The sequence below is a fragment of the Mesocricetus auratus genome, unplaced genomic scaffold (assembly GCF_017639785.1).
Source record: "Mesocricetus auratus isolate SY011 unplaced genomic scaffold, BCM_Maur_2.0 Super-Scaffold_100691, whole genome shotgun sequence".
Classification (NCBI taxonomy): Eukaryota; Metazoa; Chordata; class Mammalia; order Rodentia; family Cricetidae; genus Mesocricetus; species Mesocricetus auratus.
The window spans coordinates 20,390,882-20,462,970 of record NW_024429267.1 but is presented as its reverse complement, the minus strand read 5'-3'; positions in this window follow the sequence as shown (position 1 = coordinate 20,462,970).

The window sequence follows — 72,089 nt, the reverse complement described above, 5'->3', positions numbered from 1 at the left end:
AAGATATTACAAGAGCACAATGTTCCTGTAGACATTGTCTTCCAAGATAGAAGTCATTCGTCATGAAGACAGGTTTGTCAAATAAACCATTTGTATGACACAAGATAATATATAGTGCAGGTCACACTACGCATACACAGTATGGCTAGAATATTTGACTTACAGATTACAGAATACGAGTCAGTTTCTCATTGGCGCGATATAGGTAAATGACAGGTTTTCTCTGCATCCTGATAGGCTGGCAGAGCACAGATAAATGCATGGCTGTCAGAATTAGAAGTGGGACTCTGCCTCCACTTCCTCTTCACAGTGCTGAGGCCTTGCCAGGCTTGAACCTATATAGTTTTGCGCATGCTGCCATGCTTCCATGAGTTTCGATGTGCATCAGTCCTGTTGTGCCCGAAAGACGTTGTTTCCTTGGAGTCATCCACAGCCTTTGACTCTAATAATCCTTCTGCTTCTTCCATATTGCTCCCTGAGCCTTGAGGGGAGAAGTCTGATGAAGACATTGCATTCCTGAAATTAAGGAAATTATACACAGGAAGTTTTGTCTTCAGAAGAAGGCACTGGAGTGTGTCTAGAAGTAGTTGAAAGAGACGTAGAATTGGCTTTTAGGATTGTTTTTCATTAGCTAATTCAAGATAAGTACGTGACAACAGGTATAATCTGATATTCTATTGCTGCCTTATGCTAACTAGCAAATAAATATAATTGATGTCACAAGTGGTAATGACTTCATACTTATGATTGCCACACACCCTGTAATTTTGACTGGAAAAACAGTCACCTTCTCATAAGCATGTGGGCAGTTCAATTTATAACAGCTGGATGCTTTAAAACGAACATGAAAAGATTTTCTCTGCATTTTAAAAGTTATAATTCAGTGGTGCACAATACCTAAGAACAATAGCATTTTCTGTGTAACACCCACTCTGCCTTTGGTGCACGACACCAATATGTTGGATTGGACACAGCAAAAGAAAAATCTCTTTATGCCTTAAGGTATTTTCACCTCCATGAGATGAAATCATTACACAATTCCCTCTGCCCTTTTACAAAATGAGTTGGACTCTGTTTTCACTTTGTGTTTCTGAACATCCTATTCATTGGCTCATTTGTCTGTTGGCATACGGTCATTTTCAGTCATACATATTTCACACCAGTGTCCACATGAATATTTGAAGTGTATAACTACTTCACGTATGTGGAGGAAACAATTAGGGTGTGCAGGGATGGGGTGGGATATTTTGCAACATGTGCTATTTGACAGACAAAGCAGGAAGAGGAGGGAGGAATGTGGTTATGTGTTATGTGTAAAGTTTATCACAGACTATCTGAGCATCATGCGTGACACTAGGATATAAGAACACATACATTTTCCATGGAGTTTGATATTTACGAAGAAAATCTTCCCGTGCAAATAGGTGAAAATATTATTTTAGAAGAATCCTTAGGAATTTTATCATTCTAAAGAGTGTTTACTGCCTAAGCCAAGGATGAAGCCAGATATCTGAAAGTATTTAGATGTGTCTTATGAAAGAAATGAAATAGAAGGTTCCCTTGATGTGGGGAAAAGTAGCTTAGAACAATTAATTAGATGAAGAAGCATGGCAATTTGTATAATTATAGAGGAGAATCAGGGAATGAGGAGTAAGAACTTAGCAGAATGTGGGAGGCAGAAGGGGTAATGCTCCTCACACTCCTGTAGGGGACGCTCACCAGAACTTTGGGGAAACATTGTGTCTCAGCTGGGAAGGAGGGTGGTCAAGCAGCTACACGGAGAGAGGCAGAAGAGCTCAGGCCTTGAAACTGAAGTGGAGGCTTTGCAGCTCCCTTGGTACTGAGTCTGACCTGTGTGCTCTGCTTTAGTTTGAGGCAACATCTTACATCGATACACAGAAAAGCAAGTGTGTCTCTGTTGAAGGGGAACTGGCACAGACGGTTGTGAAATTTGCTCTCCCCTCTGACAAAGTGCTTCCTCCCTCCAAGTCAAGAGATGTAATGAGCTGAAAGGAGCCAGGAAAGGAAAAAAATGAGAAAGGGAAACTTTAAAGAGGAAAATACATTCTGTTTATCTTCTACATTAGGCCTCTAGGAGTGAGTACACACTATGTGGGATCACAAGCCACAGTTGTGCTTAGAGCCACAGGAGGCAAGCAAGGAGCCAACCCAGTTTGGAAACGTCTTATTCAAAGAGCCATGCATACATTTACATGAAAGTTATTCTTTCTGAGATAATAAGTCCAACTTTAGAGGTTAAAAAATCTATTGAGATTGTATCACTTTAGTATTACTGACACACAGTGCTTGGTGTAACCTTCAATTTCAATAACTGATCAAGCCAGCTCTGACTTGTCCCTGTTCTAGAGCCCTTAATCTACCCATTTAAAATGTAAATGAACTTCACAACCACAATAAAAAAATATCTCTCTCAAGAACCTGGACATTATCTTTTGGAAAAGCAATCATGAACAAAGATACTATCTGGTCACTAAGGGAAGTTAGAAACCTAAATCCAATGTGTACAATTGTAAGAAGCACAGATGGCCTAGCTGCAGAATAAAACACTTGAGAACTTAAGAATAACCTCACATTTCATTGGTTACCTCTCACACAGTGTCCTCTAGAATTTTCCAAGTTGCTCATCCCTTCAGCCTTTACTTTCACTCTATATTGTTACAGTTCTGAGGAGCCTTTTTTATCAATATAAGTTTGACCAATGAAACATTTCTGTGTAGCTAATAGAGTAGACCAGGAAAGGATAAAGATATTTGCTTGGGCTCAGAGAAGAGGTAGGGTTCCTTGAATATCTGCTATCTACAAGAAACTGCAGATTAGTTTATAATTTCATGTACATATAATCATATTTAATTTGTCAAGAGGGCATGATTTCTTCCAGTGTTTTCAGAGTAAACAGAAAAGCTGTGGTATTCCAAGACCAAACTTTAAAGTTAATAGTTAATACATATCTAAATTACGGTAACAATTATATAAATATTTGTTGACTACTTCTCATCTCACTATCATTCTGCAATGACTGGCACAATATTGTCTTAATGATCTAGAGCCTGAACATGACTCTTATTCTTCTATTTGGCATTAAAGACTGGGATATAAAATTCTAGTCCATTAAATTTTATCATAAAGACATACATGAAAGAAAAGAGAGCTTGTTACTTTCTGTTTCAACCATCATTATACTTTTATGGAGAAATGGTTTTCCATTTTGACTTCACTAAATTTATGTACAAAGTGATAATAATAGAATCCATTTCACAAAATTTAGCAACAGATTATGTAATAAATATTTGTAGAAGTACTTTAGAAAATTAATGCTAATAACAGTTAAAAATTATCAGCTGACCGGTGGGGTAAGCAGTTTGCATTGATATCCCACCCTTATCACATAATATTATAATCACTTTTTAGACACTAATCTCATTTAGTAAATTTTTCTTTATCATACAGCCATTGAAAATTCATGCTTTTTGTAATAAATGCATCCCATTTTAAGGTTAAAAATAATAAATGATTCATGAGTATTAGCAATTCATTGCTCTGGAACAAAAGAGATCAGTGGTATAGGGGGATTAGAAAAAGAATAGTGTATAATTGTCAGGGTTCTAATTTCCTTTCAGCCTGTTGGCCATCAGGTCATGAGGGGAAAAAAGCAAAATGGGTAACAGAAATCTTTGTATGTTGCCCATGATCACAAAGGGAACTAGTCCTCTGGGATCCTGGGGACAAGCCTCAATTCACATTAAGTGGCACAGTCCTATCACTAAGGCTTAATATGTAGGAGTAGGGTCCTATAGCAGAGCTCCTAGAGCAAGTTTTCTTAGTACGGGTCTGATGAATCGGGCATCTGGTTTTAGAGACAGCTTTCAGATAAAGTCAATCCTTCAGGCTCAGGGTCATTCTCCAGATAAGGACAGGGAGTTCTGCTGGAGGGAGGGAGCTCCAGGTTGTGGAGCTCATTGAGATAAGCTGCTAGGCCATGGGGAGGCTGTGACCTCTAACCAGCCAACAATGTCCTCCAACATATAATGACGCATATGTATGTGAAATTTTATAATGAAACCCATCACTTGGTAAGCTAACTAAAAAATAACTTAATAAAGGCACAAAGAAAAAATGAAAGCTATTCTTGTTCCAATGTTTGCTGAAGGAAATGATTCCTTTACAGTTGAAAACTATATATGCCCAAGGAAATTAATTTTACCTACCAGAATTGATTATTTACCCTGAAATATGTGAAACTGCTTCAGTGTACCACATTGGTATAAAAGTAGTGTCCAAAAGTTCTGAACATCATGAACATTGGCTGACAGCAATTTGTTCTTTGCAAGACTGCATCTTACAAGTAAAAACAACAATTAACTATTTCAAAATGACATGAGATGTATTCAAGTGAGGATACAAGAAAAGTTGAATGAAAGGCTGAAGGAATAAAAGCAAACTTTGCTAGATGAAACTATCTAATGAGGGAGAAATGCCCCAAAAGCCATCAGGGAGCTATTACATCCCTACTCCACAATGGATAAGAAAAGAGGTCAAGTTACACACACTCAGAGGAGAGCAATATGAGCTATGAATGATGTTTCTTGGCAGAGACACTGATCTCTTGCACATAAATATTTTACCTATCAACAGCAGGCTCATCATGAAACAAAAAGGAAGCAGAATTCCCTGATGCTCCCAGCTATCTGTTCAGCTAGTGACAATCATGCTCGCTCAACATAATCTGAAGCCAGGTGGTATAAATTGTATCTGGAAAATTATTTATTTCAGAGTAGAGAACTTAGTGCATATGTAAAGACCAGACACGGAGGAGAAAGGCCTGATACATTTGTCTCTCGGTATCCCCCTTCATTCTTTGCTTAGCGGAAAAGACATGTATCTTCAACTCAAGGAGTAAACAAGGTATCATGTCAGATCTTAGCTTCCGTCTACTGCAGTGAACAAAAGCAGGTTGAGGTATTAATTAACATAATATGCATTTGCTACAGACTTCACTGTCTTTGGTTGTCAAAGGCTTTCTTTAGCTTCCATGACACCCGTTTCACATTCTCTGCATGTGCTCCTCACGAGCATCATATCTGTTTAAGGACCATAGAGAGGCAAGTTTTTATTCTGGTTTTCTTTTCCTTTATTATTTTCTTTTTGTGATATTTTTTAAGATGTGTTTTATTTTTGATCTTGTGTAAGTGTGTTTGTTTCTGTGTGTGCAAGTAACCATGGGGCGCTTAAAGGGTTTGTGAACCCATAGAACTACAAATGATGGGTGTAAGTTACCTGAGTTGTAGGAACTGAACTCTGACCTTGTGGAAGAGTGGCAAGCAATCTTAACTGCTGAGTCATCTCTCCAGCCCATGAGTTTACATTATTGTATTTTTTTTATTTTATTATTCTTGCCTCTACTGGGTCATAGTGCCTCTCCAAAATCAAAAGAGTTTACTAAGAAAACCAAGAGAACAATAAATACTACTGAGTATACTACTTATAGATATGGTCCCCTTACACCCACTGCACAAAATGAAGCCATTTTATCCTTACTATCAAATCAACTTCCCTGCCAATAGTAACCAGGAATTACCCAGAGGCAACACAAGCTTCCAAATCAATAAAATAAAGGGTATTTTCCCTGATGGAAGTGATCTTTGATTTTTTTTCCTTGCTTATCAAGCCTTCCTAGCCAATTGCATAAAAAGGGCAGAGAGAGTAAAGTTGACAAAAATCTAACCTGCTTTCATTTCTTATCTATTTGTAATAGAGCCACAGTAAGCATGATGAGCAATTATCTCTGTGAGACTATTGAAACTTTTGAGAATATGCCCAGGAGTTGAGTAGGTGGGTCACTGTAGTGGTTTGAATGAACATGATCCCAATAGGCTCATATATTTGAAAGGTTGGTTCCTTACTGGTGGAACCGTTTGGGAGGGAATAGGTATGGCATTGTTGGAGAATCACTGAAGGTAGATTGTGAAGTTTCAAAAGCCCATACCATTCCTAGTTAGCTCTCTCTGCCTTCTGCTTGCAGGTTGGGTTGCAAATTCTCAGCTACTGCTCCAACACCATGCCTGGCTTGCTGCCATGCTCCCCACCATGATGGTCAAGGACTCACCTCTGCATCAGTAAGCTTATAATAAATGATTTTTTATAAGTTGCTTTGGTCATGGAATCTAAGAACAGCAATTTAAAGGTAACTAAAGCAGTCATATGGTTCTATTTCTAAATATTTTAGAAGCCTCTGGACTTATTTCCATAATGCTTGTACTATTGCACCTCCCACAAGCAGTGAATAAAGACTCTCTTTCTCCAAAACCTCTCAAATATTTACTGTCATTCATTTTCTTTTTTAAAATTACTTTACTTGCTATTATTATTATTATCTTTTGAGACAATTTCTCTATATATATATATATATGTATATATATATGTATATGTGGCTGACAGCAATTTGTTCTTTGCAAGACTGCATCTTACAAGTAAAAACAACAATTAATATATATGTTTTTACTTGTAAGATGCAGTCTTGCAAAGAACAAATTGCTGTACTAGAACTTGTGCTTCCAGGCTATCTGTGAACTTACAGATATCTACCTGCCCACTATGCCTGGCTGCCACTTGTTTTATTGATGAACACAATTCTGATTTGTGTGAGTGAGATGGAATATCAAAGGGTTTTACATTGGATTTCCCTGATGGCTAAGAATGCTGAATATGTCTTAAAATGTTTGTCAACCATTGTTGTCTCTCTATCTGAGAATTCTGTTCAACTTCTTAGCTGCTCATTTCATATTTTTTCTTTTTAGACTTTTGAATTTCTTTGCATATTCTAGATATTAGTATTCTGTGATATGTACAGCTGGTGAAATTTCTCTCCCATCAGAAGGCTGGATCTTCACTCAATTCACTTTCTTTGGTTTCATAGAAGGTTTTTTTTTTAGTGTCATGATGTCACACTTGTTTATTGCTGTCCTTATTTGTTGACTTATTAGAGTCTAATTCATAAAGTTCTTACCTATGCATACATCAGCCAATGTTTTTCCTGTAACTATTTTAGAGTGTCATTTTGCCTTTTGCTATTTTGCTATTAAGTGAATTTTCACTGTGAGAAGTAGTTTACCAAACCAGGAAGCTAAGGCAGGAAGATGGTTTCAGAGTTTGACCAGCCTTGGTTATATAATAGCTCCGTGTCAGCCTAGGGTAGGGACTGGAGCAGACAACTCTATATCAAAAACAGTGCCATTCCTGACACGAAAACAAATGTCTTTGCCATAAGCAGTTTTGTATTGCTATAAGCATTTTTCTTTGAAATAGAAAATGAGTTTTTGATTTTGCCGGGCGGTGGTGGCACACGGCTTTAATCCCAGCACTCAGGAGGCAGAGGCAGGCGGATATTTGTGAGTTCGAGGCCAGGCTGGACCAACAGCATCCAAAACAATACAGAGAAACCTTGTCTCGTAAAACCAAAAAAAATAAAAAATAAAAAAATATAAAATGAGTTTTTGGGTCTATGGATGGCTATACTCCATGTACTTGTAGAAGGATATTGAAAATTAACAGCCTAAACTTTCTATGGATATTATCATTTGCCCATCTCACATCAGAGGATCCTATTTCATCCTCAGTGGTTTTTTACAAGCGTGCTTTTGCTGAAATTATATCTTTTACAATAGCCTCTAAACTTAGTTCTCAACCCTGCCCACCATGGGGCTTCAGGGTTAGAGACTACTTCACAGTCACAATCGGGATATTTCAGTGCTGTTCTCCCCATCTGTGTTTTCAGTCGGTATCCAGGCTCCCTGCCTGTTATTTTCCCTCTGAATATTTCCCAGGGTCATCAGAAGTAGTATCCATTGCCATAACTGGTCATAATAACGGTTACAGACCATAGTCACTTTCTGCATGCATGCCGCACCTTGCCCTCCAATTATTCATCATGTCTTTAATGCCACTACCCAAGCAGAGCAATCAGGTTGAAACTTCAGGGTAATTATCCAGCAAAGAGATTATTCACATGCCTTTTAATTGCATAGATAGTTAAAGCTAGATTTCCAGGATTTAGCAAAGTGGTAAGATCAGTATCAACCAGAAACCCCAAAGAATGCATCTCTGCTGTCACTGAAATTGCTCCCTTGCCTTCATAACCCATGCTTGTAATTGTCATTGCCAGATACAAACCGAAGGTGTATGTCAGGCTCCACAACTGGAACACATGACACAGTGAGTTAAAAGAGAACAAAGCCAACAGAATAGTAAGCACATTTACAGTATCCAAGCTTGAAATGATTATCAAGATTATGAAACAAGGATTATTTGACATGTTTAATGTTTTTCATTGTTAGGTTACAATTACTGGCTTAGATAGCTTTGTCTATCTACAGGCTTATTCTCAAATCTCATTCACACCTTCACAATGAAGTGTAATTAATTAGTTAATACATTAGGCAAGACAGCATGTAGGTAAGATATAGTTTTTAATATCATGGCTTTCACTAGTTCTAGCTCACACTTCTAAATAACTTTTGGTCTTTTTTTTCATGCCATATGTAACTCAGGAAGATAAATGGAGATGAAAAGAGAAGAGTATGAATACCTGCTAAAACAAGAGGCTACATAGGAAAGTTGCTGTCTATTCTTATTAGCACTTTTCTGATCTATTGATTTTTGAAAATTATATTCCATTTGAAGCTACAAAGGTTGTCAGCAAAGTATTGTTTGACAAGTAATCCATTGTTTTTTGCTCTTGCTCTGCCAGACACCAGATGTAGACCTGTTTCTCTTGAAAAGCATCTGGGACACAGGTAAAGTTTTGACCCTTAACACAGTCCAGACGGAACTGAAATTTGTCAGATGCTAACTAATTAGGTATATTTCACTCTGTTACCTCACCTAGGGAGACTTAAGAATGAATTATCTATCATTTCTCCCTTGTCAAATTCCCTGTTTTCCAGATACCTTTTGTTTGTTTACACTATAAGATAGTGTTTTGCTTAACATGAAAACTTTGACGTATTTGCCTGTAATGTTAGTTTAGGAAAGTATACCAGGCATGTTATTCTTCTCGCATACTACAAGAGAGTGAAGAGTATCCATATACTTTGTTATTTTGTTAATTGATCCAAGTGAAATTACAGGTGAGTTCTACCAAGAAAATGATCAACATAATTAAAAGTTCTGCCTTGTTATACTTAGCTTAAGTTAACATACCTGGGAAAAGACAACCTCTGGTGAGGAATTTTCTCTCTTAGAAAGGCCAGTGGGCATATCTATTATGTATTTACTTAATTTGAATTGTTACAGGTGTTTCAAACCCACTCTAAGTGGTGCCATCCCTGGACAAGTGGTTCTAGGCTGTACAAGAATGGTTACTAATAAGCAGCACTCGTCCATGGTCTCTGTTTCAGTTCCTGCCTCCAGGGTCCTTCCTTGATTTCCTACTTGGGCTTCCCTTTATAAGGGACTGTAATCTGTAGGCCAGACAATCCCGTCATTTCCTAAAGTGGTTATGATCAGTACTTTATCACAGAACTTCCCTGGACATAAAATGCTAAATAAGTAGATGCCTAATAGGATGTCTTGTACTTGAAATTATTAGTAAGAAGTTCTTCCAAGTTATAGGGTTAAAAACAACATTTTAACATACAGTTAAGCCATATATATGCATATAGAATGTAAGTTAATATGAATGGGTCAATTTGCATTACAAGAACTCATGAGGAACAAGTTTAAACTGTAGGCCAAGCTTTCATAATGAATAAACAGTTTCTGTGTCATTACTTGGGAGCTGGCTGGCAGGACAGAGAAAGAGTCCTTACACAGGTGTGTGCCATCTCCCTTACATGAGTGCTGGGAATAGAATTCCAGTTCTTTGCAAAAGCATCTCTGACAGCTAGGTCATCTTTCCAGACCCCTTAAAAGTTGCCTTTAGTTTCTAAACTGAGTTTTCCCTGTCTTATTGCCTCATATTCTTATTATTGATACAATTCTTCAATAAGATGTTAACTCTAGCATAGTAGGTTCTGCAGACAGATACGTTTGAGAAATGCTTGCTTAAACCAAATTACTCTTGTATTAACAATTTTAAATACACTTTATGGGGAATTTAACTTTAAAAGTGAGAACAGAAATAGTGAGTTGCTGATTAATCATAATTAATTTTGCATAAGCAAACCGTTATGGAAGACACAGATTATATAATTCTAACATAAAACACAATGAAATCTGTGTTTCAAATAAGGTAGTGAATGCTAGTCAGGTGGCTCAATGAGCTTGCTAATAAGCTTGAAAACCTCATTTAATCCCCAGGCCCTGGTGGTTAGAGGAGTAATTGACTCCTAAAAGTTGTTCTTTGATCTTTACAGATGTGCCATGGAATGTAGGAACACACACACACACACACACACACACACACACACACACGCGCGCGCGCGCACAGAAGTAAAAACCATATATTTAAAACCAAACAAGACAATTAGATATTGCTAACAAAAAAATGTATTTCCCTGTTTTTGAGTGCCAACATAGGGGCCTTTGAAGAATAATCACAAAAGCTGAATTGAGCTGCTTAACAGAGGGCATGTCCAAAGGAACATCTCTAATTCATTGTTTCCTGAGGGACCCTGCAGAAGACAGGAATGGTGTGGGTAAGAAAGGAGCTTCTTGGGATCCTAGGCCAAGCCTCTTGGGTATGGACAACTGCCCTGACATGGCTGAACCCTGATAATGACCTGGGGGAGCATGGCAAGTGGGCACTTTTATTTTCCGTGTCAGTTGTGGCCACCTTTGCTCCACATCACTGACAAAGTGCTTGCCAACCTTAGTGTGATTTACTCTACAAATGTAGCTGGAAATGAGGCACCGAATAAGCATACTAGTGTGTGAGTTCTTTCCCCCCACAATGTTAGTTTCTGATTTAGGGAAACCTAGATCTGAAAAAATTAAAATAGATGGAGCTATCCTAGAGGGCTGAGACCTGATTAAAATCGCTCACAAATAAAAAATAATTTACGGTGATGTGTAATTAGAGCTATTTCAGTTAAATATAACCTTAAAGAATGATCCTCTTCATTTTTATTAAGACTTTATCATATTGTCTAAGCATTTCCCTGTAAAGCTCCAAAGCTTATAGAAATGACCAAAGAGATGGAACAGATTTGTTTCATTTACATGACTAAATGAGAGATTTTTCCCATTAAAAAATAACTTTCATGGATGTCAGTTAGGAGGCCTGGGCTATCTATGGGGCCTCTAGTAGTGGATCAGTATTTATCCCTAGTATCCAAATGTAGTTTGGGAGCCCATTCCACATACAGGGATAATCTCTCAGCCTAGACACACTGGGGAGGGCCTAGGCCCTGCTCCAAAGGATATGAAAGACTTTGAAGATCCCTAAGGAAGACTCTTCCTGTGGAGCAGAAAGGAGATGTAATAGGGTATTGGTGGGGGGGGGGCAGGGGAGGAGGGGAGGGAGAAGGAACAGTGATTGATATGTAAAACAAGCTTGTTTCTAATTTAAATTTTTAAAAAAGGAAGAAAAAACTTATCATTCAGGAGGATTTGGAGTAAAAGCATAAAGAAATGCTACTTCCTTAACATCTGTTATGGTTTGAATCTGAAATGTCCCCACAGACTGATGTTTGGCACATGGAGCCATAGCTAGTGGCTCTATTTTTGGACTTTCAGGAAAATGATAGGGGGTTGATCTATCATACCCTGTAAGATACAGCAGACAGTCAGACTAAACCAAGTCCCTCATTGCTTCAAAGCTCTGTGAAAATATATTATTTTGGAAATCTAAAGTTAAAAAACAACATTATGAAAGGACTGTTTAAATTAAATTGGGTGGAAAAGGAAGACCTATTAGACAGATGACATTTGAACAGAGGAATAACAAAGATGGGGGAGGAAATGTTACTGCTTCTGAGAAACTTTACTCAGGCAGGAAAGAATACAGTCAGGGATTCAGAGATGCTAAGATCAGTGCTGTAGCAAAGGGGGGTGATTATAGATAAACACAGAGGGAGTGCAGGTCATGGTCAACATTGAAACCACCATAAGGAGTGTTATCATGAACGAGTTAGAAAGTCAAGAGAGGATTTGAAATTATGAATCAAGCCAGTTTTTCAAAGATCGTCAAGATTTATATTCTGTGCAGGACATAAGAATACAAGGGGTTCAGCTAAGCAGTTATTGCAGCAGTTAGGTGAGAGATGATGCTGGCCAGAAATGGAGCAAAGAAAGCTGTAAACATAGTAAGAAGAAGCCATATTATATGTGGCTATATATATAGAAAGTAGAGCCACAAGGATTTCCTCAGAAATTGAATAAATACCATTTAAAAGTAGACTTAAGAATAATTGCAAGGCTTGGGGCCAGAGGAACTGAAATGTTTTTGTTTGCATAACAGACTTTTATACTGCTCAATTCCTGATTGATGTGTGTGCCAATTAAAAGAGGCAGCACTCTGGTGACAGTGTGCAGTATTTTCATCCAAGTTAATAAATAATGCAGAAAACCTCCTAGCTTTCTTCCTGCAGCTCTATGATCTTTTGGTAAATCTCTTCCAAAGTACCAAAGCCAGTCTATATACTAATTTTAAAAAATTACCTGCATTATCTGTGGTAGATATAATTGTGTGGTAGATCTGGATCTTAGCCATATTTGTCTACACCAGGAGGGACCTGAAGTTATCCAAGGAGCTCTAACTGATATCAAGAAGCAGATAATTCTACAAGCCAGACTGCTGATGTGGTGTGACACATTGCACTCCAACTGTGATTCCCCCAGACTTAGCTCTAGGCTTTCTTCTGTAAAATACAGGATATGATACATTGAGAAACTAATTTGGTGCTGAATTAGAAACTTCACCCCTACGTACTACCATTCATGATGCTGTAAGTTACTCTATTACCTATGAGAGGAAAAAGGTAATCACTAATATCATGCAAGTACAAACCCTGTGCTCCATGACAGAGAGATGGTTACAGATGTTTTGGTACAATCATGACAAAACTATTATGACAGTAACCAAACACTTTTTTTAATTGAGTTTAAGGTTCACTTCACATGTGAAATGGAACCAGCACACAACACTGATACACTGGCTACAAATCTGAAACTAGATAGGCATTAGGTCTTAGGGGAAAACTCACTGTTATTCTGCTAAAGAAACAGAGTGATAAAATGGCTTTTGATGACATATTGCTATATCCAATGATCAAGGCATCATTCAATCCTTATCAGAGAGGATTCTTCTTACAATATATAGTAATTAACCCAAAGATTGAAACGTTTTAATTAGAATTTCATGATATCCAATATACTTGTAAATATGTTGGTCTTTATTCCACATTACCCTTCTCAAAAGTCTAACAACAGAGTCTGGTTTTCTTTAGCCTTTGTATTGTGCTTCAATGGCTGCCTCAAAGCACACCTGCATGTTTTGGTGTTCATCTGCGACGTTCTGCCTCAGGCTCCTTATGCTATTTCCAGAAAGCATTTCTTTTCAGGAATCCTCAAAACCCTATTCTTTGCAATAAGCATCTTTCTTTTCGTTACTCAAATATTTAAAACTAATTTTACTGCCCCTACAAGTATGTAGTCATTTATTTAGGGCATGTGTCACATAAAGCAAACTTCCAAAATAATGTCTATCATTAACAGAAGAAATAACATTAGAGAATTGTAGGTCATGTATGAACAACACAAAGTGAAGCTGGCCATTTATCTCCCTTCAAAAACTGTGGACAGTACGTAAAATAAATGGGGAAAAGTTATTTAAATAAAATAAAAAGAAATACAAAAATATGGAAGCTAATGAAGGCAGAAGGCCTGCTTCTTTCAATCAAGCAAAGAAGTATATAGATTCTCATGGTTCTGTTGCAAAATCCTAATACTTGAGCTGAGGAGCACCTTGCTGGTATTTTCTGTCTTCAGCTGAAAACCTCTTTGCTGTGTACCTTGACTCAGACTAGGGCTTGATACTCTGTGTTCTGTTCTGTCCTCAAATGCTTCACATGGATATAATCTGAGAAATATTGCATGAATATGAGAGTGGGGTCTACATTCTTTGTAAGAGTAGAGTTGAAAACTTTTAACACAGTATGTTTGCCATGAAAATTATTTGCTGGTATTTTGTAAGGCAAAGTCAATCCTGTTCATAATAAAATTCAACAAATTTTAAAATTAAAGCTACTCTTAAGACAGTTACAGGGAGTTGTCTCAGTGTATAAAGGCACTTAATGAAGAAACCTGGCAACCTGCTTCAACCCTTGGAACCCATGTAAAGGGGGCAGGAGAAAACCCACTCTGCAAAGTTGTTCTCTGAATTCCACATGTGAGTGTTTGGCACACACACCACATTCATATATCACCATGCATACACACACAATAACAGTAATTTTTAAAACCACTAACAAATGGATTTTTAAATCTTTTCACTAAGGGGATAAACAACATTTTCATTAAAATGTCTGTTTCATAACTATCTCTAGCACCTCTCTGGGAATTTCTACAAGTAAGTGTTTGATATATTTCTTTATCTTTCTCTCAAATCAGATACACATTGTGAGTTAAATCAGAATATGAGGTAAATGTGATTTTTTTAGAGAAAGAATATTATTGCAAATAAAATGAACCACCTTTCAGAAGAGCACAGATGATAAATTCAGTTATATACCTAATGTCTAAATGTGCTCTTTCTATCTTTCCCATCTTTGTCGCCTCTTGAAGATGATACATAATGAAGACCTCTCAACCCTCTAAACAGGACTTGGGTTTTTGTTTGTTGGCTTTGTCTTAGTATTTCACATCTGACTTACTAGGACAAGGTTGTTCCCATATAACTTACAGAGATTCTGTAAGAATCCTCTCTTATTATTACTTTAGCAATTATAAATCATGCCCATTACTTATTTTATAACAATCACGTGGTTAAGTATGATAGCCAATGTTTTTCATTACATAAACCCCATTCCAAAATAGTTTGGCATTAGTTTGGAAAGAAGTGATTCACATAATGCTAAGGGGAATCTTAAGAGTAATTTCAATTTTAGAAATAATTTGAACTGGACTGTAATCTAGGTAGACATATTTTTAATCTATAAATGTAATTTATAGTGTAATTACCTAGGTAGACATATTTTTAATCTATAAATGTAAGTTTGTTCACGTAAGTGGAGCAAAAACTTTGAAAGCACTGTGTATCTCTCCCACAGACAATAGAAGAAGGAAATCAATAGATATTAATACTTTTGTGTATCAGAGTAAATTGATTGAAATTTAATTTAGAATACTTACCTGAAGGCAATTGACACTTCAGTAGCCACACAGAATTAGATAATTCTGCTGTGTCTTATTGTAGCACAAATAATAAACACCCAGAGACAGATATTGGGGTTCAAGCTGAAGATCAGTAAAGCAAAGCAGTCAAGCAATAGAGAGCTCTTATCTCTGTCTAGGATGGGGTGATCATGTCCTCAATGCGACCGTAGATTGAATACAGACCAAGACCCTGAGCTTCTGTCTTATATTCCTCTCTAGCACTCGTATTAAAAGCTTGTGCCACCACCTCCTAGCTTCTATGGTTGACTAGTGCGGCTGCTGGGATTAAAAGTATGTACCACTACTGCCTGACCTTTATGGCTGTGACTACTACTGCATTCTGATCTCAAGTAAGCTTTATTAGTTCAGAAACAAAATATCACCACATCTTATAACTTTCAAATAGGTATTTTCTCTTAATGGTTTATTGTCTGCCTAAAACCATGCACCTTTGCTTCCCTAAGTGAAAGATGACTGTAATATAAATTCTCCAGGAGAAAACATGAAGCCATCTCCCCACTGTACATTTAAATGAAGAACAGTAGATAGCTTTCTTTATAAGTACCATCTTATTTTCCCTGCCCATTTCCATTGTTTTGCTTTCATTTGAGTTCATTCCACTATAATGATCTTCTCAAAAGAACTTTAGAAAAATATATAAAAATGAGAAGATGTGGTTATTAAACCACAATGGTACATCTTGCTAGTAGTTCACCTTCAGGTGGCCAATAGCAATCCCGGGATAGCGAACACTATGCTGTGAATATACTAAAGCCAATACTTGTAACCTTTCTCATGTAACTAAGTGAAACAATGATCTCATTCATACAAGGTGACAGTTTCTTGGGAGCATGAGCTCCACTTTCTGTTTTTTTAATTTTGCAAATTAATTTTTATTTAAATTAAAAACAATCTTATTTTACATACCAATCCCAGTTCTCTGTCCCTCCTGTCCTCCCCTTACCACCAATATCTCCTCATCCCAGCCCCCATCCACTCCTAAGGGAGGGTGAGGCATCCCATGAGAGATCAACGAAGTCTGTTGCATTATTTGGAGTATGACCTAGGTCCTCCCTGTGTATCTAGGCTAAGAGAGTGTCCCTCCATAAGGAATCATCTACTGGGCCAAAAGAATCCATGGCTTCTCATCTGAACATGCTCTTTAGTCTAAAGTTAGACAATCATTTAGTTGTTTTGTTTCTTTGAAAAATAACCGTATTTACCTGAGAAAATAGGACTTGGGAAGTTCTAATGTTGATATTTTCTGATTTTCCAAAATATAGTTCAATTCTCTCAGTTATAAGTGGTTCCCAAGAGTGTCTTCTATAACATTTAAGATTTCATACAGTGCACTCATTGTGAGCACACAAACAAGAACAAAGATCTGAAGGGTCTTCTTTGATCTCCCTGTAAAGTGCATACAGCCAAAACAACCCACACCAAACTCCACAGCAACCATTCTTCATGTGTTAATTTAAACATTTACACTGCTGTGAAGGTTCATTCTAAATAGCAATAAAATGACTCTTAAGAGCAAATTGCTATACTTATCAAACAGTCAATATCTCAGTCGTGATCAGAAAAGCTTTGTCTTAGTTGGGGTTTCTATTACTGTGAAGAGATACCATGACTAAGGTAACTATTTATAAGGGAAAAGATTTAATTGGGTGGCTTACAGTTCAGAGAATTAGTCCATTATCATCATGGAGGAACATGGTGGTGTGCAGAAAAACATGGTTCTGGAGAAGCAGCTAAGAGTCCTACATCTTCACTTGTAGGCAATCAGAAGTAAACTTTGTGTCACACTGAGCAAAGCTTGAGCAAAGGAAACCTTAAAGTCTAACACTGTAGTGATACACTTCCTCCAATAAGACCACATACTCTAATGAAAACATGCCTCCTAATAATGCCACTCCCTATGAGGGATATTTTCTTTCAAATCACCACATTCTACTCCCTAGCCCACAAAAATTTGTAGCCATATCATAATGGAAAAATGAATTCAGTCCAACTTCAAAAGTCCTCATAGCCCATAACGTCTCAAAATTATTTAAAAGTATAAAATACAAAGTCTCTTCTGAGATTCAGGCAATCTCTTAACTGCAATCCTTTGTAAAATCATGCAGATGCATAATTCCAACATAAAATGGCACAGGATATACACTACTTTTCCAAACTAGGGAAGGGAGCATAGTAAGGAATTACTGGACCAAAGTAAGAACGAAAACCAGCTGGGCAAACTCCAAACTCTGCATCTCCATGTCTGATGTCAACACACTCTTTAGATCGCCAACTCCTTTCAGCTTTGTTGACTGCAACACACTTCTTTAATTTGGGCTGGCTCCACTCCCTGTAAGCATCTCTCTTCAGTAGGTATCCCATGATTGTGACATCTTTAACATGTTGGGGTCTCCAAGGCAATCCATGCCTCTTCACAGCTTCACACAATGGCCTTGCAGAGCCTCCATTCAGGGATACCCCTGACAATGCCTGGCAACAGCAGTTTTCCTTAGTCAGAAGAAATATTCCACAACCCCTTTCTTATATTCTTGACTTTAAAGCCATAACCATGTGGCCATAGCTGCCAAGTTCTGCTGCTTGCTGGGGCTGAAACATGGCTGTCTTGTACAATGACATCTTCACCAGCTTTCTTTTTTTGATGTTTTTGATGGTTTCTTTCACTACCTAACCTTGGCTATCCTGAAACTTGCTCCACAGATCAAAATAGCCAAAAACTCAGAGATATGCTAGCCTCTTTTTTTCTGAATTCTAGTATTAAAGGCATGTACCACCATACTTGGCTCTAAGCATTCTTTAATTCCTTTGCACAAGTTGCAATTTTTTTCCCATTTTTAAATTATTTATTTCATTTTACATTCCAACCACAGTTCTACCTCCCATCCCCTTCTTACCTCCTTCTTAGGCCATCACTAGTTCACTCCTCTTCATGAGTAAGAACTCCCATGAGGGGTCAACATAGTTTGGCACAATAGGGTGGGACAAGTCCTGAACCTTCTCTCATGCATTAAGACTGAGCATGGCTTCCTCTATAGGGAATAGGCTCCAATAAGTTAGCTCGTGTACAGGATTATATCATGGTACTACTGCCACTGAACATGGCATCTCAGCTTAAGGAATGGGCTCCAACAAGCTCGCTTATATACCAGGTTTGTATCATGGTCCTACTGACAGGGGCATCTGACCAAACTTCACAACTGTGTTCTATAGTCACCTGGAGTCTCCATTGTTATAGGTCTAGAGTTCATGAGTTTCCACAAGCTTGGTTCAGCTGTCCCTGTAGACTTCTCCATGATGATCTTGACCTGGGTAGGATCTTGCACTGAGGTCTCTACTCCCTTTATTCCATTCCTAAATCTGTTTATTTCCTTGAGCACAAGACTTAGCTCATTCTGCTTCCTGATGTTCCTTTTCTCCTCAAATTTTATACTTTCCAATGGACCCTGTTCAGCTTGCTCCTTTCCATTATAAATCTTCATTACAGTTACCACTAATAACTACATGACAGAGTCTATACTAGGCTATTTTGAGATTTCCACTGCCAACAGAATTAATCCAAAACTCTCCACATTAACCTTAGGCAAGCTTTTCAGACAAGGGCAAAAAGGAGCCATGTTCTTCACAAAATATCACAAGAACTACCTCTAGGCAACATACTAAAATTCTCCTCTGAAATCTATTGAGCCAGTCCCTCTTTCCTTACAGTTCAAATAATTATCAGCACCATTGTCTTCCTTGTTCCTACCAGTATTTCACATTAAGCAGTGCTAGAAGCATTCCACTTCTTTCCTAACATGAAGTACCAAAGTCCACATTCCTATAAACAAAAACATGGTGAGATCTATCACAACAACCCCTCTCTCTGGCACCAATTTCTGTCTTAGTTAGGGTTTATATTACTGTGAGGAGATGCCCTAACAAGGCAACACTCATAAAGGAAAGCATTTAATGGAATGACTTATAATTCAGTAGTTTAATCCATTGTCATCACTGTGGGACAAAATTCCAGCACTGAGAAGGGGAATTCAGCACAAAGTCCCACTCCTAACCTATGAAAGCTATTTTTAATTGATTCTTGTTAGGCAAGGGAAAACCAGTTTTACCAATAGAATTTCACTAGGTATATTCACCACATTCCAGATCAGAACCCATACCCAGGAACAGTTGGTCTACAGAAAACTGATTAAAATTGACTCCATGTTTATTTAGTGTTCTTTGTTTTGTCTTACTGCTTTTTTTTACTTTGTGTTTTGTTTTATAGCCTGAGAGCAGGAAGGTGGGGGTTGGAGAAAGAAAATGTGCATTGCATAAGCATGAAGTTTGGTGAATAAGGAGGTGGAGATGATTTTGGAGGAGTTGGGTAAAGTGAAAAAATATGATCAAACTATATTATTTTTAAAAAAACAAGGTTTTTTTTGTTTTTTATGTAGCATCTCACTTTTTAATCTCTTGTGAGAAAGATTGCAAACTGGGTCAGATTAAGGAAAAGTTTCAAAACCTATAGGGGTAAAGAGAGATTGGTTGGACCAACATGAAAGGGAAATGGCTGTATTATGTTTCAGGTCCATTATTTCAGGAATAGTTTCAAGCATCTGTGAACAAAAGCTGACCAAAATCTAATTCTGAGGTGTATACCTGATGAAATTAGGCTCTTTCATGGTTGTTCTTCAGTTAATGGACCCTGGTTCGAGGCCTCGGACTTTATATTTTCAACAAATAATTACTGACACTTACGTTTTCATTTTGAACTCCAAGTTAAGAATCTGTTATTGAATAATTTTCGTAAAAGCATAGCTGCCCTTCCAAAGGTCCTGGATTGGTTTCCCAGCAATAGCATCATGGTTCAAGCTCATCTACAAGCTCATCCAGCACCCTTTTCTGGTCTCTGTGGGTACTGTACACATGTGGTACTGACATACATTCAAGTAAACAACTATACACATAAAAAATAAATAAAGAATTTACCACGAAATAAGATAAAAAGTAAATCTCTGTGTAAACATTAAGTCATATCAGTATTAATTTCTGGCTAATACAAAAATAAATAGGTTTGATTAAAATTGAATGACAGAAAATCATGCTAATAAAAATCTAGGCAAAATTAAATTAGTTCTTTGAGGAAGACTATGGAGTTAAAAGCTATCATCATTGAGCTAGAAAATGACCACAAAAAGATGTGATGAAAAGGAAAGCAATGGAGAGTTTAAATAGAAATCTAATACATAAAAAAGAGAGAAAAAAAGGAAAGAGCAGGTTCTTTAAGCACATTGCCAGTCAATCCAAGAGTTACACTAGTAAAACACAGGAAAAGTGTGATGAATGCTTATGGCACAGAAATCAGAAATATGATGAAAAAGAACTGTCTTTGGGTTGATAAGTTTGGATATTTGGACAGGAAAATAAGACAGGGTGTTGGTATATATAACCAAGAAACAACAGCAAGAAGACAGAACATGGATAGACTTACACTAATTGAAGAAATCAATTGAAAAATCTTCCCCAAAAGACAGGTTCAAAACAAAAGTTGTTACCATTGACACCCACTGAAGAGAAGACACCTTTGTTCTAGAGAATAATGTATGTCTTCCTAAATTGCAGATTCAAAGATTTACTTTCAAGGCATAGAAGAGGAAATTTGTTATCTCATGCTTATTAGAGTTTTATTACTTCAATGCCAAAATGGATAAGTTTTAAAGGGAAATAAAACCGCATCATGCCTTCCTTCTCCACCAAGTTGCAAAAATCCTAATAAAACTCTAGTTGACTGAATACAGCAATACACAAACACACGCACAAACATACACACAAATTATGTATTTTTAAGTAGCTGTGCTTAACAGTACATTAACTGAGTAAAACATAATCACTATTCTAATTGTAGTAGAGTCTGCAAACCCTTTAGAAAATTTCCACATTTTGTTAGAATAACACTGGTAAGATCAATGTTGCAAATATAAATAAAATGTAATGAAAGTGATACAGTTAATCTAAGCAAGCTGTGTGTGTTGTTGTCCTTTAAAAGTATATCTGAAATCAGAACAGAAAAAATAGTTCTTACTTTCAATTATGCAAGCATAATTGTCCAGATAAGCTAAGCAAGAAGATATGCAAATGCTACATGGATTGGGAAAAAACTCACCAAGTCTTATTTTGAAATAACCACAATATTTCATAATTGGTTACTCATTAAAATGTTTGTGACAAGAACATTTGCATCTGATATTTAGCATATAGTTTAGCAAATAAATCATGCTTTATTTTATATTGAAACTTGTCCCCTCCAGTAGTACCATTAAGAGTTAAAGGAAGCCATTTAGATGGGTCTGTGCACCAGGACTATATTTTCAGGCATGTACAAGGTAAGGAGTATCATTCCATCTCTGATTGCAGTATTGACTTTTTAATACAATAGATCCATTAGCACTAAGCTCTAGATTTCCAGTTCCACATCCTTAAAATACAAATAATACCTTTACCTTTTGGTGTCATTGCAATAATAAAATAATGCAATAGGCACAATGTACCTTATTCATAAGACTGTGTGTGTTGCTGATATTATAAGCAATAATTGTCATTTTGCTGCTGAAATATGCTTACATGATTTGGTGACTAATTTACAAGGGCTAAATATCTTAGTAAGCACTGAGTGTCCATAATATAATTAATATATTATAAATTAGACTTATAAATCTAAGAAATAAAATGTGCCAAAATAAAATAAATGTTTGAGCCATTTATAAAAATTGATAATTAACATTTATTTTTATAATTCACGAAGTATACAATTATCAAAAATACTGATTTTTGTGTTGACTTAATATTGGATTGAGAGCACAACCGTGAATGTTAAGATACAGATGGAATTGCGTATCCTGCCTGTCTTTCTTCCCACCTACTGAAGATATTGGTTTAGTTTCAGTCTGTTAGTGCAGCTGTTCAGTTGGCAGAGACCCTCAGCACACAGAGAAACTCAATCCAGGCAGCAGTTCAGTTGCCACATGTACATGCTTTCCTTTTGCAGCCAAATTCCTGAACATCTCATTGTGTGCTCTTCTCTAACTCTCATGTCTTGGTAACTGCCATCTCCTTGCTATAGTGCTGCTGTCACATCTTTTAGGCTTCTTATTACTCCATTACAGCTCTATAGGTCAGTCTGTTGTCTACACTGTCATCCACATTGGCAATGCCTATGGGACCCTCTTAATGCCTTCAGTTGCAGACCCTCCCACTTTGCTTTTTCCCTCTGGATGGTACAGAAAGATGAAACCAAACTGGCAACACTTGACAGTGATATGAACCATATCAAGTACATTGATTAATTACCTTGTGTTAAACAGGTATATTATTGGTGGTACTAACTCAAACGTTTGTATTGATTGGTGTATCCTAAAATTAGTGTCCATTAAGACTGAGGAAAAACCCTCCCTCTCTGCAATCAGTAATTCTAAACTAAAATTGACTTCATTATTTTCCTTCTTTATCTACTTGCAGAGAAAACAGATAATAAAGTTTTCAATGTCCAACTATATGGCCCTTCTACTTAAAGTTTCTTCTCAGTTCCAAGATGTAATAGCATATGCAATGACCATTGTGCATATTTTATGAGGAGAGATTTGGTATTTGCATGTGGAATATCTTAGGGCTTAATATTTGCAAGTAATTAAGATTGTGTAATTCTCATTACAAAGAAGCCAAAAAGTCATGCAGGTTCAAGCTGGAATAGTTGGCCACCAGAGTCAGGCCTCTATTTCAGGAATAAACCTAGGAAAAATTGTGTCTATATTTGCATTGAAGCATATTAAGCTTCTTTGTGTTTTTAAAAAATTTTATTTGAAAATAAAAATAAAATCTGTAGATCCAGATGTCTTCTAAGCTTAGAGGGTGTGTAGAAATATCTCCCTTTGTTTGGCAGGTGACCTGGGTCACCTTCAAGTTTATCACTAGTTTAAATAACACTGAATATCCCTGGAAAGGAGTCATGGCTTTAATACTACGTATGAGTTAATAAAAACATTTTTGGTTGCCTGGTTTAACCAATATTATTATTCTTTTCACTCTTAAGTTGGTATATGTCTGAATCCTAACTCCATTTGTAAGCATTTGAAGATGTGACAGCAGTAAAAATGAGATTATTATAATAAATTAAATCATTACAAACTTCTGTAATGAGATAAAAATGCCCAGACAAGGCAGAAGAAATGTAACAGAAGCAATACGTATTCACTGATTTCACGCATTCATGGACACTTCCTCACTACACAAGGATAAGCTACTACTTCTCAGTCACTATGTTCAAAATCAAGCTGTTATACCTAAGGCATAATATTAACCACTAAGCAACTCAGGAGAAAGACTCTGAAAAAATGGATTTATTGTCAGAGAAAATGGATTTATGAGAACTTTGGGTGGTTTTATTCTACTATTTATTTAAAGAGAAGGATGTAAACATTGGTAAATAAAAGTCAGTATCGGACAATCATTGTGTTATTTGAAATAGGGAATGTTAGAATAACAAAATACTGATCAGCACTCTTGCTGTTTTTAAATAAACCAAGAAAAAACAAAAACAAAACTTGTTTACTCTTCAGTCTGTGGTGAGATTAAAACTATAACCAAAGATAACTTCATTGGTAATGCCTTTGGGGAGTTTTTGTTTTTGATGTTGTTTTCCTACTTCCTCTGTCAGTCATGTTGATTTACAACTCAAAAGGCCTTTATTATTTTCTATGTAGAAGATGCTGGCTAGCTGATAAAAACTGTCTTACCAATTCTTCTATCAAGGTTTCTTATTAAAATTATTTTATCTAACATTTCAGAGGAGTCTGAGTTCAATGGAAGCCTTTCATTCCCTAGTTCAAAGAATTATGGTGAAGATATGGAATGTATTGCAAAATGCTACCCAAGGGTTAATATTCCAAGTTGCAAACAAATATCCAATTTTCTCAAAGTAAATCTAGTTCACCTAATAGTTCCCAGGTGTGTATAACAAAATCAGATTAAAATGTTCCTTTGTATTTACTTCCAAAACATTCATTGTAGTTACATATTAAATTAGTATTAATGCAACAGTGTGACAACATTCTAGAGACATATCTCATAAGGAAGTTTATCATTTATTTGAACAAATAATATGTGTGAGAGGATTGTGTGTTGTTGATTTGTATATCTGTAGTGTTCATGGACATATTAATGGTAAAACTAAGGTTGAAAGAGATTAGAAAATTATGTTTCATGGTGGAAGGTACAGCAATAAATGACAGACAGAAGTAGTTAAAAATCATTATAGCTATCTTTGAGTGTTGATTAAGTACTGTTATATCAACCTGATCATCATCATTAAATTTTTTAACGCAGGTAGGACTTTAATAGACACAATTCCTAGGAAACCTAGGATGAGGTGTTCAACTATCAGTATTATCGCCATCCAGTCACTTTACAGAGCACTTACTTCTTCACCTAGAATAATTCTGTTGCCTTTCAAATCTCAGTAAGTGAGCATCTACTATTTTTCCAGGTATCAGACTCAGTGGTTTGAAAAAGGAGATGCATAATGTCCCCACTGTCTGATATGGGGTTACCAATGATTCTTATCCCTCTTAAAATGCACAAATTACAGTAGGATATGTTCATTATTTGTGCAAATAATTGAAATGAGTTTGTTTGGTGATAGTGTTCTATAGGTTATTTGGTGACTTTCATATTCTAGCAATGTGTAAATTTTGATACACTAAGTAGTTTACATAGGTGGAACTGACTGAAGGAAAGTTTCTAAAAGTCATGGATGAAATAAATTAATTCTTATTTATAATTTATAATTCTTATTTATAAACATAAATAAATTATGTTTATGGTTATCTGTATGTAATATAGGTAGGTTCATTTGTACATGCACATGTGTCCATGAGTGAGGAGGCCAGAGGATGACATTAGGTGTCTTCTTTAGTCATTCTCATCTTGTGCTTTGAGACCTATTATCTCATTGAACTAGGAGCTCACTGGTCTAGCAAGGCTTCCAGGTTAGCAAGCTCTAGAGGTCTGCCTGTCTTTGAAACCCCAATGATGGGTTTACAGCTACAGGGTCATGCATATTATGCTTGGATTTTTTCCTGTGTGAAGAGAATCTGAACTCAGAGACCCTCATGCCTATGGAGTAACAGCTTTACTGGCTGAACTGTCTCCTAAATCCCTATATTAATTATTTTGTTGTAAACTAGAAAGTATCTAACTGTGTAAATTCAGTGTTATCTGTATTTCATGTAGGTCTCTACTTACCAAACACTTCAGCAGACACTTTACTGCCCTAATCTTCAAATTCTCTCAAGAAGCTCAACCTACTGCTTTCATCATGGAAGGGTAGGTCTGTTTGGCTTTCTTTGTCTAGTATAGGGCTTGATAATCCTTACTATAATTATTTATACCAGACTGATGCAGAAAAGTAAGAACATTGTATCTATATAGCATATTGTAGACTCAGTTATAATTGTATGTTATCATAGAACCATTCATATTTACTAGCTATGCCCAGTGTCAATCATTGTAGCATATTCTTGAACTTGCTGACATTTGTCTGCTGTGTAAGAAGTTACTAATAGGGCTTTTAGGTGTTCTAAATTTAACTTTCTAAGGCTCATTACTTATCTCTGGAGCATTTATTTTTCATTATAAAATGCCATATGTATTTTGAAAGTCTATGTAATTGTGTCAGTCTGTAAGTGTTTGGTTCTGAGACTCTGCCAGGAACACTACTAATACAGAAGTTACATAATGATAGTTTGCTACCTTATTTTTCATTTCTTTCTGAAGTTTTCATGTGTTTTCACATTCCTTGCACTACATACATCACAAATGCGACCAGTGGCAAGTAGGAGAATGACTCCAGCCCTGTGTTTTAGTGTGTGTCTGTTCTCTGGAGACTTGAAGATATCCTTCAGCATGTCCACAATGTTTTCATGTCAGAGTGTCTTTCCTAGGAGGAGCTATCCCATTAAGAAAATTCATTAGTGTTACTAATGCCATTGATTTTTCTCTTAAAAAAGTGAACCATTCACATTAATCATTTCCTTGATATGAACTATCATATAGTAGGAATTTCCACTCATCTCTCACCTGTGCCACTTCATCAAATATGATACTTGGACCAAAAGGAGCAGTTTCATCAAGGAGATTATAGGATGTATGGAATATGAAAGACCATTCCTGATCAATTCTGTAGAGACCTTGTTAGGAGATCAAGTCACATGCTTTACATTTCAACAAAATTAAATATTACATGAATAAAGTTGTCGAGCGGGTGCTTTTAAAATGACAAAACATTAAGATATTATATAGGCATAGCCCCTTTAAGTAGCAGCTCCCACTTGGAAGATTGTTTGGAATCACAAAATCTTAGGAACACAGAAGATAATGTGAAGCCATAGCCCAACCTAATGGAAAAGGATTCTGGCCATTTGATCCAAGTTTCCCTGGATTTGAAGGAGAGCCCAAATATGCTGTGCCTCTTACCCCGGTGGAAAGCCCTGGAAATAGTAGCAAGGCCTCTAAAATAATCTGAGTAGAACAATCTATGTTTGGTGTCCTTTCTCTGTAATAGTTACATTTAAACTTATCTCAACAAATGTTAGAAAATTCCCCATCAATTCAGCTGCTGCTAAAGGAAAAATTTGTTAATGGCATAAGTCTGTTTTGTTCCTAGATTTAATTATTTCTTAATATTTGGTTCTGTTAAACTGAACATCTCTATGTTAATTTTTACAGTATTAGTGCTAATTGAGGGCCTGATATATAATTACTATATAGAGATCTGCTCAATAAGAGAATAAATAAACAACTAAATGATAGCAAGCAAGTGAATGATGAAATTTAACTAAATTTTCAGCTAAGGGATAGCTATCACATAAATATGTCTCCAAATGTGTGCCATTAATGCAAATGAGAAAGCTTGAGGTGGGAGAGGTGGCCCTCCCCAAAGAAGAGCATACGAATTCATTGTCTGGTGCCAAACGGACAGCTCTGAAAACATACATACAAGCAACGTTTTGTGGACTGGATAAATTATATCTACTAATAAACTCACATTGAAAAAAAAGTAAGTGTAAAATTACAGAATAAAGATTAAAATAGTAATATTGAAGACAATTTTTGTTAGAAATATTTAAATAAGTCTCATTTCATATGGACATGTAAAATATAGTTACTATGAAAAGCACAACTAACGATTATTTTTATTATATTTGTTAACATATTTCTCTCAAGAGCCAAGCAATCAACTGAGATATGCCAACTCTTTTACAGTACCAATAGATTTTTCAGTATAAACTGTTAACATATGAGTCATATCAAGATTGCTGACTTGTTACCTGAGTTTCTCTACTAAACATGCAAGAATTCTACTTAACTGAAATAAGCTACAAAATAGCATGCTGATCCAGGATTCAGTTATCATAGAATCTTTGTTGATTCAAGGTGCTAAGAAGAGGTGAACTTTACCTACTTAGGACTGTGAGTTTGGGAATTGTTTCGTTTGGAGGAAAGGTCTATTTAAGTATCTAAATCAAACCATTGTCCATAGAAAGCTCATCTATACTCCAGAAGAGGTCTAGGATGATGGCCTTCTCTTTGTATCTTGTCTATAAAGGCCTAGAACACCAGGAATATCATTCTGGGAATAAATGGTGTACTCCTGGTACAATCCCATAAGAGTACACAAAGATAACAGCATCTAGAAATGCAGTAAATGTGATACAACAGCTCCTACCAGATGACTTAAAGTATTGACTCTTCATCATGGATTAGTTTTCATGTCATAGAGAGATGATCTGAGGCATTTTTCAGACCAATGATAGATTATGTGAGGAAGCATTTCTGATATTGATTAAATGCCATTATAGAGCAACAAGACTTTTTAAACAGTTGTCACAGTATCATGTTTATCTTAATTATCATTACCTTACATAAAATAATTTATCTTTCTAGCCTAGTCTTATGAAGCATATGACACAATTTTATTCCCATTCCTCGTTTTCTGCCTGCTCAGAAACTAGATTAGAAACTGATGGGGGAAATGTCCTTCTATATGCTCTAAATACATGTTTCTCTTATTGGTTGATATATAAAGCTGTTCCGGCCAATGGACAGGCAAGATTTAGCCAGGTAGGAAATCCAAACAGGGATAGAGAAAGGTAGCTGCTATGTAGCTACCAAGGAAACAAGAGTCCCAGGCATAACCTGTAAGCCATTACACATGGAGATACACAGATTAACAGAAAGGGGTTAATAATTAAGAGATAGATAGCTAATAGGAAATTGGGGTGGATTTTGGATTAGGAATTGCCTTCCTAATGCTTCTGCAGCAGAAAACCTGTGGTGTTAAACCTCTTGTTGTACTTAGAGTCCATGTACATTGGGATTGCTGAAGGAAAGGAGGGAAGCAAGGCAGTGCAACTCCCAAAATGCTAAACTATTGTTGTGTAATCTCCTTTGGTGTCCTTGATGTGTAGGTATGTACCAGAATCTAGGACAAGGACTTTTGTAATTCTGATGTTTTTCCTCAAACTTGATTAAAAGAAAAGTTTCTTACTTGAGGTATCAAATTTTACACACTTCAAAATGGAACCGGATATAGGGGAGATGAATGACATTTATATGCTGTGGCACTGCTTCTCACACAGAACACTCACCACCTGGAAGTCCAGACTTAGTTCTTACAATACTTCCAGACTCTGGGTTGGCTGCTGTTTTAATGTGGCACATACTTTGTCCCTTAAGCACAAACCAGAAAGAAATTTAACCCTATATTAAAATGTGATTACTTCTATGTCACGTAGTAGATAATAATAAATGTAAATACTCATTGTAGGATATTTATATATGACAGTCCTTAACTATGTGTGTATTATCTTATTTTATCAGCATGAAGTATTAATAAGAGTATTATTAAAGTATTATTTTAATTGAAACTTACTGTGCAGAGATACACGTTAAAAAAATAAATGTAGGCACGATATGGTGGCAAATGCCTTTAATCCCAACACTCAGGAGGCAGAGGCAGATGGATCTCTTTAAGTTTGAGGCCAGCCTGGAATATAGAATGAGTTCCAGGATAGCCAGTACTACACAGAGAACCTCTGTTTAAACACACACACACATACACACACACACACACACACACACACAAAGAAAACATAAAAATGCATAATTTATGGGGTACCCTGATATTTTGACACATATACTCATTGTGTAGTATTTCAAATTTTTCATATATAACTTCATTACTAACAGAAAAAGATCCACTGAAACTCTTCCTGACTTGCGAATTAAACCGAGTATTGCTATTATCTATATTAAGACATTCTATAATATCTTGGTTCTTTTGAACTATAATTTAATACTCACTACCAACCTCATCCTATTCCTCCCTTCCCCTTTCTCCATTACCTTTGATTGATATTTCTCTATTTTCCATATCTTTGAGATTAATATTCCCATATAATTTACATGTACAAATCTATTATGGACATTGTCACCATCAATCATTGTCATCATCATATTAATGATACAGAAACCAAGAATTTAAGTAATTTGCCTTAACTTGCTTGTTTAATAAATTGTGTGTAGTTGTTCTTTATTCTTGAGCACTTTGAGTTCAAGTTAATTTATATTACCCATCCTTATTTTAAACTGATGAAGAAAATCAAGAAGAACCATCTCACATTCTCAAAGAATTTTGACATAAATAAATGGGATAAACCTACCTGAATGTACCAAAGACACCAAGATTGTGACAGAGAACCTACTGTTACATATTGACTTCAGGGAAGGTGTGCATTGGCAAGCTTCATGATCAGAATCAAACCTTACAGTGATATACAGGGAAAAGTATAAAGACTATGTGTTCATCATGTAGCTCTCCTTTGAAAAGTAATTGGATGTTATGAAACAAAAATAAATACAAAAGAAGAGAAGGAGGATGACTAAGAAGGAGAAAATGAAGAAGCTGTACTTTTGTTTGTAATTGGTAAAACAGCAACCAAAAACCACTAGTCAATCTGAGTGCTGTTCATCATAAAGGTAATTTCTAATTTCCTTTCTGTTGCTATAATAAAAATCATTCTTAAACAAAAATTTGTGAGGAAAGGGTTTTTTGGATACCATTTTCTGGTCATAATCTATCACAGATGGAATTTAACTCAGGAAACAAAGTCAAGTACCTGGAATATAAACCATGGAGTAATTTCTTCCAGGGTTTTCTCATAGGGTTCTGCCCAATGAGCTTTCTTTTATAGCTCAGGATGATCTGAAAGCATTGTATTTCTCACAGATGAATAAGTTCTTTCCTATAAGTCATAAATCAAGACAATCTCTCACAGACATGGCCATGGGAAAATATGATGGAAACAATTATTCAGTTGATGTTGTTTTTTTCACAGGTGACTCTAAGTTGTCTCAAGTTGGCAATAAAAATTATGTATGAAAATAAAAATTATTTTAAAAGAATATTTATCACTTACCAAATGGAATTTAGCCTATTCTAGAGTTTATAGAATGCCAAGTTTCTCTGTGTCCATGAGATCATGATCCACAGTTATGAATAAGACTCTAGAGTCTGTACTGCAGTGTTTAAATAAGCAACCCCCTCATGTTTATGGGCAGGCCAAGCATATCCCTGAACACAGCTCTGCCAGCTGGATCTTAAGTATATGTGAACACTAGAGCATGGGGCTTACTCAGTGGAAGCTTGGGAGCTTGGGATTTTCTCAAAAGGATACAGGTTAAAATACTTGTAATGTTATCATTAAAAAGTGTACATTATAAATTATTCTACTGGATTACAAAATGAGGAAATAAAATTGGGAAAAGGCATGTGGAGAAGAAAATAGAGTAGTAACTAGGGAAGAGATTAATGGGGAGTTCATATGATCACTTTCTTGTACACATTTGAAATTATCAAAATTAGATAAGTTTTCAAAAATGTGTATTAGTTATAAATATCCCTCTCCCTACATGCATAAAGAGCCTAGGACCAAGAGGTAGTTAATGAGTTATCCAAAAGTTAATTGGAACAAAACACGATTTTATCCCATTCCAATTCCAACACCTATTTTATCCCATTCCAATTCCAACACCTATAGATATGTATTTTTGTAAGGCCACATTGTATCCTGGTTAAATTCAAATAGAGTTTTCTCTTTGTGTGAAATCCCTATCCTTTTATCCATCAAACACATTATTTCTTGCTCAATACATTTTGCTTCTACTTTTGGCTCCAACTCTACTTATTTTTCTGCCATGACTAGCATTTCGGTTGGTTATGAACTATGGATCTAAACATCAATACTGAATTTTCAGAGAACATTAAAAATAGTAACATAATTGGGACTAAAAATATAACATATTGCACATCCATAAGGCACATAAAAAAGGAGGTCACATTATCCATCACACCAGAATGTGTTTTGAAACACTGCCATGACTGTACTATTGTTATAGTCATATGTATCCCTTTCCTAATTTATCTTGGAAGAGTTTCTCAGTTGACTTACCATTTTAAAATCCATCATTTTACTCATGAAAATGCATGTTAAATACAACTTACCTGCCAACAGACATTAAGGGTCATGTTGAATGGTATCTCAAAAAATAGTGGATTACATGTATCCTCTCCCCACCTGCACAGTAAAACCAGTAAACACTGCTAAAAGAGATTCCCAATATGGCTGATGGATGGCCAATTAGTCGTCAAAATAAATCTGCAGAAAGTCTCTCTGTGGACAATCACAAAAGCCAGCTGGCCTTGGCAAAAATTCCAGTAAGGCTGCTTTTAGCTTCAAACTGGATTAAAAAGTAAAGACATTTGCTAAATGACATTGCTGGGAGTTGGTTGACTAGATTGCTTAGCAATAATACTGAGTGTTCAGGTTTCTCCTAGTGCTGTTCTGTCAATGAAGATGGCAGTTTTGTCTTCTAGCTCATACTTATAGACACTTCACATATCATATCCAACCCAGAACTATGTAAGAGATTTTTAAAAATCTTTCTCAGTATCTTACCCTCACTATTGTGTGCCTTATGAATCTTGAATTAGATATGATCTTTTTATCTTTGGCCTTTATACTAGTAGCAAAAGCATTAATAATGAAAGATAATTTGGAAAAATGTACCAAATTAACTATATTATGAAAAAGATTGATGCAGAGCTGTGTCAATTATAAGATCATTTGTTATATTATTAAAATGCTATAATATCCAAAATCAACAGTCAAACAGAAACATATTCTATATATTCACCTTAAAAAGGGTTTCTATGAAGAAAATATTCACTAGATACAGAATTTAATAATTGAATGGTGCCATGCTAACTCAAAGAATCTACCTTTCTAAATGTTATAGATTGAAATAACCAATTCAGTTATTTATTTGATTGCCTGTCCTAATTTAAAGTATTCAGTTAGAGTTCTTGTCATATCAATACAAATAGTCATCCTTCTGGTTTAACTAATTAAAGTCTTGCATACTGAAAATTGTTTTCATTAATGTTTGATTCAGCAACAGCTTCAGAAATTTTGTATGCAGCATATTTTTCCACACATGACTTCACCAATAATTACTTAGCTGGGAAAGATGCCAAAAAACATTTGATACCCATGCTGGCTGTTCTGTTGTTGTTGTTGGAATCTGCGTGTACAGTGTGTTTTCTTTGTTTTTCTTACTATGTGGTATTTCATGATTCTAATTATATTGTGTAAGATGTCTGTACAGAGTTGAGTCAGGAAAATAAAATTAAGGATATCCCTGAGGAAAAACTCTGCAAGCAGATCATTAATTTTCACCCAGGAAACTCTTGTTATACTGCTGATCCCAATCACAAGTGGGTGTACAACATCATTGAAGGTTCAAGAAAGTAATGGAGTGTAACTGTTGCTATAGTCATGGTGTCTCTTCACAGCAACAGAAACCCTAACTAAGACAGAAGTTGGGACCAGGAATTTAGTTATTGCTCTGATAGGCCTGACTATGTTTTTGTTTTGAGGAATATTGACTTTGGGACTATGGATTAGAAAAGCACTTGAACACTTAAAGTGGGGCTTAATGGACCACCCTCGTAGCAACATAGAAGACACTGGTACTGAGAGTGATTTGAACTGTGGGGCTATAGTAGAAAAGGTTTTAGAGGAGAAGAATGTTAGTACCTGGCCTAGAGACAGGTCTTGTGATATCATGGTAAAGAATAAATTTCTTTTTGCCCTTGTCCAAATTTCTGTCTGAGGCTAAAGTGAAGATTTTTCAGATTAATTCCATTTGCAGAAGAAAGCTCAAAATAGTCTAGTATTTACTCTGTTGTATGCTTGTTAGTGCTCACTTTTATGAAGCTTTATATTGAAAAGGAACAATCTGAACAAGGAAAAATACAAAATGTAAAATGTGAGGAGAAAAGGGCCCCCAAGAAGTGTAAAGAATCTAAATTCTATGTTCAAGGAGATAAAAAGATTAAGAAATAGAGTTATGGGTGTGGTGACCTTATTGTAAGACCCTACACAGTTAAGCTTCCAACATGTGAAAAGGAATTAAAGAAAATCTTAACTCAGGGTGTGGTGGTGCATGCCTTTAATTCCCTACTCAGATGGTAGAGGCTAGCATATCTCTGAGTTTGAGGCCAGCCTGATTTACAGAGCAAATTCCACTACAGCCAAGTTTAGGCAGTGAAGAAAACCATAGAAAACAGAAAGCTAGTAAATACATAATTGAACAAGGAGGCCATGTTCCAACTCCAGCAAGGAGCAGAACTTGGCAGCTTTGGCCATGTCGTTTTTGCTTTAGAGTCAAGGACAGAAAAAAGTAATTATGGAATCTCCCCTGGTGACTAAAGGTGAAGTTTGGATTGCCATGGATACCCCAAGAGTTGTGGGATACCCACCAAGAAGAGCTGTTAACAGGGAGTATAACCAGTCTAAGACAAAAAGGTGGGATATCGTCAACAAGATGAAGATAATTGGAGAGATGAAGAGGGTTTTGACATCAGAGAAGGAGGCACAGAGTTTGGAGTTTGCCTAACTAGTTTTCAGCCTTGGTTTGGTACAGTATTTCCTCACTATTCTCCTTTCCTCCATTTAGGATGGTTATCCATGATGATAATAGACTAAACCTCTAAAACTGTAAGCCAGCCTCACTTGGGTGTTTTCCTTTATAAAAAGTTGCAATGGTCCTTGTGTCTCTTCACAGCAAAAGAAACCCAAACTAAGGTACAAAGTCATCAATGGGACCATTTACCTGCCTCTATACTAATGGAAGGTCTTATTTTTGGCATTTGAAAAGTAATTTCTCTTCTCTTTCCAACTATGGAGACCCTTAAGCTTGAAGTTTGAACCCCAATATCAGTCTCTGGGTTTTAATTAATCATCTAACACTTATGTATTGCTCATACCTTCCATTATTACTTTTCTCCATATAGCTAGTAATTTCTTACATATCAAAATGATATTTCATTGCTAAGTTGTCTAAGATTTCTTTTCTTATTTTGTATATATGATTTTGCTATATATTCTAGGCTGTTGACAAACTCATTATGTAGGCTCATCTTTTTACCTTAGCTTCCCAAGTGCTGGTATCATAGATGTGAACCATAAAGTCCAACTGATATTTCAGCTTTCTAGTGACAGAATAAGATCTAAATTATCTTACATTATCAAAAAGTTGCTTCTTGGTCCCACCTCTGTTTTGCATTTCTGAAATTGACTCCTATCTTCTACTGACTCACTCCATCCCAACTGTGTTTCCAAGCTCTTGACAAGCTTCTTCTTGAGTTGGTGATTTGAGCACACTACTTCCTGTACTTAAAGTTACTTTTTGCCATGCTACCTTATAAACTACTTCAGTTATTACAACCCTCTGTACCATTTATAATTTCCTGTAATCATTACTTTAAAATTTCATTCATTATTTACACCTCCTTTTCTGCATGTTCTCTGAGACTTGGAAGTCGAGTTGATAAAGGGTGTAAGAGGTGGACAATGGGGAAGAGTGCTGTGGAATTCTGACTTTGGGAGATGGCATGAATATTGCATTCATGAAAGCACAGAAGCTCTGGTTACCTGCAGAAGACCTACAAAAATCAAGGTATCCAAATTTCCATCATAGATCAAGGGAGGATCTCATGAGGCCACACCACTTGCTAACACAGTATTGGCTATTAATAGGAGCTTGGGAGAAAGACAAACATCCTTTGAAGAGTTATGGTCATTGGTAGGTTGCTCATGATCCAATAGGCAGTCTCATATTCATTCATGCCTAGGCAATAACTCAGTGAGTTATTAAAAGTATCAAAGAAGATATTTGGGAGTGTTGAAAGGGGTCTGCAGAGAATTAGGATGAGGATATAGAGAGTGGTTATTGCCAGATTTCATTAAATATATCTAAGAAATTCTCAAAGAGTAAATTTTTAAAGTAAAATATGATAAAATACAAATAAAAAGATAATAAAATCTATATGAAATATCACCACCTATCATTTTCTTCATATACTTTCTTTTTAATCTTCATATTCATAACATGCCTTCTATGTGAAAATATCAGAATTGAATTATTTATGTTATATTTTATTGTATCTACCACATCATCTTTAATAATTACTTATTTGTGAGTACCATATGTTATAAGAACCAGATTTATTTCAATTCGTCTGATTCTAGGAATAGGAAGGTTAAATGACATGCCTTCTATAGTTAGGCAACCATGGTCCATTTGCTTTTTAATGAGTAACTTTAAAACAAATATTGAATGAGCACCTGTTATAAGCTGGGTGCTGCCTTGGACACTGGAATATAGTGGTAAGTAGAGCAGACATGACTCCAGATTCCCAGAGCTTATATCTTCATGATATGGTTCTTATTGGCAAGTTGACTCAGATTGGGAAGGTTATGTTAATCTTTCATCTCAACAAAAATATGCTTCCAGGTTACTCTCTGAAAGACACAGAGGCAGAAATAGAAACCTAACATGTCAAGAAAGCAAGCAGTCTCTGAATCCAGTAAATAATCATGAGAAAACAACAACCAATAAATAAATTCATAGCAGGTATTCCGGAGCAAGGGTATTCTTGAGAACAGGTCTCCTTTTAGCTCAGGTAACCTTCTAACTATGTAGTCTAGGGTGACCTTGAACTTGCTTCTGTCTCATAAGAGCTCAAATTACAGGTGTGCCTCACCATGCCTATTTTTGCAATATGTGTATTAAGCCTAAGGTAGTGGTTTTTAACCTTAATGGTGCAACCATTCAATACATTTACTCACGTTGTGATGATCAACAGCCATAAAACTATTTAATTGCTATTTCATACCTTTAATTTTGCTACTGTTATGAATCATATGTTAAATATCAGATATGTAACTGCAAATGAGTTCTGGCCTTCAGTTTAAGAGTCATTGACCTAAGGCTTTGTGAATGCTAAGTAAGCACTCTACCAACTCAGCTATGTTACTTTCCCTAAATAGATAATTTCAAACAAAAAGCCACAGTTATATAATACATGTTATATGGAAAGGAAGGAGAAGTGATTTTAGTTCATTCACTAAATACTTTTGGTATGAAAATACATTTTAACATCTAGTCAAGCTCATGATTTAATATCTAATATTCAGAAAACCTTAAAGAGAGCAACCAGGTTTAAAACAAACATGGAATACAAATTGTAATGACTGTCAATATCTAACCAATTTATTCTCTTTAAATATTTCCTTTGAATATGCATCAAAATGGAATATTTATCCATCTCTAAATATCACCTCCTCATATTAGTGTGAATTAAATCCTCTCTTTGATGAATAATCTATCTACATTTACAATGTAGTATGCTTATCTTTCCTTTTCTATAAGCCCTAATTATAAAAACAACAAGAACACAAGAGGGAACCTTGCCTGCACTTCATAGCAATATATTAGTTCTACTAATCACCCTAGGTGTATCATTACTGTGATAACTTAATAATCATATTAAATGATGTTACCCTTTTCATTCAAGGATGCCTATACATAGCTGAATTCCTATTGAGTATCATGAAGTAGAGTGTGTCTCATTCTGCTTTGTCTTCCAATATCTAGTATCGTTTCTAATATATTTCTATTACAGATGCTTCTCACACATGTAAAAGGTGGCCTATACAATAGATAATCCAACTTTACCAAAAGCCAAAAGAAAAAGTGGGGTAAATCCACAAACAATAAGACCATGCACAAGAAATCAAAACCAAACAAGAATTAACACTCAATGGTCCTTAATCTCCCTTAATATTAATGGTCTTAATTTGCCTATAAAAAGACACAGGCTAACAGAAAAGATTGAAAAACAGAATCCATTCTTCTGCTGCATATAAGAAACACACCTCAACATCCGAGACAGACATTACCTCAGAGTAAAGAATTGGGATAAGATTTTCCAATCAAATGTACCCAAGATACGTATCGTGGTATAAAAAAAATTAGACTTCAAACTAAAATCAATCAAAAGAGATGAAGAAGGTCATTTTATATTCATCACAAGAAAAATCCATCAGGAAGAAGTTTCAATTCTGAACATCTCTGTCCCAAATACAAAGGTGCCCACATTCAGGAAGGAAACATTATTAAAATTCAAATCACATAAAAGACCTCACACAGTTATAGTGAGAGACGTAAACACCTCACTCTCACTACTAGACAGGACCACCAGACAGAAACTTAACAAAGAAACTAACAGAAGTTATGACCCAATTAGGTGTAACAGATATCTACAGAACATTCCATGCAAACACAAAAGTATATACCTTTTTCTCAGCTCCACATGGTACCTTCTCTAAAATCGACCACATGCTTGACAACATAGCAAACCTCAACAGGTACAAAAATTGGAATAATCCCTTGTATCTTATCAGATCACCATGCTTTAAATTTAGAATTCAACAACAACACAAATTGCAGAAACCCTACAAACTCATGGAAATTTAATAACACACAATTACACCATTCCTAGGTCAAGGAAGAACTACAGAAATACATTAAAGTCTTAAAGAATTCAATGAAAATGAAGACAAAACATACCCAAACTTACGGGGCATTTTGAAAGGAGTACTAAGAGGAAAGTTCATAGCACTAAGGGTTTATATGATGAAACTGGAGAATAGTCACACTACAGAATAAACAGCAAAACTGAAGCTCTAAAACAAAAATAAGCAAATGCACCAAGGAGGAGTAGATACCAGGAAATAATCAAATTGAGGGCTGAAATTAATAAATTTAAAACAAAAGAAAATAATACACAGAATCAATGTAACAAAGAGTTAGTTCCTCAAGAAAATCAACCAGATAGACAAACCTTTATCCAAACTAACCAAAAGGCACAGAGAGAACATGAAAATTAACAAAATCAGGAATTAAAAGGTGGACAAAGCAATGAACACTCAGGAAATCTAGAGAATCTTCAGATCATACTTTGAAAACCTGTACTCCACAAAATTAAAAAATTTAAAGGAAATGGACAATTTTCTGGATAGGTATCACTGACCAAAATTAAATCAAGAAAAGATAAGCAATTTAAACAGACCTATTACTCCTAATGAAATGGAAGCACTCACAAAAAAATGTCAAGCCCAGATAGTTCTAGAGCAGAATACTACAAAAAAATCAAAGAGCTAATTCTAATACTCCTCAAAGTGTTCCACAAAGTAGAAGCATAAGGTTCATTGCCAAACTTTTTTATGAGGCTACAATTACCTTGGTACCTAAGTCACACAAAGACACAACTAAGAAAGTCAACTACAGACCAGTATCCCTCATTAAAATACATGCAAAAATACCCAATACAATACTAGAAAATCGAATAAAAGTACACATCAAAAAAATCATCCACAATGATCAAATAGACTTCATCCCAGGGATGCAGGTTGATTCAACATATGAAAATCCATCAATGTAACCCATCATGTCAACAAACTGCAAAAGAAAAACATCATGACCATCTCACTTGATGCTGAAAAAGCTTTGGACAAAATCCAACATGCCTTCATGATAAAGGTCCTGGAGATATCAGGGATAACAGGAGTATACCTGAACATACTAAGAGCAATACACAGTAAACCAATAGCTAGCATCAAACTAAATGGAGAGAAATTCGATGCAATTCCTCTAAAATCAGGAACAAGACAAGACTGTCCGCTCTCTCCATATATCTTCAATATTGTACTTGAAGTTCTAACTAGAGTAATACGACAACAAAAGGAGATAAAGGGGATACAAATTGGAAAGGAAGAAGTTAAACGTTAACTATTTGCAGATGATATGATAGTTTATATATGTGACCCAAAAAACTCTACAGGGCACTCCAACAGCTGACAAACACCTTCAGCAAAATTGCAGGATAAAAGATTAACTCAAAAAATCAGGAGCCCTATTGTATACAGACAATAAATGGACTGAGAAAGAAATCAGAAAAGCATCACACTTTACAATAATCACAAACATCATAAAATATCTTGGGAAAATGCTAACCAAACAAGTAAAATGCCTGAACTTTGATTCTTTAAAGAAAGAAATGAAAGAACATACCAGAATATGGAAAGATCTCCCATGCTCTTGGATAGGTAGGATCAACCTAGTAAAAATCACAATTTGCCAAATAAAATCAATAGATACAATGCAGTCCACACCAAAATGCTGGCACAAATTCTTCACAACCTTGAAAGATCAATAATCAACTTTATATGGAAAAACAAAAGTCCCAGGAAAGCCAAAACAGCTCTGTATAAGCAGGAAGGACCATAAGAGAGCATGGTATCCCAGAGTAGGGGAATAGGACACGATCTCTGATCTCAGGAGTGGGCTGGGAGTATGGTGGGAGGGGGAGTGAGCTGGGGAAAAGTGATGGGGAGAAGAGAAGGTGAGAGGAGGACATGGGGAGCAGGAAGGTTGAGTCGGGGGAAGAATAGAGGAGAGCAGGATGAGAGATATTATAATAGTGTGAGTCATTAAAGGTTTGAGGAGTGATCTGGCACTAGTGAGATTTCCAGAGATCTACAAGGATGACACCAACTGACAATATAAGCAGTAGTGTTTAGGATACCTTAAATGCCCTTAACAGATAATGAGATTTACGACTACCTTTTATGCCATCCTAGAGCCTTCATCCAGTTGCTGATGGAAGCAAAGGCAGACACAGACAGCTAAACACTGAACTGAACTCCTGGAAACCAGTTGCAGAGAGGGAGGAGTGATGAGCAAAGGGGTCAAGACCTGGCAGGAGAAACCCACAGAAGCAGCTAACCTGAAAAACGGGGAGCTCATGGACCTCAGACTGATGGCTGAGAGGCCAACATGGGACGGATCCAGATTCTTTGAACCTGTGTGTCAATCAGCAGGCCTCGGCAATCTTTGGGGACGCTGGTACTAATATTTATCTCTGGCATAGGAATGGACTTTGGGAGGCCATTCCTCAAGATGGTATCCACTCTCAGCCTGGATACATGGGGAAAGGCCTAGGCCCTGCCCCACATGATATGACAGATTTTAGAGATCTCCCTTCCTGGAGAGTGGGTTGTGGGGGTTGGGGGATGGGGCAGAAGTGGAGGGAGAGGGAGCTGAGATTGACATGTGAAGTAAGCTTGTTTCTAATTTAACTAAAAAAAATAAAAGGAAAGGAAAGATATCTCAGTGTACCAGGAGTAAAATTAAAATTTATTATATTGACTTAAAAAAAGGTTGCCTATAGAAACAACCATAAATAATAATGCTATGACACCAGTGAATGAAAATATTTGCTTGGAATCCAGACAAGCAAGCTACAATAAAATATTACAGTCATTTAGAAGATAAAATTCATTTGGAAAATTAGTTACAGTTTGATTTTATATTCACTGTGTAGGTATATGAGCAAACCATTGAGAGAATAAGACTCTAATAAACATATGTTGTCTGCTTTGGATATTATGCTCTCTTCCTTTATATAATTAAAGAATTTAATGTGTATAAACTGTATAAGGAAAACTTTTGTGATAGTAACAAAATCTATCCATGTCAATTACATTGATGACAAAGATATTTAAACATTTTTTGGGCTTTGGAAGTTAGGTAAGTGCTGCTTTTTAGGAAAACCTCCTTTCTGTACTCTAGTTTATTTCTCCTTATTGCTTCAGACATCCGACCCAGCAGAAGAACTGAATGAACACAAATACAAAATTACCAAACATGGTTTTTGCTTCCTTGAAGATCACACTTTGTTCAGGCAGAATGCAATTGAGAAATCAGTACTTCCAAGACCTAAAATAAACAACAGGAAGCCCAAAATCTGAAGCTTATGAATTATAATGAAGGCAAGTATAAATTTGAGGACTTGGCCTATGTTTCCATGGGAATGATTACTTTTGTATGTTAATGCTTTTATGATAATTGATTTGCAGTGATGCTCTGTTAAGAGAAGTTCAATGAATTTTTTATTGCATGAGAAATTTGTAATAGAGCTGTTAAACAATGCATCTAAAGCCATAGGTGTTTTAACATGAGCACTTTCTTTTTCATCTCCACAACTCTTCCTTGGAATTCATTTTGTCAATCAATGTTCTAATTTGGTCACTCCCTTCTGGAATCAAAGGGCAGCACATTGGAAAGCATGGCCCAACAGCAGATTTCTCCTATCCTACACAGAAACCACATTTTTCCTGCCCACAGGCAACTGAGTATCCAGGATTTTCACTCCACGGTGTTGTTCTTGACCTTTGAATGTATATATGTGTCAATCACTAACTGCACTTTAATCTTTCTTTTTCAAAAGGAGGAATGACCCAGGAAATTGTATCTCTGCCTCGGGGATGAGAGATCAAAATATTCCTTGTTAAACTAGGACCTAGGACCCTATGGCTTCATTTATGTGAAACACACTGATTGTGAAAATCATTTGATTGAGCAGAAAATAAAATCTATGAGTTTCTAATGGTGGAGGACAATGTTCTATGTTTTATTTTATAATTACAATTTTGAAAGCATTATCACAAACAAAAGCAATCAGGCCTCAGAAATGACTGAGTTCAAAAAGTACACAAGCAATAAGGAAACATCGTTGATGAGGGCAATGGAAGTTTGTCGTTTCTTAGAATAAATTTAGACAATTGTCCTGCTGTTTGTTTTAAAATGCAAGCAAAGCAAAAGTAATATCTGACATTTTGAAGAACTCAGGGTAAAATAAAACAATTAAGTAGATGTCAGCATAGAAGCATCAAGGGACTCTGACAATATGCTGACCCATGTTGCAGCCACAGAATTAAAATGTGTAGGGCAGTTCCAAAGAGAATTGAGATATGTGGTATAGTGACATAAACTGAAGTTCTGAAATTTTGTTACAGACTAAGTGCTTAAAGTGCATGCTAGGAACACATTGAGAAGCTGTTCCCTATAGTTGTTAAAATATCCCCATTTAAACCTCTCATAAGCTGAGAATGTGGTTGTTCCCCACTCTGCTTACCTTCCATTGGTAGACATTAAAACACCTTAAAAACGATTACTTTGAAAGACATAGTTCAACATGGAATAAAATCAGTGTGATTACCATTTCTCTCTTCATGTTACCAGAACACTCAGGGGATCAATAACTTCAGCTCTTTCTCCATGAGAATCTTTGAGTGGAGTAAATGCCTACTACTGACAGGCTTTTTCTAACTATCATATCCTTTTTTTATAACAGTGTCTCCCAACATCACTTCTTGAGAAGGCAGAAAATGTAGGAAGTCTGAACTTCTGGGGGTCTTTGCTCACTTGCTATTTTAGATAGGTGGGCAGGGTGTGTCTATTTCAAGATGAGCACTACAGGGATCTATCTGATTTGAGACTTAACAATTAGATGGAGTGTCCTGACTATTTTGTGCTTTGTTGAGCCTGAAACAACGAATGCTAAAGAGTAATGGTAAATGCACTAACAGCTTCCTTAAGGTTTATTTCTACTACTTCTGTTGGGTAATTTTTTCTTAGATGATATTATTAGACTTTAAGAAATACCAACAATAGAAGCATGATCCTAAATGGAAAATGAATGAGGCAGAAGATTATATAGGAAAACTCATGATTCTTACAATTAGGATCAATTTTTCTTCTCATGTCCTTGGTTACACTTCTGGTCATTTAAAAAATAATAACTGCAAGCAGATAGATTAGCTTGCATCACTAAGTTTGCCTGAGTTGGAGACAGTATGACTCCATGTGCATGTCTACCTAATAATTATAATACCACCTCTGCTTTTGGAATTGTAAAAACATTTTTAGCAATATACCTAGCTAAAAGACTACATTGCTAAGATTCTTTCATAACTAAGTTTGTTTACATGACCACGATTTTTCCAATGAGAGAAGATAATTTAACTGATAAGGCAGAACATGTTTACTCTTAAGTATATTTTCTGAATTTTAGCTGTATTTCAATGAATTTATTGGAAGAGAAAATTCTTTAAACATGAGAAACCATTGTAACTCATGAATCACAGTAATACAGTTTTTCTGAGATCCAAATATTATGTTGACTATACAATCTACTCATGAAAAGTATGTATTAACCATACATGCAAGCAATCTTTAAAAAATAATTCCTGAGGTACTAGTATCATTTGTTGTATCTTGCGTTTTGAAACTCACAGAAATGCTAGGGTAGGGTTTCTCATATTACAGAGATACTCCTCAAGCTCATAAGAATAATCACTTGGAAGGCAGAGGGCAGAGGTGAGCTCCAGGACCCCATCTTGGACCTGAATTCCTCTCGCTCACCTGAAATAGAGACAATAAAAAACAGTCTGAAGGAATGCTGGAAATAGAAAAACTGGGGAAACAATCAGGTACTACAGATGCAAGCATAACCAACAGAATACAAGAGATGGAAGAGAGAAACTCATGTGTTGAGGACACATGGGGAGAAATAGATTCATTGACCAAACAAAATCCTAAGTACAATAAATCCCTAACACAAAATATCCAGGAAATATGGGACACCGTGAAAAGACCAAATATAAAAATAATAGGTATAGAAAAAGGTGAAGAAACCCATCTCAAAGGGGCAGGAAACATTCAACAAAATGATAGAAGAAAACTTTCCCAACCTAATGAAAGACATGCCAATGAAGGTACAAGAAGCTTACAAAACACCAGATAGAGTGCACCACAACAAAAGTCCCCTTGCCTTATAATATTTAAGACCCAAAGCATACAGAATAAAGAAAGAATACTTAGAGCAGCTAAGGAAAAAGGTCAAATGACATGTAAAGGCAAACCTATCAAAATTACACTTGACTTCTCCATGGAAACACTGGAAGCCAGAAAGGACCTGGATAGATATTCTATCAGCAATAAGATGCCTGGCCCCACTACTTTACCAAACAAAACATTCTATCAATACAGATGGAGAAAAAAGATATTCCATGAAAAAAAAACAGATTTAAAAAATACATATCCACTAACCCAGCCCTACAGAAAGTTCTAGAAGAAAAACTCCAACCAAGGAAGTTAACTACATCCAGAAAAACATAGGCAATAGACAAGCCCAATTTACCAATAGCCAAAAGAGAAAAGGGGTAGAAATACACATACAATTCTACCAAGAAAAACCACTCCAAAACAAACAAGAATGAGCAATCAATGGTCATTAGTATCCCTCAATATTAATGGTCTTCACTAGCTCTTAAAAAGGCACAGGCTAACAGAATGGATTTGAAAACAGAATTGATCCTTTTGCTGCATACAAGAAACGCACCTTAGCTTCAATGACAGACATTACCTCAAAATTAAGGATTAGGAAAAAATTTTCCAATCAATGGACCCAAGAAACAAGCAGGGGCAGCAATCCTAATATCTAACCAACTAGACTTTAAACTGAAATCAATCAAAAGATATGAAGGAGGTCATTTCATACTCATCACAGGAGAAATCCACCAAGATGAAGTCTCCATTCTGAACATCTATGCCCCAAACACAATGGTGTCCGTGTTAGTAAAAGAAACATTACTAAAACTCAAACCACACATAAAACCTAACACACTTATAATGGGAGATATCAACACACCACTCTCACCACTAGAAAGAACTAACAGACAGAAACTTAACAATGAAACAAAGGACCTAGTAGAAGTTATGACCCTTTTGGATTTAACAGACATCTATAGAACATTCCATCCTAACACAAAAGAATATACCTTCTTCATAGCACCACATGGAACCTTCTCTAAAATCGACCACATACTTGGCAACATAGCGAACCTCAACAGGTACAAAAACATTGGAATAACTAACTCCATGTATCATATCAGACAACCATGCTTTAATGTTGGAATTCAAGGACAACACAAATTGCAGAGACCCTACAAACTCATGGAAATTGAATAATGTGCAATTTTTTGCACCACTCCTAGGTTGAAGAAGAAATAGAAAAGAAATTAAAGACTTCCTAGAATTCAATGAGAATGAAGACACAACATACCCAAAAATGTGGAACACTTTGAAAGCAGTGCTAAGAGGAAAGTTCTAGCACTAAGTGCCCACATGAAGGTATTGGAAAATAGACACACTGGAGAATTAACAGCACAACTGAAAGCTCTAGAAGACAAAGAAAGAAGCTTACCCTGGAGGAGTAGACATTAGGAAATAGTCAAATTGAGGGCTTAAATCAATAAAGTAGAAATCAGGAAAACAATGCAAACAGTCAATGTAACTAAGACTTAGTTCTTTGAGAAAATCAACAAGATAGACAATCCTTTATCCAAACCAAACAAAAGGTACAGAGAGAACATGTAAATTAACAAAATCAGGAATGAAAAGCAGGGCATACCAATGGATACTCAGGAAACCCAGAGAATCATCATATCATACTTTGAAAGTCAGTACTACCCAAACATTGAAAATTTAAAGGAATGGACAATTTTCTGTATAGATATCACAGGCCAAAATTATATCAAGAACAGATAAGCAATTTAAATAGACCTATAAACACTAAGGAAATAGAAACAGTTATCAAAAATCTCCCAACCAAAAAAAGCCCAGGTTCAGATGACCTAATTGCAGACTTCTACCAGAAATTCAAAGATCATCTTATACCAATTCTTCTCAAAATATTCCATGCAATATAAGCAGAAGGGTCTTTGCCAAACTCTTTTTTATGAGGCTTCAATAACCTTGATTCCCAAGACACACAAAGACACAACTAAGAAAGAGAACTCGAAACCAATATTACATATGAACATTGATGCAAAAATACTCAATAAATTACAGGCAAATCTTATCCAAGAACACATCAGAAAAATCATCCACCATGATCAAGTAGGTTTCATCCCAGGGATGCAGGGATGGTTCAACATACAAAACTTCATCAATGTAATCTACCATATAAACAAGCTGAGAAACAAAAATCACATGATCATCTCACTGGATGCTGAAAAACCCTTTGACAAAATCCAACACCCCTTCACCATAAAGGTCAGGGAGATATCCGGGATAACAGGAACTTACTTAAACATAATAAAAGCTACATTCATCAAACAAACAGCCAGCATCAAACTAAATGGAGAGAAACTCAAAGCAATTTTTCTAAAATCAGGTACAAGGCAAGGCTGTCCACTATTTCCATACCTCTTCAATATTTTATTTGAAGTTCTAGCCAGAGCAATGAGACAACAAAAGGAGCCCAGGGGGATACAAATTGGAAAGGAAGAGGTCATAGTTTAATTATTTGCAGATGCTATGATAGTTTACATAAGGGACCCAAAAATCTCTACCAAGGAGCTCCTACAGCTAATAAATACCTTCAGCAAAGTGGCAGGATACAAGACCAGCTCAAGAAAATCAGTAATCCTCCTATATACAGAAGATAAAAGGGCTGAGAAAGAAATCAGAGAAACATCACCCTTTACCATTTCCACAAACAACATAAAATACCTTGGGATAACCCTAACCAAACAAGTGAAAGACCAATATCTCAAGATCATTGAATCTTTAAAGAAAGAAATTAAAGAAGACACCAGAAAATGGAAAGATCTCCCATGTTATGGATAGGTAGGATTAACATAGTAAAAATGGAAAGCTTGACAAAAGCAATCTACAGATTCAATGCAATCCCCATTAAAATCAATTCTTCACAGACCTTGAAAAAACAATTCTCAAATGTATATGGAAAAACAAAAGACCCAGGATAGCCAAAACAACCCTGTTCAACAAGACAACTTCCGGAGGCATCACCATCCCTGACTTCAAGCTCTATTATGGAGCTATTGTCCCTGAAAACAGCTTGGTATCAGAATGAAAATGGATGGGTTGAACAATGGAATTGATTAGAAAACTCTGATATTAACCCACACATGTATGAACACTTGGTTTTTGACAAAGAAGTTAAACTTATACAATGGAAAAAAGAAGGTATCTTCAACAAATGGTGCTGGCATAATTGGATGCTGGCATGTAGAAGACTGCACATAGAACCATATCTGTAGCCATGCACAAAACTTAAGTCAAAATGGATCAAAGACCTCCACATAAATCCAGTCACACTGAAACTATTAAAAGAGAAATTGGGGGACACCCTTGAATGAATTGGTACAGGAGGCTGCTTCCTGAACATAACACCAGTAGCACACACACTGAGATCCACAATTAATAAATGGGACCTCCTGAAACTGAGAAGCTTTGGCAAGGTACAGAATACAGTCAACAAGAAAAAGAGGCAGCCCACAGAATGGGAAAAGATATTCATTAACCCCACATCTGGCAGAGGAATAATATCCAAAATCTACAAAGAACCCAAGAAGCAATTCTCCAAAGCACCAAAGGTTCTAATTAAAAAGTGGGCTACAGAATTAAATAGAGAATTCTCAATAGAGGAGTCTATAATGACTGAGAGACACTTAAGAAAGTGCTCAACATCCCTAGCAAACAGGGAAATGCAAATTAAAACAACTCTGAGATACCATCTCACTCCTGTCATAATGACTACAATTAGAAACATCAAAGACATTTTATGCTGGAGAGGATGTGGAGAAATAGATACACTCCTCCACTACTGGTGGGAGTGCCAACTCTTACAGCCACTTTGGAAATCAATATGGAGACTCCTCAGGGAAATGGGAATCAATCTACCACAAGATCCAGCAATTCCACTCTTATGTATATACCCAAAAGATGCACATTCATACAACAAGGACGTCTGTTACACTATGTCTATAGCAGCACTATTTGTAACAGCCAGAACCTGGAATCAACCTATATGCCCTCAACTGAAGAGTGGATAGAGAAAATGTGGTACATTTACACAATGGAGTACTACTCAGCCAAAAAAGAAAAAAGAAAAAACAACTGAATCTTGAAATTTGAAGGCAAATGGACGGCACTAGAAGAAACCATCCTGAATCAGGTAACCCAGTCACAAAAAGACAAACATGGTATATAGTTACTCATACATTGATTTTAGACATGGATCAGGGGTGTGTCAGCCTACAATGCCATTGCCAGAGAGTCTGGGAAACAGGAAGGACCCTAAGACAGATATGCATGGTGCCACAGAGAAGGTGGAATGAGGCAAGATCTCCTGAACAGTTTGGGAGCATTGGGGCCAGAGGAGAGGGAGCTAGGAAAAAAGATAGGGGGAAAAGAGGAGGTCAGAGGGGACATGGGGAATCAGGAAGGTTGAGTCGGGGGAAGAATAGAGAAGAGCAGGATGAGAGATGCCTTAATAGAGGAAGTCATTCTAGGTTTGAGGGGAGATCTGGCACTAGTGAGGTTTCCAGAGATCTACAAGGATGACATCAGCTGGCAATCTAAGCAATAGTGGAGAGACTACCTTAAATGCCCCTCCCTGATAATTATTTTGATGACTAGCATATATACCATCCTAGAACTTCCATCCAGTGACAGACAGAAGCAGAGGCAGACACCCTCAGCTAAACACTGACCTGAACTCCTGGAACCCAGTGACAGAGAGGAAGGAGTGATGAACAAAGGAGTCAAGACTGGGAGAGTGAAACCCAGAGAAACAGCTGATATGACCAAGGGGGATATCTTGGACCACAAACTCATGGCTGAATGGCACCACGGGGCTGATCCAGATCCTGTGAATGTGGGTGTCAGTGAGGAGGCCTAGGCAGTCTAGGTAGCAGATCAGTATATATCCCTGACACACAATCTGGACCCTTTGGGGGAGGACCTTGGCCATCCCTGTAACGAAATGACAGACTTTAGAGACCCCGCATGGAGGGCCTCACCCTTCCTGGGGAACCGAGTGGGAATTGGGTGTAGGGCTTGAGGGGCTGCTGAGAGGAGTGGTTGTGGAGGGAAGTGAGATGGAGCTGGGGTTGACATGTGAAGCAAGCTTGTTTCTAATTTCAATATATAATAAAAATAATTTAAAGAAAAGAATAATCATTTGGACAAAACTGTGGTTGGGATTTATTGTATGAAAGAAGAGTCTGCTTTTAAAAACTTAAATGATAAATAAAATCTACATTAAGCAAAAATGTATAATTATTTGATCACATATCTGCAGGCAGTTCTGAAGATTACTTTAAGCTGTAGAGAAGGTATGGCATGTACTTCAAGTTTCTTAGAGTTCATCTACGAAATATGCTTTAAACCTGTGGTTCTGCTAATTAACTTGAAAGTATTCATTGTATGTCATAACGTGTGAATGAGCAGACAGTGGATTTAAATAGAGTTAATAAAAATGTATGCAATCTCTTCGCTACTATAAAGACATGTATATATATGACATACAAGTTTTGCATGCACATAATATGCCATACATATATTTTAAATATATGTATAAGACACTGACTCCAATTACAAGACAATGATACAATTTGTGTTGTATTAGAGTACTTGGATTTTTAAAATTACCATCTAAATAATGTACACGAATTATAATTAACCATAAAACAATTATTTCATTTATTTTCTATAAATAGAAATCCGGTACCTATAGTAATAAGGTTACTTTTGATACCATTTTTATGCCTTTTGTGAAAGGCTGTACTGTGAGAAGAAATTCAGGCTTTTTCCCATCCTTGCAGGTGTTAGGATGTTAGGATTCAGGTGTTAGGATTTTATAAATTCATAATAGTAACAGATGCCAGCAGGAAATTTGCCATAATGATGCAAATGCATTTTCTATTATTTTCTCTCACACATTAGTCCTTGTGTTACTTTAGCATCCACTTAAATGAGCACACTTACTTTTGGAGAGTCGAATGGTAGCCTATCTATGAAAAGAGGGTCACATCATCTCTCTCCTATTTTTCCTGGTATTAATTCGGTATAGTTATTTAAAAATAAAATAAGTCACTGAATGTAGTTTGGACTGCAATTCCATGTTAAATATGTTAATTTTAATGTGGACAACGATTTTCATTAGAAAGCATAGTTAAGTAACAGATTCATATTCATTTTGTAATTACTGTGTTTAAATTACATTGTTATAGACTGTGAGATTTTACTTTATTGTTTTGAAATTTACCCCTTATGAACTTGATATACTGAAATCAAGTCAGGTAGGCATAAAATTTTTATTTTTTGTTTCCAACTCTCAAATATTTCAAATAGAAGCAAGATTGTGTAGGAATATCTATCAAAGAAAACTGATTGCTATTAAGACATTTGAATCAGTTTTTTTTCAGCCAAGATAAACATTTCAGTACAAATGGAGTATCGTTAAGTTTTTAACATGCCCAAAATCTTTATTAAGTGACAGTGTCTATCAGCATGGACTTGGTACACTATTTGCCTGTCAGTAGTCTCATAAATCATGTGAAAATTATTGTTCCCACTTGGAACACCTCCTCATTAAAGCAATTTATGGAGTAGAAGTTGAGAACTAGTAAGCATATTTAAAAAGTATTTAAATGTATCTATTCAGTATGATTTGCAGCCTGACTCTGCTATCACAAGCCTAATTATTTATGCAACAAAAATACCATACCACTATTTAAAAAGAATGATTTTCTTCAATTGAAAATCTGAGGATTTCTAGTGCTGTCCATTTGCCTGCCAATTTCAAGATTCCATTGGTTTTTTTCTGCTGAATAATACTCCATTGTGTAAATGTAACTCATTTTCTCTATCCACTCTTCAGTTAAGGGGCATCTAGGTTGCTTCCAGGTTATGGCTGTTATAAATAATGCTGCTCTGAACATAGTGGAACAGACTTCCTTATTTAATGAATGTCCAACTTGTCGGTATATGCCTAAGAGTGGAATTGGTGGGTCTTGTGGTAGACTGATTCCAATTTTCCTGAGGAGTCTCCATATTGATTTCCAAAGTGGCTGCATGAGTTTGCACTCCCACCACCAGTGGAGGAGTGTAACCTTTTCTCCACATCCTCTCCAGAATAAACTGTCATTGTGTTTTTGATTTTAGCAATTCTGACAGGAGTAAGATTGATGGTATCTCAGAGTTGTTTTGATTTGTATTTCCCTGTTTGCTAGGGATTTTGAGCACTTTCTTAAGTGTCTCTCAGCCATTTTAGACTCCTCTAATTGAGAATTCTCTATTTAGTTCTGTAGCCCACTTTTTAATTGGATCCTTTGGTGTTTTGGAGACTTGTGTTTTGTGTTCTTTGTAAATTTTGGATCAGCCCTCTGTCAGATGTGAGGTTAGTGAATATCTTTTCCCTTTCTGTGGGCTGCTTTTTTGTCTTGTTGACTGTTTTCTTTGAGTGACAGAAGCTTTTCAGTTTCAGGAGGTCCCATCCGTTAATTGTGGATCTCAGGGTCTGTGCTACTGGTGTTATGTTCAGGAAGTAGTCTCCTGTACCAATTCATTCAAGGGTACCTCCTGCTTTCTCTTCTAAGAGGTTCAGTGTGGTTGGATTCATGTTGAGGTCTTTGATCCATTTGGACTTAAGTTGTGTTCATGGTGATAGACATGGTTCTATCTGCAGTCTTCTACATGCCAGCATACAGTTATGCCAGCACCATTTTTGAAGACACGTGTTTTTTCCATTTTATAATTTTAACTTCTTTGTCAAAGATCAAGTGTTCATACGTGTATGGGTTAACACCTGTGTGTTTAATTGGATGTTATTATTGGTCTATCTGTCTATTTTGGTGCCAATATCAAGTTGCTTTCAGGACTATAGCTCTATAATAGAGCTTGAAGTCAGGCAGTGGATGATACTGGAGGAAACCATTCTAAGTGAGGTCACCCTGTCACAAAAAAGAAGCATGGTATGTACTCACTCATATATGGATTTTAGACATGGATCAAGGTAATGCCAGCCTACAATCCCCCAGAGAGTCTGGGAAACTGAACCTTTATCCAGTGACTGATTGAAGCAGAGGCAGACAATGGTAGCTAAACAGTAAACTAAACTCCTAAAATTCAATGACAGAGAGGGAGGATGAACAAAGAGGTCAAGACTGGGTTAGTATAACCTACAGAAACAGCTGACCTGAACAAGGGGGAACTCCCAGACTGATGACTGGAAGGCCAGCATGGGACTGATCCAGACCACCTGAATGTGGGTGTCATTGAAGAGGCCTAGGCAATCTATAGGGTCTTGGGTAGTAGATCACTATTTATCCCTGGCATACAATTGGACTTTAGGTGCCCATCCCACAATGAGGGATGCTCTCTCAGCCTGGACTCTTGGGGGAGGGCTTAGACAATGCCCTGAACAAAATGACAGACTATAGAGATTCACTATGGAGAATGGAGTTGGGGGCTGGAGGGCCTGGTGGTGGAGTGAGGGAGGAGAGTAAGGGGAGTGAGCTGGGATTGACATGTGAGGTAAGCTTGTTTCTAATTTAAATTAAAAAAAGACATGAAAAAAAGAAACACATACTCAATACCATAAAAAAGAAAGAAAATCTGAGGATTTAATGACATGGTCTACCTTGGACTGAAACTTCCAATTTTTAAAAATATAATTGTGACAAAAGAAATAACATTTTTTAAATTTAGGTCATAGATTATGAAATCATAATATGGCTGTCATTTTTCCACGTAATAAGAAAATGAATGTTGTAGAAAGTTATCTAGTGTCTACACTGTAGCAATGACTGTCATTCCTGAAAACTAAGAACTCATCTACAATATGAAGGTATCTCCCATTTTTTTCCATTTATAATAGATACTTTCTACTGTAGAGCAATGCTTTGTCATTTATCTATGAAAATGTTTTCTGTCTTCATTATTTCATCTACTTGGTGCACATTTCTATCTGCCCCACAAAGTAACACAGATTCTCTTTTAAACCCAAACTTCAGATAGTAAACCATTTTTAATATATATTCTGTCATTGTTATGTTTTGTCCTGTTATAATCTGTATTTGATTGTGTTACAGTTTAAAAATATTGCTATGATATCTTATATAAAACATACATTTTGTCTACCTCCCTTGCATTCATATTATACAAATCTGAATATTTAAATCAAATTCATTTACCTTACAAGAATAATATGAAATTTCCCATCTATGAATGGTTCTTTAAAAATATTTAATAGTCCTCCTAAAGAAAGTTTTATGTTTTTCCTGAAATATGGCTTGAATTGCTGATTAATAAAATTCTTTTAACAGAATGTAAAGTTAAAAAATTTCCTAAACTGTTTCCCAATTTAAAGCATGCAATTAATAATTTGCATCTATTTTTTCCAAAGATAAATCCCAGGAAGCAGGAAACAAAATGTTAATTAAATACAACTTAGAAATTGGTGGCACTTGTATCTCTTTCAATCAGCAAATAGCTGATTGCCAGTGGGCATTCACTGGTAAGTGACCTTGGCAAGTCAGTGTGTAAAGTTACCAAATATTTCAAGTAATTGTTAGACAAAATATTAAATTTTCAATACTTAATCTTTGCAGTGTCGGTTGTATAGGTTAGTAAAATTAGTTGTAGTGTCTACATTTTGTGTATTTTATGTTCTTTTTATGCCAAGTGAATTTCAAGAGGTCACTTAATATTTTCTAGGGCAACACTCATCCTGGCATTTGTAGCCTCATTTCTTGATGGAGTAGCAAGGTTCTATGGCCATGCTGAGGCAATTGTACAATGAAATTTACATTCATACTTTTTCTGAATTTTCCTATTAACTATTCATTTGTACCTAGTCATTACATGCTACTGAATGAATTCTTCTATTCTGAAAATTGAGTGAGAAAAGTTGAATTCCTCATTTCTGACACAATATTGGTTGCTCCATTACCAACCTCCTGGGATACTATGATTCTCCAGGGACCTGCTTCTTGAATTCTTTCCTCTCCCCATTATAATTTTAGTAACATTGTTGTAGATTATTCAACAACAACAACAAACCACAGTATACACAGTGTAACACTGATATATTGTTGCCAATGAATTATAAAATAGACCTGCTGATGAATGTCTTTGAGGTGTGTCTCTAGGAAGATTTCATAACCCTTAGAGGTTGCCTTACACCTGCAGATGTTGACTAAGGACCAGTACTGGAAAATTAAGATTCCAAATGTATGGCATAGCAAATTTTATTGACACTGCTTGTTTTTCTCTGGAAGAATTTGATATTCTAGTAAATATCTATACACATAAAACTTGAAATAGACATTTAAATCTGTTTTACCATTTCTCAAATGAACCACTTTATAATTTTAAAATTAGAAGGCTATCTGAACTGTGCAGTTTATTTTCCCTAGATGGCACTGGAGAAGATGATAAGAATGGAAATACCATTATAAAGCTAGTCAGATTGGAAGATGACAAATGACACTACCCACTCACTCCTAATTTGTTTTTTTGCTACAATCTCAGGTAAATAAACTGGGAGACATTGGAAAGCAGATCTTATATGAGGTAAGGAATGAAAATAGAAGGAAAATGTACTTTTGTGGAATCACAATCCATCACATACAAGAGTCCGAGTCATGATTTTGGTGATTTACAAAGTTATTATCATTAAAGAGCTGTAGCACCCCTAGTTAGGACCCAAATCCATTCCTATGATTAAGTATGTCTTCAGCTTCTCCTGAATGCCTTCTATTGACCCTAGTTCTTAAATGTGTTTTTGAAATATTGGTTTTTAGACATATGCTCCAGTGAGTAAAATCTCTTGATCTACAATCATGAACATGTGACTTTAAATCCCCAGCACCAAATTAAAAGCTAGACATGGATGCTAATCACCGTAACCTCAGCATTAGGAGTAAAACCAAATACTGGAGGTACTTTTGCTTTTCTGTGACAGTGAGGTTTTCTTTTATTTTTCCAGGTTTTAGTTTCCTCAAAATATTTTGAAATAATAAGATTTAATTGTGTGTATGTATACCTTTGTGCATACAGATGCCATGAGGTGCACGTAGAGCTCAAAGGACAACTTGAAAGATATGATCTCTTGGCCGGGCAGTGGTGGCTCACAACTTTAATCACAGCACTTGGGAGGCATTTACTTACAGGCAGATCCCTGAGAGTTTGAGACCAGCATGGTATACAAGAGGGACAGCCTCCAAAGCTACTCAGAGAAACCCTGCCTCGACCAACCCCTCCAAAAGAAAAGGTTTGATCTCTTCTTCTATCATGTAGTGGTCTGGAACTTAACTTTGGTCTTTAGATCTGGCTAAAATAGGCTTTACACTTTGGATAGTCTCTCTGGCCCCTGGTGAGATTTCTAGACACAAATTATTGAAACAGAAAAAGATGGTCTCCCTCCCATGTATCTATGAAATTTCTATTGTTGTCCACGAGAGGAAAAATAAAATATTGGTCTATCATAAAAATCACATTTTCAAAGTGTGAGGCTAGCTAAAGCATTTCAATTAGGAAATTGTAGTGAAAATCAGGAAAAGATGACAATTAAACAAATTTATATAATTGGTCTTCAAAATTGGTGCTCTTTTAAGAGCCAATATGTTGCATGCAGAAGAGTGAGCTAGATATTCTTATGTTGCTATATGTGAAATGTACGTTGAGGTAAAAAACAAAAAAGTGGACAATTTTTTGAAAGTAAGATTGCTTGTGAACTCAAACACAGCCCCAGATAAGAACAGCCAATGTAAATACGTTTTTCACACCTTTTAAATAAAGCTACGATTTCTTCAAATTCAACTTTTATATTTATAAATTAACCTATGATTAAAAATCATTTCCCCTCAGAATGAAATATTTAGTACATGAGTCATTAAGATTGATGGCCCGAGCTTAACCAACGAGACCCAAGTGGTGAAAGGATTATATGAGTTGTCCCTTGACCTCTACAGCTGTTCTTCCTTTCTTGTTGGTCTCTCCATCTCTTTGTATTCTGCCTCTCTCAGTACACACACACACACGTGTGTGTGTGTGTGTGTGTGTGTGTGTGTGTATATGTACATACATATATATGCATATATACATACATATAGCAATAATAATGTAAAAATAACAATTCCCCCTAAAAGATGTCAAATTTATAGTGGTATCTTCTGTACTTCAGAGTATTGAAAAACTTAGATATGAACACCTTTTCTGATGAGCATATGGACTGTGAGGCTCTGCTGTTTCTGGCTACTCAACACATTGTAGGTTGGAAGAAGAGGTGCTTTTCTGAAGAGCTGGAAAGGAACTCACATATATTTGAAAACATGTTTCTGGTGAATAAAATCTGAAGTATCCCATACTTCAAAGCTCTGTTGAAAGAAAACTGTGCTCAGTGTAGTATCCTCAAAGCATTTGAACAACAGAAAGGGAGGATAATGTCAGTTATACAAAAACAAAGTAGCCAGACAGAATAAAATTTGTGATTGACTCTTTTTGATTTTTGTCACTTCATGCAGGTAAAGATTTTTCTTAAGATAGTTCAGAAAAATTTGAGATAACAAAAAAATATTAAAGTCATCCTGGAGAAAACCTGAACATGCTATAAAGATTTTCACTAAATATGCATATTAATTGCTAAAATAATATATATTTAATTTAGATAACAAAATATATAAGTTTATATCAATTCTCATTTAAACAAATTCCTATATTGATGAGTAATTAATATGTTTTAATTTATTGAAATGGATAGATAATAGATAATTATATGTCTGCGAAATGGATATTACACATACATAGCCTATAAAATTTAAATATTCAGTAGAAACACTGCAGAAAAAATTAAACTTTCTCATTTACATGATACTTACTGGAATAGTCTAAGATGGGTTTGTTTTAATTGAATCAGGGTCTCTCTATTGTCCTCAAAATCAAAGGGCTCTTCCTTCCTCTTCCTTCTATGTGCTGGGAGTAAAGGTGTGTGCCATTGTGTCCAGCATGAATAATTTTACTATTAGTTACTGATCACTTTGGTTGGTACTATTTACATACATGAAATAAAAATGTATAGAATAGTATGTGATTTCATTGAAAACACTTCTGCCTTTTCACGTTCAGAGTATAATGATTCCATTATGTACACCATTGTTGTTATGCAGTGAGCACCTCTTATTAAAGAGGTTATCCAACATCATATGACAAGATCTATAATATTGCCTTGTGCAGCTGAAGGATGCTGTCACTTTCCATTTGATGTTATAGGTTCCTTGTGGATAGGAGACGCTTCTTTGTGGTCCAGACCCAGCTTCCATCTGATTTGTTTTCATAGCCCTGCCATTTCTATCTATGTATGTCACATCTTGGACAGAAAAGAGTATTAGTGTTTATCACTAATGATTCAGCATCTTCTTGATATCAGGACACCATCTACATATACTCTGATGTGTTATTAACATAGTTACCAAGTTGAAGACCAGCTTCCTTTATCGATAGGTTTGTCATTTGAATGTCAAGAAATGTCAAGTTGCTAAACTCTTTCTTTCACTCTATGTAAGTAATTTTGAGCATCAAGGATTTGCCACATGTCACCTATTTTTATTTTTCTATATCCTTCCTTGAATTTGTATTTTCCTCCACTATATCAATTGTTTTAACATTGTTACTGTTCCTGTGTATGCATTGTTCCTACATTATTTATTCTCCACCAACTATGCTATTTGTCTTCAGATATTTGAACATTTTACTTTCTGTCAGTAGCATTCTTTGCAAAAGGTTATCTGATTAGTCATTTCTCGTGATATGTGCACTGAAGTGTTAAAACAGATATTTCCCTTTGATGTGTTCCATTTTTATTGCTTAAACAGATGTATTGGGTCAGTGCTAGATTTTATATTATCAAATTGAAAAGAAATTTAAAGCCTCTGCCCTTATTTGAGACACATTATTGTATTTGAGCTCGAGTGTTGAGTCAACTTTAAAAGTATATGGAAGTGTGAAAACAAAAGTGGCTAGAAAGTTAAAGGTGGTCTTTTGGGAAATTGGGAAAAGAACAAAAGCTGTTTAGACAAAAGATTTTGGATTTGGTGTTCAAAAATCAAATCCATTTTTTTAAAAGTAAATTTGTCAAAAAACCTTCAAAGACATATGAAACAATTGCTTATAGATAAGAACAGGAATGAAATGTTTAGAAGTAGGATTCATATTCTCTGTTTAACTATGGCATAAACATTTTCACAAGAATTAACTGCTCAATTTAGTTTGTCTTCTAATCAGTTAAGATACAACAGACTCTACCGTTCACTTTTACTTTTTATTGTTTTTTATCTGGCCCTAGCTTGTCTAAGGTAATTTTTGTCTTAGGAATGTTCTCATAGTTTAAGCAGTGAGTTAATTCCTGGCATGGAGGAAGAATTACTTGAAAATTTTGAGAAGACTTAGCATAGGGCTTGTCAGTTTGCTTGCTTGATAGTTTTTCGATGGCATGTCCCTATGTAGTCCTGGATGGCTTAGACCTTCCTATATAGTCTAGGTTGGCTGGAAATCACAGAGCTCCTTCTGCCTCTGTCTCTACCTCTGCCTCCCTTTTGGTGAGATTAAAGGCACATTCTGCCATACCAACCTCTTCTTATAGTTTTATTTATACATTATTTTCAATGCTGTTTTTTCACATAAATAGTTAAGACGATATAGTCACAACTATATCTGTTATCTAAACTTTTATTTATATCAGGAAATGAAAAAATGCAGGCTTCTAGGTCACTTCTAAATTTGTGGATTTGAATGAAGATGTTTTCTATTACCACAATTCCACATTCAGTCGAGATTTGTCACTGGGAATTATTTAAGTAAAAAGGGATAATTTGCAACCTTGGTAAGTTGAAGCATAGGAAATTACAAGGCTGGTTAACAAGGGATATTATATGATAATATTCATGGTGCACAATTTAAACCTTATTGTTAATGACCCTGAAAGTTATGTATGTATTCACTACTGTTCACTCATGCATATATTCCCCATGATCACTAACCTTCATTTGTGCTGCTAATTGTTTTCCTTTGACTCCTGATAGCAATATAAATAGTAAAGACCCTATCTCAGTTACAGTCCTACTACTGTGGTAAAACACTGTGACTAAAATCAACATGAGGGGGAATGGGTTTCACTCCAGCTGATAACTCTCCAGTCACAATCTATCACTGAGAGAACTTAAGGCAGGAACCTGGAGGCAGGAACAGAAGCAAAAGCCACTGAAGAAGTGTGTCTACTGGATTGCTTGGCCTATTTTCTTATACAGCTAAGTAACACCTATCTAGGGGAGACACCCAATCTACTGTCAGTTTGGCCTACCCACATCAATCCGCAACTGAAAATATATCCTATAGTCTGCCCAGAGGTAATCTGTGGGAGATGTTTTTTCCAGTAAGGTTCCTCTTCCCAAATAGCTCTATTCAGTGTCACGTTGACCAAAGTTAATTAGCATATAGTCTTCTTATGCATGTAGCTACACAATCACATGTCTCAGTTTCTACTCTTCCTCTTTCAAGCAAGTAACCATTTACTTAAATTATAGGAAGCTTATTCCAGGAGAATATCTATTGACTCAGAACACATAGTAGTTTGTTTGGACACAGAGTTCTAGGTGGCATATCCTTGTGATGGTGTGAGTGGGATCCAAGTAGAGAGGGATCAAAGTGAGACTGGAATGTGAAAGGTCTCAATTAGATTCTCCAGTAGCCTGAATGTAATATACACTTATATTTGTATCAGTGTATGGATGAACACAAGACAAGAAGTGCGAGGAAAAGACGACAATATTTGCATATACATGACTATTGATTAAATATCTCTGAGAAATGATTTTACATTTAAAATGTCTGCCACGTTTTTCTTCCCAAGCTTGCCAGTTTTCAATTAAATCTTAAATACCCCCCAAAGGCCCACATGTTAAAGGTATAATGGCCAACCCATGGAAGAGTTAGCAGATGGCAGTACTTTTAGGAATCTAGTTTGAATGAAAGTTGTCTTAGGGTTTCCATTGCTGTGGTTAAACACCATGACCAAAAGCAAGTTGAGAGGAAAAAGGTTTATTTGAGTTATACTTCCGAATTGTTGATCATCATCAAAGGAAGTCAGGAAATAAGATCAAATAGGAAAAAACTTCAAGGCAGGAGCTGCTGAAGAGGCCATGGAGTGGTGCTTGCTGGCTTTCTCAGCCTGATTTCCTATAGAACCAGTACCACCACCAGAGGGGTGGCACCACCCATAATAGACTGCCACTCCTCCACTACTCAGTAGTTAAGGAAATACCCTACAGGCTTGCCTATAGTTAGAACTTATGGAGTCATTTTCTTAATTGAAGTTCTCTTGACACAGAACTTGAGCTTATGTCAAGTTGACATAAAACTCTCCAACACAATAGTAATCATTAAGGAAGTGTTGGTGAAAGTTACTTGGTTACTTTGTCCTGCCTTTATCCCGTGTGTGTGTGTGTGTGTGTGTGTGTGTGTGTGTGTGTGTGTGTGTGTGTGTTTGAAAGGGAGAGGTGGATTCATTCCTGCACTACCTTTCCTTCTTGTTCTCATCATTCTTGTCTTTTCCCTGATTTCTGGACAGCATGGTGAGATGCTTCCTTCACCATCTGCGCCCTGCCATAATCGGGGTCTTACTACAGACCCAAGGGCAATGGGAGCAAATATACAGGGTCCTAAATCTATGAAACCATGAGTCAAATAAAGCTTTTCTACTTACATGCTTCTTCTGTCAGGGACTTGGTCCCAGTTATGGAAAACTAGCATAGTAGTGTAAAATATGTTACTCAGATTAGTATCTTCCAGTCTTGGCAGATTGAAAATAAAACAAAGGTCCTAAATGATAAAGACCTTTAAGATCTTTGAGTAATAGGAACAAAGTCTGGTGAGAGGTCTTTAGTTGTCCTGGGCTTGTGTGTAAAGCCTCTGGGTCACATAATAAAGAGTGCTATTAAAATTCTTATTCACATTAAACTTCTTCCTGAAGACTTACACAGAAAATAAAAAGATGTGTGCACTTACTTTTCTGCAAGGTGTAACAGCCATTTCCACAAAACTCATTTTATTATGGTAGTCCATAGCATTAAACAAGAAAATATAGGTACATTGCTAATTGACTCTCAGAATATAGTGTCATCAGAGCACAATTGTTTCTATAATGTTATTACTCCCAGGATTAAAGAACTCCTATCATATCATTAATTGATAGCTAGCTTTGTTGACATTGCTAGAATAATTGATGTGTATACAAGCTCTTAGGCATGTTTATTGACAAAATTGTCAAGGACATTCTGAATCCATACTAAGCCTATTCTAAATAGTCAATACTCATTTGCCCTTTAAAGAAATGGCATTGTCTAAGAATCATGATTGCTATATTAAGCTCTAGATCCATATACCTTATTTCTTCTCCTCCCGTCTTTCACATGATGCTGATAGAATTTCCAATGTCATTCTTTCAGGCATAGAGATGTAGATGAATACAGGAAGGGGGTGTACTGTTGAATGTTGTCTGTTCCAGTGAAGGGATAGTGGGTGTAAAGGTTTCACAATGTGGAATTGAGAATGTTCAGAGGGTTGGCTTGTGGGAAATCAGAAATTCAATGACATATAGATAATGTCATTAAGTCTATATCTCAACAGATGAAAGCTATTAAAATGAATTCAAGTGAAAATAATCTAGAGCGAGCCATAGTGAAAACCTGAAGATTTTCAGAAAGCTTTCAGGTGATAAGTTCTCTCCATTGTTTTTATTTTCAGCTGTGGTCCTTTAGTTCCCTGCTCTAGGAAGTTCAGAGCCTATTCCTCTATGCTACCTCTGTGAAGCCGAACTAGCCACTAGCACTATTGTTATAACTGATTCTCCTTATTTTTAATACAAATTCTACAATTTTTATGTTTGCCTTGATGTTCACATATAGTTTATTGACTGTTCATCCAAGTATTTAACACATGTTCACTGCTAGAATGTGGAGGTAGTGAGACTTGGTGCCAGTCATCTCAAAGGAAGAAATCAAGTAAATACATAAACAAATTCATGAATAGAAAAAATACCTTACATTATGGGTTGGTAATAGAGGAAAACTTTGAAGTCACTAGTTAGAATATGGGTGCTTGAGAAAACCTCAGGAGGAATTTAATATGATCACATATACTAATGAAAAAACGACCCAGCAAAGTAAACTCATATAAAAGAAAATTGTCCACAAGAACATTGAACTTAGTGTATTCCAGGAAGGAGAAATTCAGTGTGCCCAAAGTAAAATGCACATAGTAAAGATAAGCTTAAAATAGATAAAAAGGAAGAGCAGAGACTTGCCCAGATATTATGTTTTATCTTAAAAAGTGGTATGGATTTACTAAGGTATATAGTAGAGAGTAGTGGTATTTGTTTATTTAGAGGCTGGGAGGGGTAGCTACAACAAAGGAACTAGCAAGACCTTTTTCAAGATACTAAAATCATCCTGCAAAACATGTTACCTAGACCAGCTGAGGATAACAGAATGAATGGATTCCTAGAAAACACTGTGACATCAGAGAGAAGAAAAGAGAGTTTGAAACTCTGGGATTTGACTTGAGTAAATATATAGCAGGAGTTTCTATTCTTCAAATATTAAAATTGTGGAATATAAGAGCTAATGGAGGGGGTATATATGAGGCTTATAATTAGATTGAATAGATTAGCGGAGACTTGGGAGATGAGTGAAGCCCACTTTTTGTGTGTTTGTGAAGGCATTTTGAGAGAGAAATTGCATGTTAAAGATCAAGTGAGAGAGAAAGGCATGCCCTGAATGTACCCAGTGCTATCATACAGGCTGGGGATCCGGGTAGGTTAAACATGGAATAAATGGAAGGGCAACCAGGGGTGCAAGTTTCATCCTTCTTTAGTGTGAGAGTCTATACCTGCACTCATTCAACTATGGATGTCAGACTCCAAGTTGTTCAACTATTCATTGTATCCTCACACCAGCCAGTTCCTCAGGGAACCTAGGCCTTCTACTTGCATGGAGTTTCAAGCTCCTTTGGAGAAGCAGATCCTCTTTCTGCCTCTCTAGTTTGCAAATAGCAAATAGCAAAAAACCATTGAGGTTCTAATCCTGTGATGAAACCAAATAGCTACAGTTTATAAATGTTTATGTAAAATGGGTGAAATTAGTCTCAAGTCCATCTTTGAATATTTCAATAAAAGTCATTAAGAAATTGTTTTCTTTAGCAATTATGGGTGCTAGAAAATGCCTGCATTGGTTCCAAGGTTGAATTTATGATCATGAATACAGACATAACTAAAATTTCAATGCCTAAGTCAAGATTCAGGAATAAACTATTATACTCTATGTTAAATTATAAAGAACTAAGATCTAATTGTAACATTTGAAGAAATAAAACACAACCCATACAATGAGCACATATAATTTCCTGGCCAGCTGCTGGAGGGTTGCTCAAGAAAGAACAGGGAAAGTGTTTGTGTGTGTGTGTGTGTGTGTGTGTGTGTGTGTGTGTGAATTTTTAAAAGCAGAACATGAGGGAAAGATGCCCTGGGAAAGAGCTCACCTGAAGGTTGTTTGTTTGTTTGTTTGTTTGTTTTTAAGTAGGATAAAGGGAATGGGAAATTGGGGAAGGGAGGGAGCAGACTAGCTTCTGGGGACAGGAGCAGCAGAAGAGGAAAGAAAGGCAGGAGATAAAGGAAGGCACACCAAAAGAGAGAGGGGGTGGGAGGTGCTAAGGGCCCTTTTAAAAGAGAACATAGTGACTTTCAGCCACTTTAGACTCCTCTATGGAGAATTATCTGTTTAGTCTGTACCCCAATTTTTAATTGAATTATTTGTGTTTTGGTGATTAGCTTCTTGAGCTATTTGTACATTTTGGAAATCAGCCCTCTGATTGATGGGGGAGTTGGTGAAGATCTTCTTGTACTCTTTGGGCTACCACTTTGTCTTGTTGACAGTATCTTTTGCCTTACAGAAGCTTCTCAGTTTCAGGAGGTCCCATTTATTCATAGTCAATCTCAGTGTCGGTGCTACTGACATTATATTCAGGAAACCGTCCCCTGTGACAATTTGTTCAAGGGTACACCCCACTTTTTCTTATAAGATATTCTGTATGGCTGGATTTATGTTGAAGTCTTTGATCCAACTGGACTTAAGTTTTGTGCATGGTGATAGGTATGGATCTCTGTGCAGTCTTCTACAAGCAAGCATCCAGTTTTGCCAGAATCATTAGTTGAAGATGCTTTCTTTTTTCCATTGTATAGTTTTAGCTTTTTGTCAAAGATCAGGTGTTTATAGGTTTGTGAGTTAATGTGACCAATATTTCATTGGTCTACCTGCCAATACCAAGCTGTATTATTATTACGGCTCTATATTAGAGCTTGAAGTCAGAGATGGTGACACTTCCTGAAGTTTCTTTATTGTACAGGATTGTTATGGCTCTCTTGGGTCTTTTGTTTTCCCATATAAACTTGAGTATTGTCATTTACAGGTCTGTGAATAATTGTGCTGGGATTTTGATAGGGATTACATTGAATCTGTAGATGGCTTTTGGTAAGATTGTCATTTTTACTATGTTGATTCTACCTATCCAAGAGCATGGAAGATCTTTCCATATTCTGGTATCTTTTTAAATTTCTTTCTTTAATGTGGTACATTTACACAATGGAGTACTACTCAGCGGGGGAAAAACCAATGGAATCTTGAAATTTGCAGGTAAATGGATGGAACTAGAAAGAATCCTAAGTGATGTAACCCAGTCACAGAAAGACAAACGTGAGGGATCAGGAAGATTGAGTGGGGAGAGGAATAGAGGAGAGTAAGAACAGAGACACATTAATAGAGGAAGCCACTATAGGTTTAAAGAATAATCTGGCACTAGGGAATTGTACAGAGATTCACAAGGATGAATCCAAATAGGAACCTGAGCAATAGTGGTGAGGCTACCTTAAATGTCCTTCCCCTATAATGAGGATGATGACTTCCTTAAATGTCATCCTAGAGCCTTCATCCAGTAGCTGAAGCAATCAGAAGCAGTGATCCGCAGCCAAGCACTGAACTCAGCTCCTATAATTCAGTTTCAGAGAATGGGGAATGATGAACAAAGGGATCAAGACCATGCTGGGAAAACCCATAGAAACAACTGACCTGAGCATGTTGGAACTCACGGACCCCAGTCTGACAGCTGTGGGTGCCAACTAGGACTTCAGGAGCCCATTTCCCATGGAGAGAAGCTCTCTTAGCCTAGATACACAGGAGAGAGCCTAGGCCCTGCCACAAATGACTTACCAGATTTTAATGATCCTTCATGGAAGGCTTCACCTTCCCTGGGAAGTGGATGGGGGATGGGATGGGGGAGTCGGTGGGGGTCATGGGAGTGTGGGAGCAAGAGGGAACTGAGATTGATAGGCTAAAATAAGATGGTTTCTAATTTAAATAAAATTAATAATAGAGAACATAGTGAATGTGCACAGCTGGTGCTCTTAGTGGCTACAGCTGAGGGCGTATCCTGTCAGAACCTCAAAGGCAGGCCAGTACAGATGCCTAAATACTGTGTGTGTGTGTGTGTGTGTGTGTGTGTGTGTGTGTGTGTGAAATATCAAATACATTTAGAGAAAGTACATTAGAGACAAGTATGATATCACCCTGTATTTCCCACTTTGTTTAACTGATGTGTATTTATGATGCAGAGGATCAAATCCCACATGGTACATGTGCATTCTTCCATTGTCCAACCCAGTTAGCAATGCTTACTTTCCAGAATGCTCTGAGTTTTCAATAGGGTTCCTTATTTAAAAAAAAGTCTTAGCTTAGTGTCTGCATACAGAAAATACTGGAAAGATTGTACTTGTGTCTAACGATTATTAGTGTTTTCTTCTGCTTCTGTGAAAAGTAACAAAGATTCTTTACACACTTTTTATAGTATCTGGGAAAGCTGAAACTCTAGGAATGTTATTTTAAGAACTATAAAATGTCAAATGAAGAATATTTTATACGAAGGGAAAAAGAACTAACTGCCTTGCTGGCAACAAATTTCTAAGATAAACATCTCCAAAGAAAACAAAATTATATATCAACTTTTAGAAAGGAATTCATGGAAGGGATAGGGAAGTCACTTTGAGGTAAGCGCCACTTCAGCCTGGAACCACTTTAACAGGAGTAAATCATGGGGAATGTCACTGTATACTTAAATGATACTAGGTGTGAATATCACATCTTTTAGTAAACTCCACTACTCTCTAACCACGACTCCAGAACAACTGATGTAAGACAAAGAAACTCCAGTCTCTAATTTAGGGAGGTCAGGTCAGAATGATCAGCAATTGAGGCACTGACTGACAGGCTAGGGCAGCATAAGCAGTGGTCATAGCAACAGACGTTACCATATAAGCTGAACGTGGAAGGCACCCTCACCAGACAGTGGAGGGAAAAGGAGTAGCACTGACAAGATGAGGACAGTTTCAGGAAGTATCTGAGAGAACTGAGCTCCAACCACAGTATTGAAAAAGGGGGAAACTCTGAGCTAATGGTGGCTTGCCATGTCATTAGCGTATATGGCTATAGTACTTGCTTCTTTCACAATAAAATACATAATATTTTAAAACAATCATACAATTAAATGAAGGAAAATAACAAATCTCTAAACTTCATGAAAATAAATTATTGGTTAAAAAGCTTGATCTCACATATTACCATTAATAACACAACATTTTCCACACATTCAGTAACTAATGTGAAATATAAATGCAGATGCCTTTTTTTAAACTCACTTTCCAAATTTTGGTGTATAGGTATTCAAAAGGAATCTGACACCCCTCCAAGGAAACAGGTTGTAATAACAGGAAGGCATTAATAAATGGTCAGTCTAAAGATTGGATTGTGAACTAGTGCAGCAATATATTGTGATGATTTAAGAAGTAATAATTTAATCCTCAACATAATGTGAAGATAACTATAAAAACAATGAAATTGATATAAAAGATTACATTTTATCTTAATGTTTTTAAAATATTTTTAGAGGAACTCTTATTTACATATAAATCCCCCCATTCCCTCCCACTCCCATCCTCCCATGCCCCCCACCAACCCCACAAACCACTCCCCAAGAATAGTGAGGCCCTCCACAGGGGACCACCAAAGTCCATCACATCATTTGGGGGAGGGCCTAGGCCCTCCTTGCCATATCTGTGCTGCAATAGTTTCCCTCCACAGGGAATGGGCTTTGAAAGTTCATTTCTACTCTAAGGATAAACAATGGCTCCACTGTTAGAGGACCCATAGTCTGCCCTGGCCTCCTAGCTGGCACCCACATTCAGAGCGCTCGGTTCAGTCCAATGCTGGTTCCCCTGCTTTACAACTAGCATCTCTGTGCTCTCATTAGGTCAGGCAACCATTTCTGCATGTTTCTCCAGAACTATCTAGGCTCCTTTGCCCATCCCTCCTCCCTCTACGTATCCGGATTCCAGGAGTATGGCTCAGTGTTTAGCTGTGGGTGCCTGTTTCTGCTTTGCTCAGCTACTGAATGAAGGCTCTAGGAATGGCAACCAAGGTAGTCATCAATCTCATTACAGGGAAAGAGCATCAAAGGTAGCCTCTCCACTACTGCCTAGATTCTTAGTTGGGGTCATCCTTGTGGATCCCCTAAGATTTTCCCTGTGCCAGACCTCTCTCCAAACCTATATTGGCTCCCTCTGTCAAGGCATCTTCTTTCTTGCCCTCCTTTATTCTTCCCATGTCTCAATCCTCCTGTTATCTTCCCTCTTCCCTTCTCCCCCTCTCCTTTTCCCACTTCCCTAATTTCTTCCTCCATGCTCACAATTTGCTCAGGGGTTCTTGTCCCATTCCCCTTTTGAATACTTCCTTTGGGGTCCTCCTTGTTCTCTAGTTTCTCTGGTTGTGTGGATTGTAGGCTGGTAATCCTTTGTTCTATGTCTATTATCCATATATGAGTGAGTACATACCCTGCTCATATTTCTGTGATTAGGTTACCTCACTCAGGATAGTTTCTTCCAGTTCCATCCGTTTGCTTGCAAATTTCAAATTTTCATTGTTGTTTTTTCTGGTGAGTGATATTCCATTGTGTAAATGTACCACATTTTCTTCATCCATTCTTCGGTTGAGAGGCTTCTAGGTTGCTTCCAAGTTCTGGCTATTACAAACAATGCTGCCACAAACATAGATGAACATGTGTCCTTGTTGTATGAATGTGCATTCTTTGGGTATATGACCAAGAGAGGAATTTCTGAATCTTGAGGTAGACTGATTCACATTTTCCTGAGAAACCACCATACCGATTTCCAAAGTGGTAGTACAAGGTTGCACACCCATCAGCATTGGAGGAGTGTTATTCTTTGCCACATCCTCTGTAGCATAGACTGTTGTGCTTTTTATTTTAGCCATTCTGGCCTGTGTAAGATTTGCATTTCCCTGATGGCTAAGGATGTTGAGCACTTTCTTAAGTATCCTTCAGCCATTTCAGTTTCCTCTATTGTGAATTCTATATTTAGTTCTGCACCTCGTTTTTTAATTGGATTGTTTAATGTTGTGGTGGCTAGCTTCTTATGTTCATTGTATATTTTGGAAATGAGCCCTCTGTCAGATGTGAGGTTGGTGAAGATCTTTTCCCATTTTGTAGGCTGTCACTTTGTCTTGCTTTACAGAATCTGTGTCCTTTGCTTTACAGAATCTTCTTAGTTTCAGAAGGTCCCATTTATTAATTGTTGATCTCAATGTCTGTGCTACTGGTGTCATGTTCAGGAAGTAGTCTTCTGTACCAATTCATTCAAGGGTACTTCCCAGTTTCTCTTCTAAGAGGTTCAGTGTGGTTAGAATTTGATTCATTTGGACTTTGTGCATGGTGATAGATATAGAGCTATCTGCAGTCTTCTACATGTCCTCATCCAGTTTGCCAGGAACGTTTTTTGAAGATGCTATGGATTTGGCTCTCCTGGGTTGTTTTTTTTTCATATAAATTTGAATATTGTTTTTTAAGGTCTGTGAACAATTGTGTTCAGATTTTGATGGGGATTGCATTGAATCTGCAGACAGCCTTTAGTAACTTGTCATTTTTTACTATGTTGACCCTACCTATCAAAGAACATGGGTTTTTTTAAAATCTTCTGAAATCTTCTTTAATTTCTTTCTTTAAAAACTCAAAGTTCTTGTCATACATGTCTTTCACTTTTTTGGTGAGAGTTTACCCCAGTATATTTTATGTTGTTTGTGGCTATTGTAAAGGTTGAAGTTTCTCTGATTTCTTTCTCAGCTTGTTTATTGTATGTATATAAAAAGGCTGTTGCAAAGAGTGAAAGTTTGAATTCTTCCTTTCTAGTTTGTATCCCTTTGATCTCCTTTTGCTGCCTTACTGCTGTAGCTAGAACTTCAAGTACAATATTGAAGGGCTATGGAGAGAGTGGTAGCCTTGTGTTGTTCCTGATTTTAGAGAAATCATGTTGAATTTCTCTCCATTTAGTTTGATTTGGCTGTAGTTTTGTTGTATTTTGATTTTATTATGTTTAAGTATGTTCCTGTTATTACTGATATCTCCAAGACCTTTGTCATGAAGGGGTGTTGGAATTTTTCAAAGGTTTTTTCAGCATCTAGTGAGATGGCCATGTGATTTTTGTTTCTCAGCTTGTTTCTATGGTGGATTACATTAATAGATTTTCGTATGTTGAAACATCCCTGCATTCCTGGGATGAAGCCTACTTGATCATATTGGATTGTTTTTCTGATGTGTTCTTGTATTTGATTTGCAAGTATTTTGTTGAGTATTTTTGTATCAATGTTCATGAGGGATATTTGTTTGTACTTACCTTTCTTAGTTGTGCCTTTGTTTGGTCTGGGTACCAAGGTAATTGTAGCTTGGTAAAAGAGTTTGACAATGTCCCTTCTCCTTCTATGATATGAAACAATTTGAGGAGTACGGGTATTAACTCTTCTTTGAATTTCTGGTAGAAAGCTGCACTGAAAGCATGTGATCCTGTGTGTATTTTTTGGTTGGGTGATTTTTGATGACTGCTCCCATTTCATTAGGGGTTATAGGCCTATTTAAATTGCTTATCTATTCTTGATTTAATTTTGGCAAGTGATATCTATCCAGAAAATTGTTCATTTCATTTAGATATTCTAATTTTGTGTAGTATAGTTTTTCAAAATATGACCTGATGATTCTCTAGATTGCCTCAGTATCCTTTGTTATGTCCCTCTTTTCATTTCTGATTTTGTTAATTAGCATGCTCTCTCTGCCTTTTGGTTAGTTTGGATAAAGGTTTGGTTTTTTTTTTTTTGTTTATTTTCTCGAAGAACAAACTTTGTTTCATTGATTCTTTGTATTGTTTCCCTAGTTTCTACTTTATTGATTGCAGCCCTCAATTTGATTATTTCCTGGCATCTACTCTTCCTGGATGAGTTTGTTTCTTTTTTGTTCTAGAGCTTTCAGTTGTGCAGTTATTTATCTAGTGTGACTATTCTCCATGTGGGCACTTAGTGCTATGAACTTTCCTCTTAGCACAGTTTTGAAAATGTCCCATTAGTTTGTATATGTTGTGTTTACATTCTCGTTGAATTCTAGGAACCCTTTAATTTCTTTTTTATTTCTTCCTTGACCCAGGAATGGTGCAATTGCACATTATTCAATTTTCATGAGCTTGTGCAGTTTCTGAAATTTGTGTTGTTTTTGAATTCTAATATTAAACCATGGCATTCCGATAAGATACAGGGGATTGTTCCAATTTTTTTGTATCTGTTGGGGTTTGCTTGTTGTCAAGTATGTGGTTAATTTTAGAGAAGGTTCCATTTCATATTAATCACAGGAACAGTCCATCAAGATGAAGTCTCAATTATGAAAGTCTGTGCCCCAAATGTGAAGGCACCCACATTTGTAAAAGAAACATTACTAAAGCTCAAATCACACATAAAACCTCACATATTTATAGTGGAAGACTTCAACACCCTGCTCTCGCCACTAGACAGGACCACAAGACAGAAACTTAAAAAGAAACAAAGGAACTAACAGAAGTAATGATCTAATTGGGATTTGCATACATCTATAGAACATCCCATCCAAACATGAAATAATATACCTTCTTCTCAGTGCTCCTTCTCTATTATAAATTATTTAATCATTCTGTGTGAAATAGACCAAAGACTAAGATGTGTGCTAAGAATAAAAATTAAAACAATATGGAATAGACTTAATTATTTAAAAAGGCAAAAATAGTATGACCCATTTTAGCCTGTATAGGTCATTCAAGCTAAACGTCCAGATTTCTTATTTAAGCAATAGCTCTGAGAGATGTCATTTTACCTTTGGTCACCTTGGAAAGTGATCATCTGTACCAGAGCATATATTGGGGAACAGGGTGCAATTACAAGGGATCCTCACATTACAGGGAAAAGGACAGCCTCCTACATAAATGCAGATGAATTGATAGGGAATTCTAAAGCTAGAAAAAAAGGAAATCACTTACAGATAAATTTTAAAGTGTAGACTATGGGTTTACT